The sequence below is a fragment of the Triticum urartu genome, chromosome 6A (genome assembly GCF_056163025.1).
Source record: "Triticum urartu cultivar PI428250 chromosome 6A, HENAU_Tu73, whole genome shotgun sequence".
Classification (NCBI taxonomy): domain Eukaryota; kingdom Viridiplantae; phylum Streptophyta; class Magnoliopsida; order Poales; family Poaceae; genus Triticum; species Triticum urartu.
Window position 1 is genome coordinate 363,068,345 of NC_141878.1, and position 72,089 is coordinate 363,140,433.

Consider the following 72,089-nt stretch of genomic DNA (forward strand, 5'->3'; position numbering starts at 1 on the left):
AAAAACACGTTTTTTCACGCAAAAAAAATTAAACTAAAAAGTAAAAAAACTGGAACAAAAACTGCTTTAAAAGCTGAAAACGTGTGCAAAAAAATAAAATAAAATCCGAAGGGAGTGTCCAGAGTGCGACACTCTCAACCCACCGCAAGTGATCTTTACGAGGCTCCCGAAGAAGCGCTGGTTAACTAAGTGCTCCCCAGAATGCGGCACATAGGAGCTCCCCGTAACGCAGAGCTCTCTTTTCTATGCTAGTTTTATTTATTTATTTGGGGGGGGGGGGTGGAGTTTTCAACTGATGTCGTAACTAAATGTTTTCAAGCAGAGTTGAATGTTTTCAAATTGGATTGCTATTGTAAATTTTCAAGAGGGTTGTAACTACAAGTTTTAAAATAGCATCACAATTGTATGTTTTAAGGGGTCAACATTGTGAATTTTCAAGAGGGTCGAAACTGGAAGTTTTGAAATGGATTCGCAAGCACAAATTTTTTAATTGGTTCAGAATACAGGTTTTCAAAGGGGGTTGAAACAACAAGTTTTCAAATGTGGTCATAATTACACACCTTTAAGGAGGTCGCAAGTCCAAGGCTTTAATATAGTCGCAACTGCATATGTTCAAGGAGGGTCGCAACATCAAGTTTTCAAACGGAGTTGCAACTGCATGTTTTAAATGGGGTCGCAACTGCATGTGTTCAAAGGGGATCACAACTACATATTTTCAAATGGAGTCACAATTACATGTTTTCAAGGGAGGTCGCAACTACATGTTTTCAGGGGTAGCAACCGCAAGTTATTTTTCAGCCGACTACGATTGACATTTTTATAAATTGGCAAATATTTTTCAAATTCACGGAGATTTCCCAAATTTGGTAATATTTGTCAAATTCCTGAACAATTTTCAAGTTCATGAACTTTTTTTCCCAAAGTTTTCAACATTTTTAATTTCATGAACATTTTAAAATTTTATTGATTTTTTTAAAACTCTTGAATTGTTTTAAAAATCCATGCAAATTTGCTAGATATTATGGTTAAAAAATAGTAAACTTTGGACATTTCCTTCCAAAGCTATATTTATTTATTAATTTATATCATACACTAGTGCAAGAACTATAGTGGCTTGCTTCCCTTCAAAAAATGTAACCACTTTTTTCTAGATAAAATGTAACTACTTTTTGTTGCGTGCTTGCATTTCTTTTATGGCTAACCCTCATTACTCGGCTAGCGACATGGTATGTTTCTCCACGTGTTTCATGGTCAGTTGGGCTGGCCCGAGCGATCTAATGACATCAATCACACATATCAGTAAATTACCCAAAAAATCAGTAAGTTAACCACAAAGATGATGTTAGCTAATGGCAGGTGAATGAGAGGAAATTATATCTCATTTAGATGAGTTCTAGGCACTCCCAAAAATATATGGCTTTTAAATCTTAATTGGATGAAATACTTGAAGGCCCCATTTGGTAGGGGTGGTTTTTCAGCCCAAAAGAGGTTTGAGATTGGAGCGATTTGGTGATCCCCTTTCCTGCATGCCTTGTTTGATAGAGGAGGTTCTAGGAGGTTTATATAGGAATGTCCCTGAGGGAGCAAAAACTCGAAAAATCAACGATCAACATTTGGTAAACCGGTTTTGCCAGGGCCAATCACCATGTTGCCGGGAGGAAAAGTGGGTGCATAAGTAAACGTGTACGTGTTGACTCCACCAAGCCTTTCCAATGCGGGCACCCTCTTGATAGTACGGATTTCTTACGACTCAAATACCCCTGAAAAAGAATCGCTGGAAATAACCATCTCCACTCTATAACACCAAGGGGAATAAATCGTTTTTTGCCATATGATTGGATATCTGAAATGCTCAATACACATGATTAGTCCGCAAAAAGCATTGTCATCAATCACCAAAGCCACTAAAAGAGAAATACGCCCTAACACCGTGCCACATACCCTTGTGGCTGGCTGGTGGACCCCATGGGGCATATTTTTGCTCCATAATTCGTCATATATTCCAAAAGAATTCTCAAAAAATCCACGCTTCATTTTGAGCTCCGGAGAATTGTTTCTCTATTGTTGCTATTTTAGGTCCAGAATTCCAGCTGTCAGCAATCTACCTTTCTTGATATAACTTGCATCTTAAGAGATAAAAGGCATTAGAATTTGCACCATAATGTGAAATATATTATTAGAGTAAGTTGAATTACAGTAGAAAATAATGATGTCAAATGGACATATCAGTAGGCTAGGCAAATTTCCCATCAAATACCTTGGGCTCCCCATTTCAAACAAACACTTCTCAATCCTCGGATGGAAGCCGCTATATTCGAAGGTGGCAAATAGGGTGTGCCCCTGGAGCGACAAATTTATGTCCTCCAGGGCTAGGCCCACGCTCACTACTCGAGTCTGTCCTCTCTACCCATCTTCTCTATAGGCATTTTTTTCTCACGGATGGGGCTCACACGAAGTTAGACACGCCCAGGTCCTGGTTCTTTTGGGAAGGAGTAGGACCCAAACATAAGTATCACATGATAAACTGGGTAGCGGGTTGTAGACCGAGTATTGAGGCTTGGGGGTCACCAATTTGAAAAGTTATGAACGTTGCCCTCCTTTCAAAGTGGATTCGAAAGCTTGTGATCAATGCGGCAAGCATGTGGGCCGAGTTACTGGAAACTAAGTACTTCCCACTCGGAACATTTTTTTAAGTTGTGTCACACGAGTTGCCTTTCTGGAATGAGATCCACGTGGTGAAACCTGCGTTCTCTCTAGGCGCGAGGTTTCAGGCCCACGATTGCTAATCTATCAAGTTCTGGCATGATGCTTGTCTAGATGCGGAACCGCTCTGGGTGAATCATCGGACATTATTCATTGCAGCCACTGACCCAGATACCATGGTTGTCGAGGCACGTGGTGTCTCCCCGCAGGCGATATGGTTTCGTCGTGAGCTAACGCCGGTTGAGGAGAAGGAGTGGGACTCCTTGCGCGCTCGTCTTAGTACCATCGTCTTAGATCCGTCACCGGATGAGGTTTCTTGGAAAATTTCCGCTTCTCGACAATTTTTGGTTACATCTATGTCGAGAAGTTGACGGAAAGTCATGCACTAGATGTGGCTTGGCGACTTTGGATGAAGGCGATGCCACTTAAAGTGAAATCTTTTCATGGCAGTTGTTTAGGAACCTCTTCCAACCGCTGTCAACATGGCCAAGAGGCAGGGGCCAGCCACGGGCACTTGTGCGATCTGTGTTGTTTCGGAAGATACTAATCATGTCTTTTTTCACTGCCATCTCGCACATTTTGCGTGGGGTGTAGTGCGAGAAATTTTCAGCCAAGCATGGAATCCTCTCTCGGGTAGGTACCTGCTAGAGATTCCCCGTGCACAGCGGGGTGCCAACAAAGGTATTCTGTGTCACTGTGTGAGTGCAATGTTGTGGGCATTGTGGCACATCCATAATCAAATCACTATCGAATCCATTTTTCTCATTACATCTGATTAATGTTATCTTCAAATGAACCCGCGAAAAAAGAGTTATAAATGGAATATACTTTTGCAGCAAGGCACCGTTGGGGGAAACAACGGGACGTTGAACACGTGATGCAACATATTTAGTATGTGGAGCATCAGTCGTCCTCTTCATATCATTCCGTGAGTAGAGCATCAGTCGTCCTCTTCATCATAGGAAAGGGGTTTCTCTAGTTCCGAAGTCTGTGTGCTCTTTCTTTTGGGCCAAGAGCCATGTATTAGATTGTTTCTGTTGTTAAGGTATATTGATTCGGTGAACTATATTAATTTAAAGCCGGAGGCTATTTGCATCTTTTTCGGTCTCAAAATGAATGAGTTGTTAGTTGTAGAATATTACTCTCGTCAGACTTGAACTTAACGAAAAAGGAAATGTTCATAGGATTTTCTTCCCCTTCCCCTTTCCCCGGCGTAATTTTTCTACCGCATGTACAACCCCATAATAATAGTGTTTCTCCAAAAGAAAACTCTGTTGTTCCGCGTCTTGGACTAACTCATCTTGGGGTGGGCTTACTACTTATATGCTTTCAGCAGTTATCCTCTCCGCACTTGGCTACCCAGCATTTACCGTAGGCACGATAACTGGTACACTAAAGGTGCGTCCTTCCCGGTCCTATCGTACTAGGGAAAGGTCCTCTCAATGCTCTAACGCCCACACCGGATATGGACCGAACGGTCTCACGACATTCTGAACCCAGCCCCAAAGGTGTATTTTGAGTATACCGAATTAGTATAGATATCCTTCCTATGGCACAACAATCTGGTTTTGCCATAAGCATTAGCTCTCCCTGAAAAGGAGGTGATCCAGCCGCACCTTCCAGTACGGTTACCTTGTTACGACTTCACTCTAGTCGCAAGCCTAGAAAAGGTCAGGAATTTTCATTTTGATGAGCCTCGCTTTGAGGAATTCATGAAATAATCCATTTTCATGGAATAATGAATTAAGGAAGAAAGGATATGATTCTACCGCTTACAAGTTAGAATAAAAAGAAAACAATTTAGCATCTTTGGTACAATCTATATTTTCGTGAAATGGATCATAATAAAATGGATTTTAGGTATATAGGGCTTTTGTTTAGCTTGAGACTAAATCATCGTGGCTCTAGTATGAATTTAAGGTTTTAATTGAACTGATTTATAGGATCTCAACAAGATAATTGCGGAAGCTTGGTTTGATAAAACTGCTGAATATTGGAAACAAGCTATAGCGCTTACTCCGAGAAATTACATTGAAGCATTCTTACTTTGTCCGTGTCAACAAACAATTCGAAATACCTCAACTTTTTCAGAACAGGTCCGAGTCAAATAGCAATGATTTGAAGCACTTTTTTTCCATTACACTATTTCAGAAACCTAGAACACTCAAAAGGCACGCTGTGGCACCACTCAAGCCCCACCTCCGAAAAGTTGGATCGCTCGAGGCGATCAAGGAGGCGACTAGGAGTCCCTTGCGCGCCGCTGCCTCCCTCCCGCCGCCAGAGCGGCCGACGGAGAGAGAGGGAACCGGCGCCGCTGGTGACGCCGCCGGTTCCCTCTCTCTCCGTCGGCCGCTCTGGCGGCGGGAGGGAGGGGGAACCTCGGGTCTGTTCACTAGGTTGGTGTGTGGTAGGGTTAGGGTTGAGGGAGACGCTGCCGAGGCCGTTACGGTGGTGTCGCGTCGGAATAAGTTTCTCCAGGCTCCGTTCGCGGTCAGGCGAGGCTTTTGCCTTTGTCTAGGAGCCAGCGGTGTTGGGGATCCCCGGATCTCGTTGAGGTCGCGGGCTATGGTGGTTGGAGGTCCATCAGCACTGGCCGTTTGGATCCTCGGATGGGCGATGGAGGTAGGGAGACGAAAACCTTTCTTCTTCCTTGTTGGTATGATTTGCTGTTGCTGTTCTTCTCCTTCCTCTGCGCTGATGCTGGTGGGAGATCCTGCTTTGCTCGGGCGGATGGCCCGGCTACGGTGCTGGACCGGTCGGATGACTCGAGTTCTCTTCCTTCCGGAAGGGACACTTTTCGCGGTACTCAAAGCCAAAGATGGCGACGACAGTTGCAGGTGTGTTGGATTAATGTTCATGCCCTCTCAGCGCTGGTGTTAAGAAAGGAGGAAGCAGCGTGGCGGCAATTGTACCGAGGTCGAAGATGATGACCTGTTTGCGACTGGTTGCATATCCTTCTGCTGCAGGAGTCTTCTCTCAAGATTCAGGAATAATGACACAAGGCTCCAGAGATCTTCTTATGTTATGATTGTCTTAGGGTACTCTAGGTGTTTATGATCCTTTGTTTTTATGTTTCAGTGTGTTTGTAAGAATCACCTACTCTATACTGATTCGTGATTTGAATGAACAATTTCTTAAAAATAAATGCCCCCACCTCCGACACTCACCGGTCATGAGCATCACGGCATCACCGGCACCCCAAAAAAGCGAACACAGCAGTGAACACACCCACCTAAAACCCCAAACCCCAAGCCCCAAGCCCCCTCCTCCTCTTCCCGTCTCTCCTTAGATTGCCCGCTCGCGGCCGAAACGCCAGCCCCATTCCTCGGCGTGGAGCCCCGAATTCCCAATCTCAAAACCCCCCATCGCTCGTCGCCCACACGAGGAATTAGAAGCGGCCGAGGAGGAGGAAGGGGGCAGGTAAGGCCGTGGAGGAGGCGGAGGGGCCACTGCTGCGTGTCCGATCGTTGCCAACGGGGGTGGAGAATAGGAGGAGGGGGGCGACGAACGGGGACGATCAGGTAGCAAACCCTCTCCCATGGCTGTCTCCGACGAAAAGGCGCAGGGATGCCGCAGCGGCGCGGCCGCCGGCAAGGCCGCCTCTCCCGTGAAGCCCAACAGCGGCGCTGTGATGGAGGAGATCACGGATTCCCCGTCCACCACCGCTAAGGCCTCGTCAAAAGGTATATACGGTATGATCGCTAACCGTTATCCCCTCCCTCTGCTGTGTTGCTCTGCATCTGCTGTGCGTTCACTTGGATCGCGCTGCTACTCGTGTGCCCGTTGCTGTATTTGGTAATACGAGATACCTGGTGCCGTGAATTTGTGACCATTTCTGAACTTGATGGGGGTTCTCCTCCAGGAAATGTTAAGGGGGACTGACGGGTGAAGTGCCTTGATACATTATAAAGGTGCATGTGCACTAATCTTCTGTTGATCGCGATCACTCTCATGATATCCGATTCGTGCGTGAAGATATGTTGCATATGGTTGCTACAATAATTTTCTTGGGCGTGAATCATAGAACTTAAAACACGGATCTTAAAGTGGTACCATAGTTCAGTTTGAATTTATCGTTGGGTCTGTGGTTGTGTTGTTGAAGCATTGCAAACAATGCCTGGTGGTTGTAGATCCATGGATGCACTTGACATGTAAATTACTAGTTCAGATAATTGTGTGATAACCCGAGGACAATGTTGTTTGTTTGCTGCAACATGCTGTAAAATAGCGTTAGTACAATAGCCCATATAGAATGTTGCTGCACACCCGGAGCTCACTGAAGGTTGGTGATGGGGCTAGGCTGGGAACATATTTATTTTTCTTTCCAGATTTATCTTGTGATAGAGCAGTGAGCGTTTGGAATAGGGATATTTTGCTAAATGTTTACCCAGCAACTATCTACTTGGATGATCCTTGCAGTAATTACTAATTTTCTTTTTGGAAATATGCGATATGGCTAGGAAGAGGACTATCTGGATTGAGATAATGATGTATTTTTATGAAGGCACGAGAACCGTTTTGTCTATTGGACATATGGCCATTATGGGAACACTAGAATGTTTTGCATGGAAGGTCGCACCAAATGATACACAAATGACTCAAACACATGCCGTGCACATAGTGAGTGTGGGGCCCGTAGCATGGTGTTGGACCAAAGCACCGGCGTATTGATAGTCATTGTTGCTTAATTAGACGAGGCCCTATGGATTAGTCTTTTCATAATTACCTACCTGCTGACATGCATTGAGATTGTGCTTGAGAAACATAACTGCGCACCTGCTTCAAGTTGTAGCTTTCTGATGTGTGGTTAAAATACCTAATTTTCTTGAAAAGGAAACCATGTAATGATCACAAAATTAATTTATGGTTTTCATCTTATCCATGTTTAGCATGAATCGTATCAACAGATAATTGGAATAGAAATCAGGACTGCCTTTTAACCGAGGAGCTTGACTTTGTTATACTTGTGATTATAAATTCAAAACTATATCTGTCATTTCACTGGTTTCCACTATGTTTGGATTATCCCTGAAAAGACCAAATTCTATATTTATTGGAGGGAATTGGTAATGTGCAGCCATTACTTGGATCTGATGATCGAATTAGGCTATGCCACAATTGAACTATTATGCCAATGTAGTCAATAGAAAATGGCTTTTAGCTTGCGACTGGCAATAGTATTCTTCTCTCACATTGTTCCTTGTTACCCTACCTTAACTTTGCACCGAGCAACTTGAAATTGGATGAATGAGAGTTGAAAGGGGATTAAGGAAGGAAGATGTGGATTACTTTTGGATACTATAGTATTTAAGATTTGCATTGATACGATGACATGTATGATGCGCCCATTTAGCTTATCATTTGTTGCAGTTAGAGGTCTACAGTTTTTTGACGCTTACAGGTCTACAGACAGTGGCGGAGCTATGTTGAGGTGGGGGGGGGGGGGGGGGAGTGCACTGGCTTGGGATATTTTCTGAAGACTTTTTTCGGTAGCTGCATAGATTGAAGAAAATACAGACTTTTACCCCTCCAAGAGTTGACTTCAACAAAGTGCAACTAGCAATTCGTATGCCATTTCTTGCACCTACCACAAGTTGCATGTTTGGAAAGTTTAATAAATCTCTATTGAAGTTAAACCTTGGTGTTTAGCCAGGTTATAAAAATCAACACCTACTTCACTGCAGACTTGTAAGAGTGTAATATTCTGTCTTGTTAAAAAGTATTGTAATGTCTATCTTAAATTGCAGGAATCCCAATCATGACGAGGGCCCAGAGAAGCCACCCTTTAGACCCATTATCTGCTGCTGAAATTGCTGTGGCTGTAGCAACTGTTAGAGCTGCTGGAAGAACTCCTGAAGTTTGTCAACCTATTCCCTTCTCTCAAATTGTAAACATATGTTTCAAATATATAATTAACATGTCACTTACAAAATTTATAGGTACGAGACAGCATGCGTTTTGTTGAAGTTGTGCTCCTGGAGCCAGAAAAGAATGTTGTGGCATTAGCTGATGCATACTTCTTTCCACCATTCCAACCATCCCTGCTTCCTAGAACCAAAGGTGGTCCTGTCATCCCAAGCAGGCTCCCACCTAGGAGGGCCAGACTTGTTGTCTACAACAAGCAAACAAATGAGACTAGCATTTGGGTTGTAGAACTCTCTGAAGTGCATGCTGCTACTAGGGGTGGACATCACAGAGGCAAGGTTATATCATCAGAAGTTGTTCCAGATGTTCAGCCTGCAATGGTACATTTTTAGTTTCGATATATTGGTGGACACCATCCCACCATTCTCTTTCGTAATCCTTGCTCAATAGGATACCCACCATATGCTCACCCTGAAAAGTCTACCAACCTCTTATTTGCTCTAAAATGACCGACCCTTGCGCGGGTAACTCCATTCTGCTGTGGACGGACGTACCAACTCTGGTATGGAGAGTGGAATAGGGGAGTTGAACTTTAGGAGGTCGAATCCACCCTTTTCAAACCGTGTTATTGCTTGAGCATTATATGCAGTTCATTTATAACGTCAATTTAGGTCAGCAAGTTTATTGTGTAACGAACTAACGACCATGTGGTTCTTGTTGGTGAATTGTGGTATTAACAGTTTCTTGCAATAACATTAGCATAACAGCCTGAATGGCTGACTCTTAAAATCAAGTCATAGGCTTGTTAAGGTGGTGGTGCATCATAAAACATTTGTCCTATCTACTTATATTGGTCAAGTTTCATACGACTTTGGGGGTTTGCAGGATGCGATGGAATATGCTGAATGTGAAGCTACAGTAAAAGATTTCCCCCCTTTTATTGAAGCCATGAAGAAAAGAGGCATTGATGACATGGAGCTTGTCATGGTAGATGCATGGTAAGCTATGTCTAAATTGTTTCAATAGTTAATTATTTTCTTTAGCATTATCTTTCTACGCCTTATGTGATAAAATCAAACTTTGAACTTGAACTTTTCTGCTAAAAATAATAGGTGTGCAGGCTATTATAGTGATGCTGATGCTCCCAACCGAAGACTTGGCAAGCCTCTAATCTTTTGTAGAACTGAAAGTGATAGCCCTATGGAGAATGGCTATGCTCGTCCTGTTGAAGGGATCCATGTTATTGTTGATATGCAGAATAATATTGTAATAGAATTCGAAGATAGCAAGTTTGTCCCTCTTCCGCCACCAGATCATTTGAGAAACTACACTCCTGGGGAGACACGAGGTGGTGTCGATAGAAGCGATGTGAAGCCTCTTATTATCAGTCAACCTGAAGGCCCAAGTTTCCGTATTACTGGCTCTTTTGTGGAGTGGCAGAAGGTAAAGTGATTTCTAGTGTCTAATATTTCAACTGTTAGCTAATATCTAACAAGACCTAGTTAGAAACATCACTTGTATATTTTCTGTTGACCAGTGGAATTTCCGTGTTGGCTTCACACCCAAGGAAGGTCTAGTTATCCATTCTGTTGCATATGTTGATGGAAACCGTGGACGTCGTCCAATCGCTCACAGGCTGAGTTTTGTTGAAATGGTTGTTCCCTATGGAGATCCGAACGAACCACATTACCGGAAGAATGCATTTGATGCTGGAGAAGATGGGCTTGGAAAAAATGCACACTCTCTTAAGAAGGTCTGTTAGCTGCTTTCTGTGAATATTGTCTTTATTTTGATTCTGGGGGATATATAGTACAATAAATCATTTTGGTAGCATGTCAAATCAACTTGGAATTTTCTGAAGAATTTTAGCTTCAGTGTACTATAGCAAGTCTAAAAAATACTACTCAAAGTTTCTTTACATGTGCAGAGTGAAACGACAAGAGTAATTTACTAGGAATAGTACTAGCATTTCCTCTGCAGATTTATGATGATACACTTACCGTGTTCCTTTGTTTATATTTTTGGGTTTACGATTTTATGATAATTCATCTTTTTTTATGTCTCTGAAAATAAACTGAGTTATGTATAGAATGTTGTTTGTCTGGTTTGATTACACCGTGTACTAATCAAATCGTTGTTGAATTTTCATTTGGTTTTGTGCCCTTGGCAAGAAGTATTTGCACGCCTGCATCCAACGGGCTGTTCAACCTCCTGTTATTTTTGCATCTGTACGTTTTCTACTTTAATAATCTAACTATGTTACAAATTGCTTTGTGTAGGGATGTGATTGCTTGGGATACATAAAATACTTTGATGCACATTTTACGAATTTTACTGGTGGTGTGGAGACAATTGAGAATTGTGTTTGTTTACATGAGGAGGACCATGGAATCCTCTGGAAACATCAAGATTGGAGAACAGGATTAGCTGAAGTTAGACGATCACGCAGGCTTACTGTCTCGTTTATATGCACAATTGCTAACTACGAATATGGATTTTATTGGCACTTTTATCAAGTGAGCATCAGCATTACCTTTTTTTTTTGTAGCAGTGTATTTATATTCTATTTAACTCCAGTTCAGAAACTGAGTTATTTTTTTCAAGTTCTATTATAGTTTCTCTTCCTTATGTGATAGATATTTTCTTGTTCTTTGTAGGATGGTAAGATAGAATCTGAAGTAAAGCTTACCGGGATTCTAAGCTTGGGAGCTCTAATGCCTGGGGAACAAAGGAAATATGGCACAACTATTGCTCCTAGTTTGTATGCACCAGTTCATCAGCATTTCTTTGTTGCCCGTATGGACATGGCAGTGGACTGCAAACCAAATGAAGCTTATAATCAGGTAGGTTTCTTGCCTGTCGTGTCGTGTAAGCCTTTTATGCGGTGATAAAGGAACCTTGCTTTCATGATCTTGCAGTCTTACCTATCCACTTCTATCAGCTTCTACAGCATGATATTGGGCCATGCCTTTTTGACTTTTTAATTTGCATCATTTCATTGTCTTACTGGCCATTACTTAAAAATGAGGATCTAAGATTAATTTTATAGACGTATACTCTGCATGAAGAATATGCATTTCTTTGAATTATAATCTGGTTTATGATTTTGATACTATTGCTACCTTTTCCATTGCAGGTGGTTGAGGTAAATGTGAAAGTTGAAAGTTCAGGCCCAAATAATATGCATAATAATGCCTTCTACGCCGAAGAAGAGCTTCTGCAATCTGAGTTACTGGCAATGCGTGATTGTGACCCTTCATCTGCACGACACTGGATTGTAAGCTAAACATGGCTTTCCTTTTCCTAAGTCCTAAGTTCGTTGTGTTTAGATTGATCATTCACAAGCATGTGCGTATGAAGAGAGCATGTACGGCATCTCAGTCTGTTATTTTCTGTCTCTGAACCACACATCAAGAATTTGGATATTTAACTTTTGTGTTACGCTGTTGCCTGCATATGTTATTTTGATTAGCTGATCTTTGCATGTTGATCAGGTAAGGAACACAAGGACTGTAAATCGTACTGGGCAGCCAACAGGTTACAAGCTCATACCTGGTTCAAATTGTCTGCCGTTCTGCCTGCCAGAGGCAAAGTTCCTGAGAAGAGCTGGATTTTTAAAGCATAATCTTTGGGTTACATCATACAAAAGTGATGAGATATTCCCTGGAGGAGAATTTCCTAATCAGAACCCACGCATCCATGAGGGTCTAGCTACATGGGTCAAGAAGGATAGATCCTTGGAGGAAACCAACATAGTTCTCTGGTATGTTTGTCGCCACCTGCCAGCTGGTATTGATTTGCAGGTTCATTTTGGTTTGAAACACCTATCTGCCGTGTCTCTTAAAACATTTACATGCTGCAACTACAGGTATGTTTTCGGGATCACCCATATCCCAAGGCTCGAAGACTGGCCTGTCATGCCAGTGGAACGCAGCGGCTTCATCATAATGGTAGTGCATCAGCCTTTAGATACTTCTGCATTATTCTCTTCAGCGTTTTGAGATAGATAGTTCTCTCTACTAGATCAACTCAGAGTCTCAGACTACTTAATAAGCATTTTGGAACGGAGGGAGTAATATATAGCAGGGATCTCACAAACGAAACCATGATGCTTTGATTGTGCAGCCTCATGGATTCTTCAACTGTTCGCCTGCTGTCGATGTTCCTCCTGCATCCGATGTGGATGCCAAGGAAGCTGAGACGCCAAAGGACATCCAAACCGAGCTCATTTCAAAGCTGTGAGCCCCGGAACCGGAGAATCATGTGGTTACTCCTTTGCATTGACATGGTGTGTACGCCCTTCTGATACGCTGCAGCTGCCTCTTGTCGTGAGCTGAATTCAATGTGTGCGATTGCTTCGTTCTTCTGATTTTTCCTGTTTTTCTGATTGGCGATTAGAACTCGCACTGAAGTTGCCAAGTTGGATTCGAATTTTGTGTCCGGGAATGGACATGAATTGGGGTACTTGTTCAGCGTCAGCGTTGTTTATGTCTCATCAAAATGTCCAACCACTTGGTCACTTGACAGATGGGCCAGCCTTGGCTGGGCACGTCCTCAACTGCCCAGTCGACAAGTCGTCTGGCTAAATGTCTGCCTACCTGTATTTGGTTCCGTTTGCTTTATTCTCATTGCTTGCTGTATCCCCTACACGGCCACGAGCTACCGTTGGTCCCTTATTATGCGAATGGATGCCCCATGCGCCACCTAAGATTTTCGGCACACTGCACCCAGCACAAGCTCGTGGAACTTTACGCTGTTTAGATTTATGCCCATTTACACGTCATATGCTAAGTGATGTAGAGAACCTACAAATAGAGTACTTTTTTCTTTCTAACAAACACTTCAAAAGCAAGTCCTTTGTCTTGAGAAATACTCGTCTAATGCATGCACCAGCACAGTCAAGTCCCTTAGAGCAACTCTAGCAGACTCCACATCCGCCCCCGACCCGTAAAATAACCGTCAAAATGTGGGTAGAGGCGAAAAAACCTGCCCGATCCCGATCAGACAACGCATCCTCCCCCCCCCCCCCCCCCCCCCCCGATCCGGCGAGAAGAGCCGCCCTTGTCGTTGGCGCCGCCTGATGTGGAGCGAACCTCAAGATGAGGGACGATCCGTTGTTGACCCAATCTTTCACGGCACAAACCTTCATCGCAGCAAGAACAAGTCGCGGGTTTGCGGAAATGTTCGCAAATCCCACGGAAACAACACGCCACTCTTCAATCCAAAAGAATAATATGGACGAACCGTATAGGCTCAGCTTGTAATCCCCTACGCGCCGCGTCGCAAAAACTCACACGCCAGTAGGATTTTGACAAGAATTCTCTAAACTCGATAATAGCCAGCGGCCGAAACACACGTGGTGTCTAATTCCATCACAAAATAACCTCCCCTGTTACATACGCACGTACTCAGCTTTATAATAGCCGATCCTTCTAACTTGACTCACAAGAAGAAAATCAATATTGACCCTATGTCTAACTCACGGCTGAAAAATAAAAGTAATAAAAAAACAACCTAGCTAACTTGATCTCCATGCGCCGTGTGTGATTAGGTGGCCCCCATCCTGATTGGCAGAGAGATAAAAACGACCATGGAGATCTCATCGGTGAACATGCCTTTTCCTTGCGTAGTAAAAAGAGAAATAAGAGCTCAAATATTATTTTGACTAGAAGAACATCCGTGCGTTGCAACGGGGCCACATTAATTTTAAAAGTTCAATATCAATTATGTTAATATTATATTTAATATTCTCATACATATTAAGTGACATTGACGACCTTTTTACCATCAAATTCTCACACACACACCCTCTCCCTCCCTCTTCCTCACCCTCTCTCCCCCTCTCCCTCACTCGGGAGGTGGGACGAAAATAAACCCGGAACAGAGACTACCAACTGAGACATTAGGAGTAGAGATCATTTAGTTGATAAGAATAAATAGAAAACGGTGTTAAAAAGGAGAAACAGATTAGAATACATTGAAAAACCAAAAGGACGATGTAAAAGGGGATTCGCCCTGCCCCCCGGGCCTTGCCACCGAACCGGCTCAGCGGTCCAGTCCCCGCGCGGTCGTCTTCTTCTCTTCCCCGAGCCGCGTCGCTACAGAGCCGGGCTCCCGCCCGACCACCTCGCTGGCATCGAAGGGGAATGGATAAGGGTGACGCCCTTCCTTCCTTGCCCCCATGGCCTCACCCTTCCTCGACGCCCCCTCCCAAATCCACTTCTCCTCCTCGCTCGCTCGATCCCATCGATCTGGACGAAGTCAGACGCCACGGCCACCATGACCGACCCCGTCCACATGGGCACTGCCCTCCCTGCGGGCTAGGAGCTTGTCGAGGAGCTCCGAACGCCTTCGCTACTTCGTCTGCGCCAACGAGATCAAGTCCAGCACCCCCGCATCGACGTCGCTGCCGTCTTCCTCAACCTTGGGCCACCGCGACATTGCCGTTCGATCCGCGCCACCCGAGCTCCCATGTCTTCCCCTAGGGCGCCATTGACACCGCCATGATCTCCTCTTGCCTTACTCCTGTTTCCCCTCTCGTTTCCTCTCGTTAGGTATTTCACCGTGGCCGAGAACCGTCGTCCGCCATGGCCATTGCAGGGGTAGCCACCGAGCTCCTCGGATTGACCCCGTGGCACATGCCTGCTCCTATGCACGCCCATGCCCGAGCCTGCAGCTCTTCTTCCGCGCCCGCGGGGCCACTCCCTCTCCATGCCCACGCCTGTGCTACACTGCGTCGGTCGCGCCCGCCGCTGCCGTCGCGCTCGCCGCAGCCACCGCACCACTGTGCCCCGCGCGACAAACACCCTGGCCGCACGCCACACTCTCGCTAGCAGCGCTCGCCCCGTCTGCTGCTGCCTATCCCTTCGCTCGCCCCGCTGTCGCGCCCCTACCTTGCGCCGCCTCCAGTCGTGGCCATCTTCTGCCGGCCGCCCCCTCAGCCATGCCGGCCGCATCTCTGCCCTCCACCGTCGGCCGCTCGCCTCGCCTGCTGCGTGTTGCTTCCTGCTGCTATGCGCTGCTCTACCGCTGGTACGCTGCTGCGCCATGCCTCGACACCGCCATGGACAAATGTGGCGGAGGGATTGTTAATGGAATACAAGAAGGAGGTGGCGGAGAAGGTGTGGAGAGGCAGAAGGTCCGGGGCGATGTCACCTGGCTGTGGTGGAGGTGTTTATGCGAGAAGGAGCCGAAGTGGAAGGAGAGGTCACAATTGGAAAGAATCACAAAAAAACATAACCCAGAGATCTCAGTTCAAAAAAATGCTAATATCAATGGAGGGGTGATTTCCTTCAATAGGTGGAAAACATAGGAAATATTGGTTGTTATCAAGGAAAGGTAAAAATTTAGGAAAGTTGGGATTTTTGAACTGATTTCTATGCAAATGGGGTTTTATTGTTTAGTAACGTGATATCAGTACCTGCCCGTTTGTGACGTGTCTGATTAGGAAAGTTTGCAAATGTTAAGAAACTATTTATTGGAAGGAAAGTTGTGACGTGTCTGTTATTTGTTTTCTAAAACAAATTTCACTAATAAGAGAAATCGATTGATTTAGATAAGTTAGAAAAGTTAGATTAAAATTTATTATTTGTTTCCTGAAAATCTGTTATTTGTTTCCTAAGACAAATTGAACAAATAAAAGGAATCGATTGATTTGCATAATTTAAGGAAGTTAGATTAAAATCTATTATTTGTTTCCTGAAAATCTGTTATTTGTTTTCTAAGACAAATTGAACCAATAAAAGGAATCGATTGATTTGCATAATTTAAGGAAGTTAGATTAAAATCTATTATTTGTTTCCTGAAAATCTGTTATTTGTTTCCTAAAACAAATTAAACCAATAAAAGGAATCGATTGATTTGCATAATTTAGGGAAGTTAGATTAAAATGTATTATTTGTTTCCTAAGACAAATTGAACCAATAAAAGGAATCAATTGATTTGCGTAATTTAAGGAAGTTAGATCCGTGATTTGTTATACGTTAGGAAAGTTCTGGTTATAATAAAAAGTGGAAAGAAAAATAAGCCGATGGACCAGGGTGGGAGGGGGTGGTGGGAGAAGAGACGAAAAAACCCAACGAAAATAAACTGTAGACCAGGGTGGGAGGGGGTGGTGGGAGGAGAGACGAAAAAAACCAGCAAAAATAAACCGGAGACGATTCACCAACTCGTCCATTAAAAAGAGAGATTGCTTGCCGTTTGAACAAAAGATATTGTGACGTCCACGTGAAGTTGTAGGACTGGTGTGAATATCTTCTCCATCTAACCGAACGTAGCAAGCCTTGGCCTACTTCTTCATGAAAGTCCATGTAGCTTCTACTAAATCTTTGACTGGGCCCACTTGCATGCATGTGTTTCCCTTGGTTGCTTGGTGCATACGAGCATGGAAGCACGTCTGTGTACTTTGGCCAAGATACAAACAAACACATCTTTTGTACAGCCATGACATGTTTATACATGGCACCTGATAATTCTTTAATCCTTGGTGCATCTGATAAATCAACACAGAAAATACCAGTACTAGAGGTAATAGCGTCCATATCACCGCCGGGAATCGACCACCATCGTGCCCGCCTCCTCGTCGCCGCCCGGGATCACCCGCCGCGTCTACCACCGGTTAGTGCATTTTGTTGTGATTTTTGCAATCCAGGTTTAGTTAATTTGACGCGCCGGTGCACATGTAGATGGAGTTGAGCCCGTGTGAGTTCTTGCTCTCCGATTCGTCCGATTCAGACGACTCGGATGTTGAGACCATGCTTGCGAACTTTTGGCAGCAAACGTTAATTATGGCACTTGCCATGAAGGAGCACGAAGACGAGAACCTAAAGAGGAGGCGAGGATCGACCGTTGGGCATCTTTGCATTCCCCGGAATCGTCATCTTGGGAACGAGATGTTGATGCAAGACTACTTCACGGAGAATTCAACGTATCCACCGCATCTCTTCCGGAGAAGGTACCGAATGCGTCGATCCCTCTTTGTCAAAATTGTCAAGCTTGCGAGGAAAATTGCCGATATTTTACTCAAAGAAGGAATGCTGCGGGCTTAAAGGGATTTAGTCCATATCAAAAAATCTCAGCGGCAATGCGGGTGATTGCATATGGTGTTCCGGCTGACTATGCCGATGAGTACCTTCGCATTGGTGAAGATACTACAATTGAGTCTGTGCGTAGATTTACAAAGGTGATCATCCGTGTCTTTGGTCCTGAGTATCTTCGGGCACCCAACGAAGATGACACAAAGAAATTGATGGCAACTAAAGAGAGGAGGGGTTGGCCTGACATGGTAGGTAGCATTGATTGTATGCATTGGACTTGGAAAAATTGCCCCAAGTCATGGCAAGAAATGTATTTGTGGCAAGTCTCGTGATGCAACAATTGTGCTTGAGGCCGTAGCATCCGAGGATTTATGGATTTGGCATTGCTTTTTTGGTATGCCGGGCACTCTCAATGATATCAATGTGTTGCAACGGTCTCATTTGTTTGCTAGGCTTACTAGTGGTGATGCTCCTGCTTGCAACTACACTATCAATGGGCATGAATACACAAAGGGGTACTATCTTACTGATGGTATATACCCTCCTTAGTGCACATTTGTCAAAAGCATCAAAGAACCCAAAACTAAAAAGCAATGTGAATTTGCAAGGGTGCAAGAGGCAGCCCGAAAAGATATTGAAAGTGCATTCGGTGTTTTGCAATCTAGGTTTGCCATTGTCCATGGTCCTGCTCGTTTTTGGGATAAGAAAACCTTGAAAAATATTATGACATGCTGTGTTATCCTGCACAATATGATTCTTGAAGATGAGAGAGGAATGAACTTGGAATTCTTCTATGACAATGTGGGTAGTCGTGTCAAACCAGTTAGAGACCCTAACCGCATTAGAGCTTTTTTTCAAACATACAAGGAGATTGAAAATGCAAACACCCACTTTCAACTTCAGGAGAATCTCATTGAGCACCATTGGCAAAGGGCTTAACAGTGGCTTATTTTTGTATTCATTTGTATTTGTATTCATGACAAATTTTGTATTGCATTCTTTAACTTTGCTATGCTGATTTGAATAATTATTTGTAATATGGATGATTATTATATTATGTTTGATCTGAATAATTAAGTTTTGCTTTCGATTGTTGTCTTTATGTTGGATTTGATATTTGCGGGCCGATAAGATGCGGGATGCATCGGCGCAAAGAACAGACCCCGCAAAGCCGACCCGTAAAAAAACATATTCCACATATATGCTTTTTTACGGGTCCGTTTGAGGAGTCTGCATCTGTAGCCGTCCAAGCCGGCCCGCAAAAGCGGTTTTGCGTGAACTGCAAACGCGTTTTGCGGGCCGGCGGGATGCGGGGTCTGCTAGAGTTGCTCTTAGGAACAGAATATCCATATCTGCACCCGGGCTCATCTGCACCCACACTGGCGAAAAAATCAAAATAAATACTAAAAAAATTCTAATTTTTTTTATGCGGTAGACAATTTGATGCGCGAGGTTCTTAAATTTTCAAATCATTTGGACATATGACGAGCTCTCAGCAAAAAAGACAAACTGGGGGTTCATAAAAATGTTTACTGTTCATGTACTGTTTTGGTTCTATTTGTCTTTTTTGCTGAGAGCTCGTCATATATTCAAATGATTTGAAAACTGGAGGGAATCTCACGCATCAAATTATCTACCGCACAAATTTTATTTTGGAATTTTTTACGATTTTTTTCAACAGGGTGCAGATGCCTGGACTCCAAAACGCTCTACTCCTTAGGAACCTCTTTCTCCGTGTCTAGGTTCAGCTAGTGTTGGGCAGTTGAATAGTCCTGTCACCACAGCCTATTGTCGGAGATTCAGTATTAGATCTGCCGATACATTGGCAAAAAAAAAGCTGAATCCATTAATAAAAATATCCCAGTCAGCAGTAAGTTGCTTTGCAGTTCCAAAAAGAAAAGAAAAATACATGCTTCCTGTCGATTTGTAACCCCTCTCGTCCCATTTCTGATTTCCTAGCTCTGACACACATACTACATACTAGTGTGTATTGTTATTGCTGGAAATTGGTCAGGCAGGAATTGGACAGAATAAAAAAGAGCAAATAAAAGGACAGTTTATTGGACACTGCGAGAGCGAGCGCGGACATAATTAATGCGTGGGGTCCTAGTCTCCCCACAAGTACAAAGGTAGAAAGAGGAATACATTTGATACTAGAGTGACACATCAACACCATCGTCTTGAAGAAAATCCTATACGACCGGGTCGTATGGATCCAATCGGTAGACCCACTCACTCGAGCGACACCTGGCACCCACTCACTCGAGCGACACCTGGCAGTGTGAATCTCGACGCAACGAGGTAACTTCTCCCCCGATTCCCTTTGCCAAATCTCGATTCCTAGCCTGGCACGATTGTTCCCGACGACAAAGACATCACGGCAACCGGTCGTTGACACATCGAGGCGAAGGCAACCAACTAGCCAACTATGATGCCGTACGTCTTGCTTGACTAGATGGATTTTCTAGACTGCTCCGATACGCCGGCGGCGAGCAGTCGAGGTACGCCGGTGCACGGGTACCAGTGGATTTACGTCGGCGATGAGTAATGGACTTGCTAGCATCGAAGAGGCTACCCTTGACCGGCAGGGGTGAGCAGTGTAGATGTGCTGCCGTATAGGAGTTTGGCTGCAGTTGACGACGACGAGGCAAACTGCCTGGACGTGGATGGACGTTGTGAGCACGTGAAAATCACGCCGGCGGCGAGAAGTGCAGCTCCGATGGCGGCGGCGGAGCACCAACGGCAGGTTTGGGATTTGAACCGTAGAAAATGGCCACAGCAGAGCATCGGAGAAGAAGGTCGCTCGCTTGGGTTGAGATTCGTGCTGCCATGCGTCGCATAGTTGAGTGGGTCTACCAATTGAATATATACGACCCGGTTGTATAGAATTTTCTTATGTCTTGGAGCTTCAAATTTAGGAGCTGTTTGGTTCCCAGCTACAGTTTGCCAAGCTAAAATTTGGCAGCCACACTTTAGTTGGCATGTGTTTGGTTTTTGTCACACTTTGGCTTGCCACACTTTATTGCCCCTATGGCCCATTTGTCATAGAGACAATTTTTTTGCCAACTTTTGCCAAAGTTTGGCGTCTAATTTCACAGCCACACTTGTGTGGCTTGCCATACTTGTGTGGCTAGCCACACTTTGGCTTGGCCACACTAGTATCCAACCAAACAGACTTTTATTGTGTGGATTTGCAAAAAGATACTCCATTTGTGCTTGATAAAAATGTTGTAATATCTTGTGTGGATTTGCCAAAAGATAATACCAATGCTTTTCCCAGCAAATTTGGTAAAATAATAAGGAACATCGCGGCTGGACACGCCACATTTTACAGCTCCGGGAGCTAATGCTTCAAATCAGACTATAATGTCAAGTGTTGGCGCCAACCAAAAACCAGACGAGACATGAGAGGAGTGAAGGAGCTGAACTAGGAAACGACAAAGTGAGTACACCCAGCGGCATAGGCCCCGTTGGCCAATGGGCGATGCGGGCAGCGCAGCGGTGCCACGTACAGAGGAGCAAGGGGCGAGGCCGGGGCGTCCGGACGTGCGCTTCTGCTCCTGCATCGCATCGGGCGGGCCTGCATCCCCGACTACCGTGCGCGCCCACCCAATTCCGTTGTCACATCTGTGCTTGTCCTGCTCCGCCGACCCGACCGGACCGGCTAGCTTCATGGGCTGTACCAGGACCTAGCGGCACGCCACTTAAGGGCATCTCCAGCCGCATCCCCAGAAAAGCCTTTTTAGGTGTTTTTTTTTGCGCCGGCGCCGAAAAAACGATTCAGTCACGTCCTAGGAGTCCGATTTTTGAAAATAGCGCCGACGGATCCAGGCCGAACCCGACGCGCTGGGGACGCCCGGGGACGCCGGGACAAACTGTTTTGGCGCGAAAAAGCCACGGGCCAGCCGCGTCAGGGACACGGCGGCTCGTCTTCCCCCAACTGCCTCGGTTCCCGCGGGAAATCAATGGCAAGGCTGCCGCCGGTCAGCCTTGCCGTTGATTCCTCACGGGCGGCGCGTCACGGGACGGCGCCCGACGCCTCCCCTCCCTCGCACGCGTACACACGGGCGCGGAGCGGCTATAAAAGCCGGCGGTCTCTTGCCTGTGCCCACATCAGACTCGCCCCTCGCCGCCGCCCAGCCCCTCTCTCTCCGTCTCCGTCTTCCTCTCCCGAGCGCCACCGGCAGCCCCTCTCTCTCCCTCTCTACCACCGCCGAGCCCGTCGCCATGGCAGAGCGCTTCCCCGGAGACGAGGCGGTGGCGAACGGCTTCGGCTGCCGTTCACTCCACGAACATGAGTCCTGGCTCCTGTTCCAGGCGAACATCCCGGCGCCGCCGGACATGCGCGCCGGGCCGACGGGGTGGCGGCTCAGCGACGGGGGAGTGCCAGTTCCCCTGTTACCCAAGGCCGTGGCGAAGCCCAGGTACTTCGCCGAGGAGGTCGAGGTCGTGCGCGCCTCCCTGACCGACGGCGAGCGCTCCCTCCCCCAGTACGCCGCCGGTAATCACGCGGTTTGGGCGGCGTAGCCGCCAGCAGCAGCGCCTGTCCTCCACCAACGACGCGCTAGTGGTCGGCGGCGCGAAGAACAGCGAGGGGCGCCGCCTGTGGTGGGGCGTCCCCGGCCGCACGCTGGATGGCGTGCTGGCGTACCTCGACGGCGGCAACAACCCGCCGTTGACCTATCCTGCGACGGGGCCGCCCCATCGCAACACTGACGCGCATGGGCGCCAAGGAGGTTCGCCTCCTCCTCGTCTTCCTCCTCTCGCTCATCTTCCCACTCCTCCGGTTCTCCGGCGCTTCTCGGCGTCAAGGCCGAGCCCGCGGCGGAGACGCCAATCGGTCAGCGCACTCGCAGCGTCGGCATCGTCATCAACGAGGGCGGTCGGCGCGCCTCCTCCTCGTCGGCTCCTCCGCGCTTCGTCAAGCCAAAGATGGAGCCGGGGCTGGCACCGGTGAAGGCGGAGTTCGACGACGACGCGGCCCTAGAATGGGCGCGCCAGGACTCCATTGCGATGGAGAAGGCGCGCTGGGAGAAGGAGAAGGAGCGCCAGTGCGCCGCCCTGCGCCGCTTCGAGGAGCGCCGACGCGGCCGCGATGAAGACGGGGTCGTCGTCTTATGCGACAACGACGACGACGACGACGCGCCGCCGCCAGTCCGCCATGGCGACGTCGGGCAGGGGTCCAGCAGGGCGCCCGCGTCAAGGAGGAGAAGGCCGACGACGACGATGGCGGCGACGACTTCAACCCCTTTCTTTTTTAGATTAGGTTAATGTAATGAAAATGCGCGAATTTTACCGAAATTTGCCATGTTTGGCCGAAATTTAACTAGTTTTTATCATAACTTCGCCGAACGGTCCTTCTTTTTTATTTTAATACGCGCCTGGGGGCGGCCCTGGGGGCCGACGGCTGGGGACCGACTCACCCCCAGGGCCATTTTTTGCGCCGGCTCACCCCAGGCGGCGCTTTTAGACGCCCCCTGGGGGGCCAACGGCTGGAGATGCCCTAAGGCCAACTCTACCGCGCGACCCTATCTTGTCCGCCGGACACGCTTTGGGGTAAAACACGGCCCAGTGCTAGATCCCAAACAGACAAAGTTGTCCGTAGATGTCCGTTTTCGTCCGGCTCGACCCCAAATCTGGAGCAAAGTTGGGCAATAAATGGGCCTGTGCGGACACAAACAGACGCTCTTCTCGCCCTCTCTCGTCCGCTCATGTCCGTCCCTGGTCCACGTATCAGCGACCCACACTGAGCCACTCGTTGCTCCCCGCGCCAGCAGCCGGCCGCGCGCCGCCGCCACGTCCGCCCCTACGTGCCCTGCGCCGGCCGCGGCGCGCCCCGCGTCAGCCGCCGCGTCCACCGTCGCTCGCCCGCGCCGGCCGCCGCGTCCCACGACCCACGCCCGTCGCCATGCCCGCGCGCCCCGCGACCCGCGCCAGCCGTCGCGCGCCCGCGCCCGCCGTCGCCGCGCCCGCGCCAGCCGCCGCGCGCCCCGCGACCCACGCCGGCTGCCGCGCCCGTCGCCGTGCCCGCCGTCGCGCGACCCCCGCAGACGCGCCGCGAGGAGGAGAGGAAGCGGCGGCAGGAAGTGGCGGGGCGGGACGGCGGCGAGGCGGAGGAGCTCGGGGCGGGGCGGCGGAGCACGGGGCGGGGCAACGACGAGGCGGAGCGAGCTCGGGGCAGGGCGACAGAGCATGGGGCGGGGCAATGGCAAGGCAGAGCGAGCTCGGGGGCGAGGCGGCGGCGTGCGCGGGGCGGCACGGCGAGGCGGTGGCGAGCTCGGGCGAGGCGGCGGCGCGCTGCGACGAGCCGGGGCGGACCGTTTGGGTCCAATAGGCCTTGTGCGCGTTGGGCGCAGCTACCCCATATGCTTGTCCGCCCCCGGACGTCCTCCCAGTCGCTCCCCAAACTGTCCAAAACGGATGTCCGGATGGGGTCGCGCGGTGGAGTTGGCCTAAGGCCACAACACATGCGGGCACAATGGATTTGTACTACACAAGCGACAAATCAGTCCTCCCCGTACACGTGGAGGAAAGGTCGAGAGCCGACTAGGCCTGGTCGGATTGTTTAGACACTTTCACGCCTTCAAGGCGGCTCATCAAATTGGGTTGGACTAGTTTGGAAATCAAAATTCTTCAAACATTTTTTTTGGCATCAAATTGAATGAAACTTCTTAAACTCTAGCTGCCTGCCACGTTGGATTCCGACAGCCATGTCTCCCCCAAAATCCCATGCAGCTCACATTTTCTTCACAGTCCTGCACTCCTTCTTTCTCGAGACAAACACTTCCCATGCCTTGCCGGCCACGGACGTCGTACTCCCCTGAGTCCGATCGCCGCCTAGGTACCCTCCACCCCTGCCACGCCGTCCATGACGAACATCTTACCGACACATGCCGAAGTGCATTTTTTATGTTCTCGTTGTTTACTTTGAAACAAACATGCTGGCTTCTGATAAGGAGTACTTCTACACCGACTTCATGCCTTCATATTCGTCGAATGATGATGAATATGAGGATGAAACGACGAAGATGAGGGCGGTTCTTGAAGAAACAAGTGTGCGGAGGAGCATGTTCCAACTTCAATGGTTCAACAAAGGGACATTCAATGGTGAATGGGCGTGGCAGACATCTGGACTCCGTAAAAGTAATAGCAATACTTGTCTAAATCAAGTGAAATTTGGTAGGTTAGGAGATGAGGTCAAAACATGGCTATGAGAATTATTGGGAATGTTTGGAGAAACATCCCTATGATGATTTTGGTCCACTTATACTCATATCCAAGTACCATATGAGTCTCTCTGAATTTTCCCAAATATTTTGTATACAAAAAAATTATTTTCCTTTATTTGCCATTTCTGGCCATTCCGGAAATAATTAAAAGGGGGGGGGGTTAAACTTTTCAAACATATTTTGTCTTGGAAAAAGTGGTCTTTATATATAGTAGACCCTAAATATGAATTTTTTAAGGAACATCTATTAATTAAAAATAAATACTTGTAGTTCAAACCATAGTTTTATGGTTTTAGGCAAGAAAATGACTTTAAAGTTTTTGGGGCCAAAATGATTTGTAAATAAAATACTTTTAGGTTCTAACCACTTGTGATGATCTTTGGGTGATGTTTGAGACAAGGTGTTGAAGGGAATTGGCCTAGGGATTTTCTATGGATTACGAGCACATGGAAATCAAACAATTCAAGCAATGCAAGAAAAACAAAATAAATGGAAATTGAATTAAAATATCATAAATATTCAAAAATTTCTTTATTGACTCAAGACAAGATCATAAAACTTAGGGTGTCACAGACCTTCCCCCCTAAGAAGAATCTCATCCATGAGACTCCCTAGCTAGACATTAAAGAAAGACGGAATTCAGATTTGAGATAGTCTTTGCGTTCCCACGTAGCTTCTTCAGTGTGGTTGTTCTAGTGAACCCTGAAATACTTGATGGTGCGTCTTCTCGTCCGTTGTTCGGCTTCGTAAAGAATGCGAATTGGGATTTCGCGATAAGTGAGATCTGGCTGAAGATTGATAGTGTGATGATCGATCTCCTTGTAGAGATCTGGCTTCTTGGGGACTTGAAGAAATATTTGAAGTTTAGAGACATGGAAGACATTGTGCACATATGCTAGTTCTGGAGGTATCTCAAGTTGGTAGGCAACTTCTCCCTGCCTTCCAGTGATCTTTAAGGGTCCGATATATCTTCGGGAAAGCTTTCCTTTGACATGGAAGCGTTGATTTCCTTTCAGCGGGGTGACCTTTAGGTAGGCGTGATCTCCGGTCTGGAAGATTATGGGGCAACGATAAGAATCGGTGTAGGTCTTTTGTCTTGATTGGGCGGTCATCAGACGTTCCCGAATCAGCTGCACTTGTTCTTTTGCTTAATGTCAGGCCCGAAAATGGCGCTCTCTTTGGGTTCCGACCAGTTGAGAAGGGTCCAACACTTCCATCCATATAAAGTTTCAAATGGTGCCATCTGGATACTAGACTGGTAAGTGTTATTTTAGGAAAATTCTGCCAAGGCAATCTCCCCATTTGGCTCCATAAGCTAAGACGCAAGCTCTTAGCATATCCTCGAGTATCTGATTACTCACTCTATTTGTTCACTGATCTATGGGTGAAAGGCGATGTTGAAGGATAACCTCCACTACTACAGGATGGTTCAAACGTGACAGTCGAATCAGAGACCCTTCAACGAAACTGTGTGCAATGCATCAATCACAAATGGTGATGTAATAAAACCGTCAAAAAAGATGCAAAACGTTTGCGATGGCGGCGACATCAAACATGGTTCATATTATATTTGCGTGTGTGATGAGTAGCAAATGGTTAATCCAGAAAACTGTTTGCGATGATGCAGAACAACAGAAACGGGTAGCCAGATGAGGGTGTGTGTGATATACGGCATACAGTTCACTAGGATGAATTGTGTGTGATTAGGCAACACCATGGAAACGGTTCAACTGAACAAGAAGTGTGTGATACGCGGCAAACAGGTCCGTAATCAGAAATGTGTGCGAAGGCCAATAATAACACAGACGATTGCTGCTAATAAGCCGTGTGATTTGCTCTGTCTACAGAAGAATAACATGTATATATATATAACTGAAATAAACATCCAATTACATAAGTGACTATACAGATCATTCGCACACACCTCAATAAACAATTGCATGCATTCTAAAGTAGGAGAAATGATCGTCTAGTCATCTACTTCTTGTGACGTGATGACCCACAAGTATAGGGGATCTATCGTAGTCCTTTCGATAAGTAAGAGTGTCGAACCCAACGAGGAGCAAAAGGAAATGATAAGCGGTTTTCAGCAAGGTATTCTCTGCAAGTACCGAAATAAGTGGTAACAGATAGTTTTGTGACAAGATAGATGGTAACGACCAACAAGTAACAAAAGTAAATAAAGTGCAGCAAGATGGCCCAATCCTTTTGTAGCAAAGGACAAGCCGGAACAAACTCTTATAATAGGAGAAGCGCTCCCGAGGACACATGGGAATATCGTCAAGCTAGTTTTCATCACGTTCATATGATTCACGTTCGGTACTTTGATAATTTGATATGTGGGTGGACCGTGCTTGGGTGCTCTTCTTACTTGAACAAGCATCCCACTTATGATTAACCTCTATTGCAAGCATCCGTAACTACAACAAAAGTATTAAGGTAAACCTAAGCATAGCATGAGACATATGGATCCAAATCAGCCCCTTACGAAGCAACGCATAAACTAGGGTTTAAGCTTCTGTCACTCTAGCAACCCATCATCTACTTATTACTTCCCAATGCCTTCCTCTAGGCCCAAATAATGGTGAAGTGTTATGTAGTCGACGTTCACATAACACCACTAGAGGCTAGACAACATACATCTTATCAAAATATCAAACGAATACCAAATTCACATGACTACTAATAGCAAGACTTCTCCCTTGTCCTCAGGAACAAACGTAATTACTCACAAAGCATATTCATGTTCATAATCAGAGGGGTAATAATATGCATATAGGATATGAACATATGATCTTCCACTAATTAAACCAATTAGCATCAACTACAAGGAGTAATCAACACTACTAGCAACCTACTAGCACCAATCCCGGACTTTGAGACAAGAATTGGATACAAGAGATGAACTAGGGTTTGGAGATGAGATGGTGCTGGTGAAGATGTTGATGGAGATTGCCCTCTCCTGATGATAGGAGCGTTGGTGATGACGATGGTGATGATTTCCTCCTCCCGGAGGGAAGTATCCCCGGCAGAACAGCTCTGCCGGAGCTCTAGATTGGATCCGCCAAGGTTCCGCCTCGTGGCGGCGGAGTCTCATCCCGAAAAGTTTCTTTCTATTTTTTCACATCGAAAGACTTCATATAGAAGAAGATGGACGTCGGAGAGCCACCTGGGGGCCCACGAGGTAGGGGGGCGCGCCCTAGGGGGCCCCCCCCCACCCTCGTGAGTAGGGTGTGGGCCCCCTGACCTTCATCTTTGGCGAGGATTTTTCTTTATTTATTTTAAGATGTTCCGTGGAGTTTCAGGACTTTTGGAGTTGCGCAGAATAGGTCTCTAATATTTGCTCCTTTTCCAGCCCAGAATTCCAGCTGCCGGCATTCTCCCTCCTTATGTAAACCTTGTAAAATAAGAGAGAATAGCCATAAGTATTGTGACATAAAGTGAAATAATAGTCCATAATGCAATAAATATCGATATAAAAGCATGATGCAAAATGGACGTATCAACTCCCCCAAGCTTAGACCTCGCTTGTCCTCAAGCGAAAAGCCGATAACAATAAATATGTCCTCATGTTTAGAGGTAGAGGCGTCGATAAAAATAAAAATATGGACATGAAGGCATGATGATTATTCTCATAACAGCAATATATATAGATTTTGTCTTATGATTACTTATGTTCAAGTTATGATCTATTCACAATGCAAAAGTATAAATCATAAACCTTATTGGGCTCCGTCAAACTATAATCTCAGTCATTGAAGCAATTGCAATTTATCATAACATCGGAAAGAGTCTATGTCAGAGCTAAAAAGCAAGTCCACATACTCAACTATCATTTAGTCCTCCATAATTTCTAACACTCACGCAATACTTGTGGTTACGGAGTTTTGATCGGACACAGAGAAAGATAGGGGCTTATAGTTTTGCCCCACAACCTTTTACCTCAAGGGTAATGTCAACAATAATGATTCATGCTCCCCTACATCCAATTAGATATATATATCATGTTCTTTCCAACATGCTGAGCTTGCCAAAGGATAAAATGAAAAAGAAAAAAGTGAAGATCACCATGACTCTTGCATAAGGTAGAAGATAATATAAAGGATAGGCCCTTCGCAGAGGGAAGCAGAGGTTGCCATGCGCTTTTATGGTTGGACGCACAAAATCTCAATGCGAAAGAACGTCACTTTATATTGCCCCTTGTGATATGAACCTTTATTATGCGGTCCGTCGCTTTTATTACTTCCACATCACAAGATAGTATAAAGCTTATTTCTCCCACACCAATCAATCATACATATTTAGAGCAATTTTTATTGCTTTGCCCGATGACAACTTACTTGAAGGATCTTACTCAATCCATAGGTAGATATGGTGGATTCTCATGGCAAAACTGGTTTAAGGGTATTTGGAAGCACAAGTAGTATTTCTACTTGGTGCTGAGAATTTGGCTAGCATGAGGGGGAAAGGCAAGCTCAACAAGTTAGAGGATCCATGACAACATACTTTATCTGGATATAAGAAAGACATAACTCATTACGTTGTCTTCCTTGTCCAACATCAACTCTTGTAGCATCTCATATTTTAATGAGTGCTCCCAATCATAAAAGATGTCAATGATAATATATCTATATGTGAAAACCTCTCTTTCCTTATTACTTCCTATTAATTGCAACAATGACCAAAGCTATGTCTGCCAACTCCCAACAACTTTTAATCAGCATACTCTTTCTATGTGAAGTCATTACTCTCAATAAGATCAATATGAACTTTTTGTTTCTTTTTATTCTTTTCTTCTTTCTTTTATTCACCCAAGATCATGGCAAAATTATCAAGCCCTTGACTCAACACTAATCTTTATTATATAGCTCACGGACTCGATTACATAGAGAGATCATAAAGCAAACTCAAAACTAGATCATGCCATAAACTTTATTCTACTAGATCAAGATACTACTAATAGGATCGAACTAAGAAAAACGGTAAAGATAGGAGTTGTGATTGTGATACGATACTGGGGCACCTCCCCCAAGCTTGGCAGTTGCCAAGGGGAGTGCCCATACCCATGTGATTATATCTCCTTGGTTGGTGAAGAAGGTGGTGGTGATGTTGGCTTAATTGATGGCTTAGGCTTCTCCCTTAATTTGCGCTTGAGGACGGCATTTTGATCCCTCAAATCATCAATCTCCCACTCCAGGGTTTCTTTACCCTATCAGGGAGACTTGACTTTTTGAACTCCACGTGCATGTCCCCAGGTTGAGGTAATGGTGCTTCATCTTCATCTGAGCTCGTCTCCTCCTTCCCCTTGGGTTCATAGTCCTCTTCTTCCTCCATGGTCCATCCATCATGTTCCACATCTCCATAGACCTTTGGATTTGCTAAGTAATCATCCACATAGCTTTCTCCTTCCGAATCCTGGGAAGACATGTTGATTTAATCTGCAACGGGACAGCTCGAAACGAAAACAGAGGATATTTGCGTGATACGGGAGTCAAAACCTTCGGGAGATTATATAATGAATTTTTACCGACCAAAATACGTATCGTGCAAGAAAACGGAGTCCAGAAGGCACACGAGGTGCTCACGAGGTAGGGGGGCGCGCCCAGGGGGTAGGGCGCGCCCACCACCCTCATGGGGCCCTCGTGTCCTTCCTGGACTGCTGCTTATTTTTCTATTTTTCTAAATATTCCAAAACAGAGAAATATTGCCTTAAAAATTGTTTTGGAGTCGAGTTACTTACCGTACCACATACCTATTCCTTTTCGGAGTCTGAAAAGCTCCGGAAAGTGTCCCTTATGTATTCCTTCGGGGTTACGGTTTCGATAATATTGGTTTCAACATTTATGGGATTACCTGAGATATAATGTTTAATTCTTTGACCTTTACCACCTTCGGATTTGTGCCCTCGAAGTAGTTGATCTTTATGGCACCGGAACGATAGACCTCTTCGATAACATAGGGGCCTTCCCATTTAGAGAGAAGTTTTCCTGCAAAAAATCTTAAACGAGAGTTGTATAGCATTACATAATCACCTACATTAAACTCACACTCTTGTATCCTTTTGTCATGCCATCTTTTAACTTTTTCTTTAAACAACTTGGCATTTTCATAAGCTTGGGTTCTCCATTCATCAAGTGAGCTAATATCAAATAACCTCTTCTCACCGGCAAGTTTAAAATCATAGTTGAGCTCTTTAATAGCCCAATATGCCTTATGTTCTAGTTCGAGAGGTAAGTGACATGCTTTTCCATAAACCATTTTGTACGGAGACATACCCATAGGATTTTTATATGCAGTTCTATAAGCCCATAATGCATCATCAAGTTTCTTAGACCAATTCTTCCTAGACCTATTAACAGTCTTTTGCAAAATTAATTTGAGCACTCTATTGCTCAACTCTACTTGACCACTAGACTGAGGGTGATAAGGAGATGCAATTCTATGATTAACATCATACTTAGCAAGCATTTTACGGAAAGCACCATGAATAAAGTGTGAACCACCATCACTCATTAAATATCTAGGGACTCCAAACCTCGGAAAAATAACTTCCTTAAGCATTTTAATAGAGGTGTTATGATCAGCACTACTAGTTGGAATAGCTTCTACCCACTTAGTAACGTAATCAACAGCAACTAAAATAGGAGTATATCCATTAGAGGCAGGAAAAGGTCCCATATAGTATAAGCCCCAAACATCAAACAGTTCGATAACAAGTGAATAATTCATAGGCATTTCTTGACGTCTACTAATATTACCAATTCTTTGACATTCATCACAAGACAAGACAAACTTACGGGCATCCTTGAAGAGAGTAGGCCAATAAAAACCAGATTGCCATACCTTATGTGCAGTTCTATCTCCAGCGTGGCGTCCTCCATAAGCCTCGGAATGACACTTGCATAGGATCTGTTCCTGTTCATGCTCAGGTACACAACATCTAATTACACCATCTACTCCTTCTTTATAAAGATGTGGGCCATCCCAAAAGTAATGTCTCAAGTCATAGTAAAACTTTTTCTTTTGCTGGTATGTGAAGCTAGGTGGTATAAACTTAGCAACAATATAATTAGCATAATCAGCATACCATGGAGTACTACGAGAAGTACTTATAACATTTAATTGTTCATCAGGAAAGCTATCATTAATAGGTAGTGGGTCAGCAAGAATATTTTCTAACCTAGACAAGTTGTCTGCAACGGGGTTCTCAGCTCCCTTTCTATCAACAATATGCAAATCAAATTCTTGTAGCAAGAGAACCCATCTAATAAGTCTAGGTTTAGCATCTTTCTTTTCCATAAGGTATTTAATAGCAGCATGATCAGTTTGAATAGTTACTTTAGAATCAACAATATAAGGTCTAAACTTATCACAAGCAAATACAACTGCTAAAAGCTCTTTTTCAGTAGTAGCATAATTTCTTTGAGCATTGTCTAGAGTCTTACTAGCATAATGAATAACATTTAATTTCTTATCAACTCTTTGCCCTAGAACAACACCTACAGCATAATCACTAGCATCACACATAATTTCAAAGGGTAAATTCCAATCAGGTGGCTGAACAACAGGTGCAGAGACTAATGCTTTCTTAAGTGTTTCAAATGCTTCTACACAATCATCATCAAAGACAAATGGTATATCTTTTTGCAATAAATTAGTGAGAGGCCGAGAAATTTTTGAGAAGTCCTTAATGAACCTCCTGTAAAATCCGGTGTGACCAAGGAAACTTCTTATACCTTTGATGTCCTTGGGACATGGCATCTTTTCAATCGCATCGACCTTGGCTTTATCAACTTCAATACCTCTTTCAGAAACTTTATGCCCCAAGACAATACCTTCATTAACCATAAAATGGCACTTTTCCCAATTCAAGACAAGATTAGTTTCTTCACATCTCTGCAAAACTCGATCAAGATTGCTCAAGCAATCATCAAAAGAAGAACCGTAGATGGAAAAGTCGTCCATGAAAACCTCACAAATCTTTTCACAGAAGTCAGAGAATATAGCCATCATGCATCTTTGAAAGGTAGCAGGTGCATTACCTAGACCAAAAGGCATACGTCTATAAGCAAAAGTACCAAAAGGGCATGTAAAAGTAGTCTTTGATTGATCTCTAGCCGACACAGGTATTTGAGAGAAACCAGAATAACCATCTAGAAAGCAATAGTGTGTATGTTTGCATAATCTTTCTAGCATTTGATCAATAAAAGGTAAGGGGTAATGATCTTTCTTGGTAGCTTTATTTAATTTGCGGAAATCAATTACCATCCTATAACCTGTGATAATTCTTTGTGGAATCAATTCATCTTTATCATTAGGAACAATAGTAATACCTCCCTTCTTAGGGACACAATGGACATGACTTACCCACTCACTATCAGCAACGGGATAGATTATACCTGCCTCCAGAAGCTTTAGTATTTCTTTTCTTACCACTTCTTTCATTTTAGGATTCAGACGTCGTTGAGGATCACGAACTGGTTTGGCATCTGCCTCCAAATTTATTTTATGTTGACATAGAGTGGGACTAATGCCCTTAAGATCATCAAGAGTATATCCAATAGCAGCACGATGCTTCTTCAAAGTTTTCAATAATCTTTCTTCTTCATGCTCTGAAAGGTTAGCACTAATAATAACAGGATATATCTTCTTTTCATCAAGATAAGCATATTTAAGATTATCAGGCAACGGTTTAAGCTCAAACACGGGATCACCCTTGGGTGGAGGAGGATCCCCTAAAATTTCAACAGGCAAATTGTGATGCAGAATAGGTTCCTGTTTAAGGAATACTTCATCTATTTCCCTTCTTTCATTCATGAACATATCATTCTCATGGTCTAGCAAATAGTGTTCTAAAGGATCACTAGGAGGTACGGCAATAGAAGCAAGACCAATAATTTCATCCTTACTAGGTAATTCTTCCTCACGATGTTGTTTACTAAATTTAGAGAAATTAAACTCATGAACCATATCATCAAAGCCAACAGTAACAACATTCTTTTTGCAATCTATGGCAGCGTTAACAGTATTTAAGAAGGGTCTACCAAATATAATGGGACAAAAGCTATCTTGCGGAGAAGTAAGAACAAGAAAATCAGCAGGATATTTAGTTTTCCCACACAAGACTTCAACATCTCTAACAATTCCAATTGGTGAAATAGTATCTCTATTGGCAAGTTTAATTGTGACATCAATACCCTCTAACTCAGCAGGTGCAATTTCATTTTTAATTTCTTCGTATAAAGTATGCGGTATAACACTAGCACTAGCACCCATATCACATAAGCCATGATAACAATGATCTCCTATTTTAACAGAAATAACAGGCACGCCTACCACAGGTCTATGTTTATCTTTATCACAAGGTTTAGCAATTCTAACGGTTTCACCTTTGAACTGAATAACATGCCCATCAATATTATCAGACAAGAGATCTTTAACAATAGCAATATTAGGTTCTACTTTAACTTTCTCAAGAAGTGTATAAGTTCTAATATTGCTTTTACGAACAACAGTTGAAGCTTTAGCATGATCCTTTATTCTAACAGGGAAAGGTGGTTTCTCAACATAAGAAGTAGGAACAATAGGATCGTTATAAGTGACAGTCTTTTCTTCAACTTTAATAGGTGCAGCTACTTTTACTTCTATGGGAGGATGATATTTAAACCACTTCTCCTTAGGGAGATCAACATAAGTAGCAAAAGATTCACAGAAAGAAGCTACTATCTCAGAGTCAAGTCCATATTTAGTGCTAAACTTACGAAAAATATCGGTGTCCATAAAAGATTTAACACAATCAAACTTAGGTGTCATACCTGACTCCTTACCTTCGTCGAGGTCCCAATCTTCAGAGTTGCGTTTAATTCTATCCAATAAATTCCATCTAAATTTAATAGTCTTCATCATAAAAGAGCTAGCACAAGAAGTATCGAGCATGGTTTGATTATTATGAGAAAGCCGAGCATAAAAACTTTGCATAATTATTTCTCTCGAGAGCTCATGATTGGGGCATGAATATAACATTGATTTAAGCCTCCCCCAAGCTTGAGCGATGCTTTCTCCTTCACGAGGCCAGAAATTATATATATAATTGCGATCACGATGAACAAGATGCATAGGGTAATACTTTTGATGAAATTCCAACTTCAATCTTTTATAGTCCCATGATCTCATATCATCACATAGCCTATACCATATCAATGCGTCTCCCTTCAAAGATAAAGGGAAGACCTTCTTCTTAGCAACATCATCGGGTATTCCTGCAAGCTTAAATAATCCACAAACTTCATCCACATATATTAAGTGCTCATCAGGATGCTTTGTTCCATCTCCTGTAAAAGGGTTAGCTAGCAGTTTTTCCATCATACCCGAATGAAATTCAAAAGGAGTTTCATTTTCAATAGGTTCAGTAGGTTGAGGAGCAACTCTTTGCTCTACTGGACGGGGTGAAGATACCCCGAACAAGCCCCTTAGAGAATTACTTTCCATCGTAACAAGTGACAGTAAATTTCAGCACACTATATAAATTTTTCCTTACCAAATTCCACCTACCAAAGGCGCTACACTCCCCGGCAACGGCGCCAGAAAAGAGTCTTGATGACCCACAAGTATAGGGGATCTATCATAGTCCTTTTGATAAGTAAGAGTGTCAAACCCAACGAGGAGCAGAAGGAAATGATAAGCGGTTTTTAGCAAGGTATTCTCTGCAAGTACCGAAATAAGTGGTAACAGATAGTTTTGTGACAAGATAGATGGTAACGACCAATAAGTAACAAAAGTAAATAAAGTGCAGCAAGATGGCTCAATCCTTTTGTAGCAAAGGACAAGCCAGAACAAACTCTTATAATAGGAGAAGCGCTCCCGAGGACACATGGGAATATCGTCAAGCTAGTTTTCATCACGTTCATATGATTCACGTTCGGTACTTTGATAATTTGATATGTGGGTGTACCAGTGCTTGGGTGCTCTTCTTACTTGAACAAGAATCCCACTTATGATTAACCTCTATTGCAAGCATCCGCAACTACAACAAAAGTATTAAGGTAAACCTAACCATAGCATGAAACATATGGATCTAAATCAGCCCCTTACGAAGAAACGCATAAACTAGGGTTTAAGCTTCTGTCACTCTAGCAACCCATCATCTACTTATTACTTCCCAATGCCTTCCTCTAGGCCCAAATAATGGTGAAGTGTTATGTAGTCGACGTTCACATAACACCACTAGAGGCTAGACAACATACATCTTATCAAAATATCAAACGAATACCAAATTCACATGACTACTAATAGCAAGACTTCTCCCTTGTCCTCAGGAACAAACGTAATTACTCACAAAGCATATTCATGTTCATAATCAGAGGGGTAATAATATGCATATAGGATCTGAACATATGATCTTCCACCAATTAAACCAATTAGCATCAACTACAAGGAGTAATCAACACTACTAGCAACCTACTAGCACCAATCCCGGACTTTGAGACAAGAATTGGATACAAGAGATGAACTAGGGTTTGGAGATGAGATGGTGCTGGTGAAGATGTTGATGGAGATTGCCCTCTCCCGATGAGAGGAGCGTTGGTGATGACGATGGTGATGATTTCCCCCTCCCGGAGGGAAGTATCCCTGGCAGAACAGCTCTGCCGGAGCTCTAGATTGGATCCGCCAAGGTTCCGCCTCGTGGCGGCGGAGTCTCGTCCCGAAAAGTTCCTTTCTACTTTTTCTCATTGAAAGACTTCATATAGGAGAAGATGGACGTCGGAGAGCCACCAGGGGGCCCACGAGGTAGGGGGGCGCGCCCTAGGGGGGGGGGCGCCCCCCACCCTCGTGAGTAGGGTGTGGGCCCCCTGACCTTCATCTTTGGCAAGGATTTTTCTTTATTTATTTTAAGATGTTCCGTGGAGTTTCAGAACTTTTGGAGTTGCACAGAATAGGTCTCTAATATTTGCCCCTTTTCCAGCCCAGAATTCCAGCTGCCGGCATTCTCCCCCCTTATGTAAACCTTGTAAAATAAGAGAGAATAGCCATAAGTATTGTGACATAAAGTGAAATAATAGTCCATAATGCAATAAATATCGATATAAAAGCATGATGCAAAATGGACGTATCATGACGCTCCCGCCAGTGCTCTGTGGCTCGATCCCTCGTATGGGGCAGGAAGAAGACACTTCCTCATGTCAACGATCCGCATGTACATTGATGACCCACAAGTATAGGGGATCTATCGTAGTCCTTTCGATAAGTAAGAGTGTCGAACCCAACGAGGAGCAGCAGGAAATGATAAGCGGTTTTCAGCAAGGTATTCTCTGCAAGCACTGAAATAATAGGTAACAGATAGTTTTGTGAGAGGATAATTTGTAACGAGCAACAAGTAACAAAAGTAAATAAAGTGCAGCAAGATGTCCCAATCCTTTTTGTAGCAAAGGACAAGCCTGGACAAACTCTTATATGATGTAAAGCGCTCCCGAGGACACATGGGAATATCGTCAAGCTAGTTTTCATCACGATCATATGATTCGCGTTCGGTACTTTTATAATTTGGCATGTGGGTGGATCGGTGCTTGGGTGCTGCCCTTACTTGGAAAAGCATCCCACTTATGATTAACCTCTATTTCAAGCATCCGCAACTACAACAAAAGTATTAAGGTAAACCTAACCATAGCATGAGACATATGGATCCAAATCAGCCCCTTACGAAGCAACTCATAAACTAGGGTTTAAGCTTCTGTCACTCTAGCAACCCATCATCTACTTATTACTTCCCAATGCCTTCCTCTAGGCCCAAATAATGGTGAAGTGTTATGTAGTCGATGTTCACATAACAACACTAGAGGAGAGACAACATACATCTCATCAAAATATCGAACGAATACCAAATTCACATGACTACTAATAGCAAGACTTCTCCCATGTCCTCAGGAACAAACGTAACTACTCACAAAGCATATTCATGTTCATAATCAGAGGGGTATTAATATGCATATAGGATTTGAACATATGATCTTCCACCAAATAAACCAACTAGCATCAACTACAAGGAGTAATTAACACTACTAGCAACCCACATGTACCAATCCCGGACTTGGAGTCAAGAATTGGATACAAGAGATGAACTAGGGTTTTGAGAGGAGATGGTAATGGTGAAGATGTTGATGGAGATTTCCCTATCCCGATGAGAGGAGCATTGGTGATGACGATGGCAATGATTTCCCCCTCCCGGAGGGAAGTTTCCCCGGCAGAACAGCTCCGCCAGAGCCCTAGATTGGTTCCGCCTCGTGGCGGCGGAGTCTTGTCCGGGAAGATGGCTTATGATTTTTTCCTCATCGAAAGACTCCATATAGCAGAAGATGGCCATCGGAGGGCCACCAGGGGGCCCATGAGGTAGGGGGGAGTGCCCAGGGGGGTAGGGCGCGCCCCCACCCTCGTGGGCAGGGTGTGACCCCCCTGGTGAACTTCTTGCGCTCAGTATTTTTTATATATTCTGAAATTGACTTCCGTGAAGTTTCAGGACTTTTGGAGCTGTGCAGAATAGGTCTCTAATATTTGCTCCTTTTCCAGCCCAGAATCCCAGCTGCCGGCATTCTCCCTCTTTATGTAAACCTTGAAAAATAAGAGAGAATAGGCATAAGTATTGTGACATAATGTGTAATAATAGCCCATAATGCAATAAATATTGATATAAAAGCATGATGCAAAATGTACGTATCAACTCCCCCAAGCTTCGACCTCGCTTGTCCTCAAGCGGAAGCCGAAATCAAAAAATATGTCCACATGTTTAGAGATAGAGGTGTCGATAACAATAAAATACGGACATGAGGGCATCATGATCATTCTTAGAACAACAACTTATATAATTGTTGCCATATGATCTCTTATGCTAGAGTAATAATTCAATCACAATTTCAAGTATAAGTCATAAACGTCATTGACAACTAACAAACTATAATCTCAGTCATTGGAGCAATTGGAATTTATCATAACATAGGAAAGAGTCAACATAAGAGCTTTTCAGCAAGTACACATACTCAATTATCATGTAGTCTTTCACAATTGCTAACACTCACGCAATACTTATGGGTATGGAGTTTTAATCGGACACAGAGAAAGACAGGGGCTTATAGTTTTGCCTCCCAATGTTTTACCTCAAGGGTAATGTCAACAATAATAGTTCATGAAAACTCACATCCAATTAGCCATATATACCAATATCTTTCCAACATGTTGTGCTTGCCAAAAGATAAAATGTAAAAAGGAAGGGTGAAGATCACCATGACTCTTATGCAAGGTAGGAGATAAAAGTAAAAGATATGCCCTTCGCAGAGGGAAGCAGAGGTTGTCATGCGCTTTTATGGTTGGATGCACAAAAATCTTAATGCGAAAGAACGTCACTTTGTATTGCCACTTGTGATATGGACCTTTATTATGCAGTCCGTCGCTTTTATGTCTTCCATATCACACGATCGTATAAAGTTTATTTTCTCCCACACTAATAAGTCATACATATTTAGAGAGCAATTTTTATTGCTTGCACCGATGACAACTTACTTGAAGGATCTTATTCAATCCATAGGTAGGTATGGTGGACTCCCATGGCAAAACTGATTTAAGGGTGTTTGGAAGCACAAGTAGTATCTTTACTTGGTGCAAAGAATTTGGCTAGAATGAGGTGGAAAAGCAAGCTCAATCATGTTGGATGATCCAAGACAATATAATTTATCTCAGATGCAAGAAAACATAACCCATTACGTTGTCTTCCTTGTCCAACGTCAACTCTTTAGCATGTCATATTTTAATGAGTGCTCACAATCATAAAAGATGTCCAAGATAGTATATTTATATGTGAAGACCTCTCTTTATTATTACTTCCTATTAATTGCAACGATGACCAAAACTATGTTTGTCAACTCTCAACAACTTTTATTCATCATACTCTTTTCTATGTGAGCTCATTACTCTCCATAAGATCCATATGATCTCTTTGTTTCTTTTTATTTCTTTCTCTTTTCTTTTATTCACTTAAGATCATGGAAAAATAATCAAGCCCTTGACTCAACACTAATCTTTATTATATATAGCTCACAGACTCGATTACATAGAAGGATCATAAAGCAAAACTCACAATTGGATCATACTAAAGACTTTTATTATACTAGATCAAGATATTATCAAAAGGATCGAACTAAGAAAAGCGGTAAAGATAAAAGTGATGGTGACACGATACCGGGGCACTCCCCCAAGCTTGGAAGTTGCCAAGGGGAGTGCCCATACCCATGTGATTATATCTCTTTTGTCGGTGAAGAAGTTGATGGTTTTGTTGATGGCATAGGCTTCTTCCTTAATTTACGCTTGAGGACAGAATTTTAGTCCCTTAGGTCATTAATCTCCTACTCGAGGCTCAGTATCTTTTTGCATAGTTCCTTCTTGTTTTCCTGCAAGAGGCGAAAAGGGATAAACTCGATCTTATGTTTCTTTACTCTATCCGGGAGGCTTGACTTTTTGAACTCCACATGCATGTCCCCAGGTTGAGGTAATGGGACTTCGTCTTCTGAGCTCGTATCCTCCCTTCCCTTGGGTTCATAGTCCTCTTCTTCTTCCGTAGTCCAACCACAATGCTCCACATCCCCATAGACCTTAGGATCTGCAAGGTAATCAACCACATAGCTTTCTCCTTCCGAATCCTGGGACAACATGTTGTTCTAATTTGCAGTAGGACAGCTCGAAACAAAGACAAGAGATTTTTGCGTGATACGGTGGTCAAAACCTCCGGGAGATTATATAATGAATTTTTACCGACCAAAATACGTGATGTGTAAGAAAACGGAGTCCGAAGAGCACACGAGGTGCCCATGAGGCAGGGGCGCGCCCTCCACCGTCGTGGAGCCCTCGTGTCCTTCCCGGACTGCTTCTTATTTTTCTATTTTTCTAAATATTCCAAAACGGAGAAATATTGCCATTAGAACTGTTTTGGAGTCGGTTTACTTACCGTACCACATACCTATTCCTTTTCGGAGTCTGAAACGTTCCGGAAAGTGTCCCTTATGTATTCCTCCGGGGTTACGGTTTCAATAACATTGGTTTCAACATTTATAGGATTACCTGAGATATAATGTTTAATTCTTTGACCATTCACCACCTTCGGATTTGTGCCTTCGAAGTTGTTGATTTTTTTGGCACCGGACCGATAGACCTCCTCGACAACGTAAGGACCTTCCCATTTAGAGAGAAGTTTTCCTGCAAAAAATCTTAAACGAGAGTTGTATAATAATACATAATCACCTACATTAAACTCACGCTTTTGTATTCTTTTGTCATGCCATATTTTAAGTTTTTCTTTAAATAATTTGGCATTTTCGTAGGCTTGGGTTCTCCATTCATCAAGTGAGCTAATATCAAATAATCTTTTCTCACCGGCAAGTTTGAAATCATAATTGACCTCTTTAATAGCCCAATAAGCCTTATGTTCTAGTTCGAGAGGTAAGTGACATGCTTTTGCATAAACCATTTTATACAGAGACATACCCATAGGATTTTTATATGCAGTTCTATAGGCCCATAATGCATCATCAAGTTTCTTGGACCAATTCTTTCTAGATCTATTAACAGTATTTTGCAAAATTAATTTGAGTTCTCTATTACTCAATTCTACTTGACCACTAGATTGTGGGTGATAAGGAGATGCAATTCTATGATTAACATCATATTTAGCAAGCATTTTACGGAAAGCACCATGAATAAAATGTGAACCACCATCAGTCATTAAATATCTAGGGACTCCAAACCTTGGAGAAATAACTTCTTTAAGCATCTTAATAGAGGTGTTATGATCAGCACTACTAGTTGGAATAGCTTCTACCCACTTAGTAACGTAATTAACAACAACTAAAATATGTGTATATCCATTAGAGGCAGGAAAAGGTCCCATATAGTCAAAGCCCCAAACATCAAATGGTTCAATAACGAGTGAATAATTCATAGGCATTTCTTGACGTCTACTAATATTACCAATTCTTTGACATTCATCACAAGATAAGACAAACTTACGGGCATCCTTGAAGAGAGTAGGCCAATAAAAATCGGATTGCAATACCTTGTGTGCAGTTCTATCTCCAGCATGGTGTCCTCCATAAGCCTCGGAGTGACACTTGCGTAGGATCTGTTCCTGTTCATGCTCAGGTACACAACGTCTAATAACACCATCTACTCCTTCTTTATAAAGATGTGGGTCATCCCAAAAGTAATGTCTCAAATCATAGAAGAACTTTTTCTTTTGCTGGTATGTGAAACTAGGTGGTATAAATTTAGCAACAATATAATTAGCATAATCAGCATACCATGGAGCAGTGTGAGAAGCATTTATGACATTTAATTGTTCATCAGGAAAGCTATCATCAATAGGTAGTGGGTCATCAAGCACATTTTCTAACCTAGACAAGTTGTCTGCAACGGGGTTCTCAGCTCCTTTTCTATCAATAATATGCAAATCAAATTCTTGTAGCAAGAGAACCCATCTAATAAGTCTAGGTTTAGCATCTTTCTTCTCCATAAGATATTTAATAGCAGCATGATCCATGTGAATAGTTACTTTAGAATCAACAATATAAGGTCTGAACTTATCACAAGCAAATACAACTGCTAAGAATTCTTTTTCAGTAGTAGCATAATTTCTTTGAGCATTGTCTAGAGTTTTACTAGCATATTGAATAACATTTAATTTATTATCAACTCTTTGCCCTAGAACATCACCTATAGCATAATCACTAGCATCGCACATAATTTCAAAGGGTAAATTCCAATCAGGTGGTTGAACAATAGGTGCAGAGATCAATGCTTTCTTAAGTATTTCAAATGCTTCTACACAATCATCATCAAAAACAAATGGTATATCTTTTTGTAATAAATTAGTCAGAGGCCGAGAAATTTTTGAGAAGTCCTTAATGAACCTCCTATAAAAACCGGCATGACCAAGGAAACTTCTAATACCTTTGATGTCCTTGGGACATGGCATCTTTTCAATAGCATCAACCTTGGCTTTATCAACTTCAATACCTCTTCCAGAAACTTTATGCCCCAAGACAATACCTTCATTAACCATAAAGTGGCACTTTTCCCAATTCAAGACAAGATTAGTTTCTTCACATCTCTGCAAAACTCGATCAAGGTTGCTTAAGCAATCATCAAAAGAGGATCCATAAATAGAAAAATCGTCCATGAAAACCTCACAAATCTTTTCACAAAAGTCAGAGAATATAGCCATCATGCATCTTTGAAAGGTAGCTGGTGCATTACATAAACCAAAAGGCATACATCTATAAGCAAAAGTACCAAAAGGGCAAGTAAAAGTAGTCTCTGATTGATCATTGGCTGACACGGGTATTTGAGAGAAACCAAAATAACCATCTAGAAAGCAAAAATGTGTATGTTTGGATAATCTTTCTAGCATTTGATCGATAAAAGGTAAGGGGTAATGATCTTTTTAGTAGCTTTATTTAATTTGTGGAAATCAATTACCATCCTATATCCTGCAATAATTCTTTGCGGAATCAATTCATCTTTATCATTAGGAATGACAGTAATACCTCCCTTCTTAGGGACACAATGGACATGACTTACCCACTGACTATCAGCAATGGGATAAATTATACCTGCCTCAAGAAGCTTTATTATTTCCTTTCTTACCACTTCCTTCATCTTAGGATTCAGCCGTCGTTGATGATCATGAACTGGTTTGGCATCTTCCTCCAAATTTATTTTGTGTTGACACAGAGTGGGACTAATGCCCTTAAGATCATCAAGAGTATATCCAATAGCAGCACAGTGCTTCTTCAGAGTTTTCAATAATCTCTCTTCTTCATGCTCTGAAAGGTTAGCACTAATAATAACAGGATATATCTTTTTCTCATCAAGATAAGCATATTTAAGAGTATTAGGTAACGGTTTAAGCTCAAACACGGGATCACCCTTGGGTGGAGGAGGATCCCCTAGGATTTCAACAGGCAAATTGTGTTCAGGATGGGTTCCTGTTTAAAGAATACTTCATCTATTTCCCTTCTTTCATTCATAAACATATCATTTTCATGGTCTAGCAAATATTGTTCTAAAGGATCACTAGGAGGCACGACAATAGAAGCAAGACCAATAATTTCATCTTTACTAGGCAATTCCTCTTCACGGTGTTGTCTACGAAATTTAGAGAAATTAAATTCATGAGACATATCATATAAAACAATAGTAACAACATCCTTTTTGCAATCTATCTTAGCATTAACTGTGTTCAAGAAGGGTCTACCAAATATAATGGGACAAAAGCTATCTTGTGGGGAACCAAGAACAAGAAAATCAGCAGGATATTTAGTTTTCCCACACAAGACTTCAACATCTCTAACAATTCCCATTGGTGAAATAGTATCTCTATTGGCAATTTTAATTGTGACACCAATATCTTCTAACTCAACAGGTGCAATATCATGCATAATTTCTCTATATAGGTCAATAGGTATTGCACTAGCACTGGCACCCATATCACATAAGCCATGATAACAATGATCTCCTATTTTAATAGAAATAACAGGCATGCCTACCACAGGTCTAGGTTTATCTTTAGAACAAGGTTTAGCAATTCTAGCAGTTTCGTCATAGAAATAAATGACATGCCCATCAATATTATCAGACAAGAGATCTTTAACAATAGCAATATTAGGTTCAACTTTAACTTGCTCAGGAGGTGTATAGGTTCTAATATTGCTTTTACGAACCACAGTTGAAGCTTTAGCATGATCCTTTATCCTAACAAGGAAAGGTGGTTTCTCAACATAAGAAGTAGGAACAATAGGATCATTATAAGTGATAGTCTTTTCTTCAACTTTAATGGGTGCAACTACTTTTACTTCTATGGGAGGATGATATTTAAACCACTTCTCCCTAGGGAGATCAACATGAGTAGCAAAAGATTCACAGAAAGAAGCTACTATCTCATAGTCAAGTCCATATTTAGGGCTAAATTTACGGAAAACATTGGTATCCATAAAAGATTTAACACAATCAAACTTAGGTGTCATGCCTGACTCCTTACCTTTGTCGAGGTCCCAATCTTCAAAGTTGCGTTTAATTCTTTCCAATAAATCCCATTTGAATTCAATAGTCTTCGTCATAAAAGAGACAGCACAAGAAATATCGAGCATGGTGCGATTGTTATCAGAAAGCCGAGCATATAAATTTTAAATAATCATTTCTCTTGAGAGCTCATGATTGGGGCATGAATATAACATTGATTTAAGCCTCCCCCAAGCTTGAGCGATGCTTTCTCCTTCATGAGGCCAAAAATTATATATATAATTGCGATCACGATGAACAAGATGCATAGGATAGAACTTCTCATGAAATTCCAATTTCAATCGTTTGTAGTTCTATGACCCCATATCATCACATAGCCTATACCATGTCGATGCATCTCCCTTCAAAGATAAAGGGAAGACCTTCTTCTTAATAACATCTCCAGGCACACCTGCAAGCTTAAATAATCCACAAACTTCATCCACATATATTAGGTGCTCATCATGATGCTTTGTTCCATCTCCTGCAAAAGGATTAGCTAGCAGTTTTTGAAAGGAATTTCGAAGCACACATTTTCATTTTTAGTAGGTTCAGTAGGTTGAGTAGGTTGAGGAGCAAATCTTTGCTCTACTGGTCGGGGTGAAGATACCCCGAACAAGCCCCTCGGAGGATTACTTTCCATAGTAACAAGTGACAGTAAATTTCAGCACACTATATAAATTTTTCCTTACCAAATTCCACCTACCAAAGGCGCTTCACTCCCCGGCAACGGCACCAGAAAAGAGTCTTGATGACCCACAAGTATAGGGGATCTATCATAGTTCTTTCGATAAGTAAGAGTGTCGAACCCAACGAGGAGCAGAAGGAAATGATAAGCGGTTTTCAGCAAAGTATTCTCTGCAAGCACTGAAATAATAGGTAACAGATAGTTTTGTGATAGGATAATTTGTAACGAGCAACAAGTAACAAAAGTAAATAAAGTGCAGCAAGATGGCACAATCCTTTTTGTAGCAAAGGACAAGCCTGGACAAACTCCTATATGATGTAAAGCGCTCCCGAGGACACATGGGAATATCGTCAAGCTAGTTTTCATCACGATCATATGATTCGCGTTCGGTACTTTGATAATTTGGTATGTGGGTGGACCAGTGCTTGGGTGCTGCCCTTACTTGGACAAGCATCCCACTTATGATTAACCTCTATTTCAAGCATCCGCAACTACAAAAAAAGTATTAAGGTAAACCTAACCATAGCATGAGACATATGGATCCAAATCAGCCCCTTACGAAGCAACGCATAAACTAGGGTTTAAGTTTCTGTCACTCTAGCAACCCATCATCTAATTATTACTTCCCAATGCCTTCCTCTAGGCCCAAATAATGGTGAAGTGTTATGTAGTCGACGTTCACATAACACCACTAGAGGAGAGACAACATACATCTCATCAAAATATCGAATGAATACCAAATTCACATGACTACTGATAGCAAGACTTCTCCCATGTCCTCAGGAACAAACGTAACTACTCACAAAGCATATTCATGTTCATAATCAGAGGGGTATTAATATGCATATATGATCTGAACATATGATCTTCCACCAAATAAACCAACTAGCATCAACTACAAGGAGTAATTAACACTACTAGCAACCCATAGGTACCAATGCCGGACTTGGAGACAAGAATTGGATACAAGAGATAAACTAGGGTTTTGAGAGGAGATGGTGCTGGTGAAGATGTTGATGGAGATTGCCCTCTCCCGATGAGAGGAGCGTTGGTGATGACGATGGCGATGATTTCCCCCTTCCGGAGGGAAGTTTCCCTGGCAGAACAGCTCCGCCAGAGCCCTAGATTGGTTCCACCAAGGTTCCGCCTCGTGGCGGCGGAGTCTCGTCCGGGAAGATGGCTTATGATTTTTTCCTCATCAAAAGACTCCATATAGCAGAAGATGGCCATCGGAGGGCCACCAAGGGGCCCACGAGGTAGGGGGCGCGCCCAGGGGGGTAGGGCGCGCCCCCACCCTTGTGGGCAGGGTGTGCCCCCACTGGTGAACTTCTTGCGCTTATTATTTTTTATATATTCTGAAATTGACTTCCATGAAGTTTCAGGACTTTTGGAGCTGTGCAGAATAGGTCTCCAATATTTGCTCCTTTCCCAGCCCAGAATTCCAGCTGCCGGCATTCTCCCTCTTTATGTAAACCTTGTAAAATAAGAGAGAATAGGCATAAGTATTGTGACATAATGTGTAATAACAACCCATAATGCAATAAATATCGATATAAAAGCATGATGCAAAATGGACGTATCATACATCTCGTAGCTTGTGTACGCATCCTTGGCCGCATACTTGACATGTTTTTCATCTAGACACTGTGCAAGGTGTTCTCGTCCTTCTAGCTCTCATCCTTCATCTTCATTTAGTAGGGGTCGATGATGGCCGAGGCGAGGTCAACTAGGGAGTTCAGTTTGTTGTTGTCGCTGCCCCAGACCTTGTAGTGGTCCTAGATGTTGACAAGATTCAGGCATTTCAAGCCCGAAACCTTGAGCGCTTTTAGATCGTTGGTGGTGTCCACCGTAGCGAAACTGTAGTCGGAGCTCTCGATAAACCTAGAGAAATGCTCGCAAGGCCTTGTGGTCAGGTGGTAGTGGTAGACGAGGACGTCATGTCACACGCACAACTGGGCGACGACAACCTTCTGATCGTGCCCGGCACGACCGATGGTGTACTCGAGGTCGAAGCCGACCACTTGGTACTTGTCCTCGGCAAGGAACTTCCCCATAGTTTGGATGGAGCTATCCACCGAGACCGGATCGTTCGTGTACACCACCGAGAGGGCCTTCCCCCTCACGTGGGTGTCCACTATGTGATGCGTGGTGAACTACCCGACATTGACGTCGTCGGCCGCTGGGAGCGCCATTGGAGCCACGAGGAGTGCCATTAGAACCGCTGGATGTCCTCTCTGTATGTGTCGTCGTGGGTGTGCTTATTGTGTCGTGTGACATGAGAGATGAACGTAAATGGCTGTAAGAATAAATGGGGGCTGAGTGGCCTGGATTCTCGGCGCGTCTGCATGGCAGTTTTTGCAGCGGGTAACTGCATCGTCGTGCCGCGCCAAGCGCAACCGCATGCACACGAACATGCGTGATCGTGCGTCGGCCTCAAACACTGGCAGTGCGCGTGGAGGGACGAGGGCAGAGCACCCGGAGGGACGTGAGAGCAGAGCGCCCACGGCGGGACACGAGCAGAGCGCGCCTCGGCCGCCTCAACCGCAAGCAACCACACGCATAGAGTAGTTGAACACGCAGGAAATGGTTGCCTACAAGCCGGCCGACAATTGCGTCGCTGCGTAGAGAGCGGTCGTGTCCTACTACCTCCGTCTTGGTCTATAGTCCCCTTTATATTCTGTGCCATACTTTGCCCTTAAATTTAACCAAAAAATGTTAATGCATGTTATAAAAATTATATAATTGGAAAGTATGTTCAAATACGAATCCAACTATATAATATTTGGTGACATGCATTCGTATTTTATTAGTTAAATCCTACTTATAAACCAGGATGGGGGTATAGTAGGTAATTAAATCGCAAACATTTTTTATTAACCGTATGTGTACGTGGCCTTTCATCCTCCTCTCACACGTCTTGTCACCCCGCTGCCGCAGACGGCTTACCGCGCAAGCTTGCGCAGCGCGCGGGGGGGGGGGGGGGGTTCTTTTGGCCAAACGGTGGCTCAAAGTGGCGCCAATGAATCGTCGGTGAGCCTATTCCTGCGCAACCTCGCAGGTTCCCGCGCAAGCTTCCCGCCCGACTCGGTGAAATCCCCCAAAATCCCAATGCTTACCGGCCTGCTATATAACCCTCATGGCCAGCAAGTCCTGCGTCACATTTTCCCCTCCCTCCCTGTAGCTTATCTCTTCTGCTTCTCCCACAATCGCCAATGGCACTGGTCCGTCGTCATCGCTCAGCCACTCCGCCATCATCAGAGGACATCTCCAGCTGGGAGGCTACACCGCGGCGGCGGTGCAATCCCCGGCGCAGTGTAGTGCGTGTGGCGTCCCTGTTGGGTGTGCGCGAAACACCACCACATGCTCCGCCGCCACTGCCCGTCGGCAGCTGTAGCCGGCCGCCATTGCCACCACACCACCGTCAAAAGCCAGGGCCATCGCCCGCTCTGCTGCCCCGGCCCGAAGGCGGGAGGTGGCCGTCGTGGCTTCCATCCCACTGCCGACCGCCGTGGCCGTCACCCGCTCCGCCACCACGGCTCGAAGGCGGGAGGTGGTGGTCATGGCCGCCACCCCATCGTCGGCTGCCGTGGCCGCCAGCCTACCATCGACCACTGGGGTCATCACCCGCTCGGCCACAGCCACCCGAAGGCGGGAGCCGGAGGTGGAGGCCCACACATGCGTCAGCGACCTTGCGGGCTACACCGAGTTCCTTCTGGAGGAGGAGGAGCACTGATACGTCTCCAACATATCTATAATTTATGAAGAATTCATGCTGTTATATTATCATTCTTGGATGTTTTACAAACATTTTATAGCAACTTTATATCATTTTTTGGGACTAACCTATTGACCCAGTGCCTAGTGCTAGTTGCTGTTTTTTGCTTGTTTTTTATATTGCAGGAAATCAATATCAAACGGAGTCCAAACACCGCGAAACTTTTTGTGGATCTTTTTATGGACCAAAAGACCACCAGTGGGCCAGAGCAACACCTGGGGGGGTGCCCCGAGGGGGGTACAACATACCAGGGTGCGCCTGGAGGCCCAGGCGCGCCGAGGTGGGTTGTGCCTGTTGGGGAACGTATTATTTAAAAAAAATCCTAAGATCATGCAAGATCTATCTAGGAGATGCATAGCAACGAGCGGGGAGAGTGTGTCCACGTACCCTCGTAGACTGAAAGAGGAAGCGTTTAGTAACGCGGTTGATGTAGTCCATCGTCTACACGATCCAACCAATCCAAGCACCGAAAGTACGGCACTTCCGCGTTCAGCACACGTTCAGCTCGATGACGTCCCTCGAGCTCTTGATCCACTTGAGGACGAGGGAGAGTTCTTTCAGCACGACGGCGTGGCGATGGTGATGTTGAAGTTACCGGCGCAGGGCTTCGCCTAAAGCTCTACGACGATATGACCGAGGTGTCTAACTGTGGAGGGGGGCACCGCACACGGTTAAGAGGAAACTTGTGTGTTCTAGGGCGCCCCCTGTCCCCGTATATAAAGGAGGGCAGGGGGAGGCCGTCTGGCCCCTGTAGGGCGTGCCAGGAGAGAGGCGTCCTGCTAGGACTCCAAGTCCTAGTAGGATTCCACCTGGAGGAAGGGGGAATAAGGAAGGGAGAGGGGGAAGGGAATGAAAGGGGAGCGCCGCCCCCTTCCCCTAGTCCAATTCGGACCCAAGGAGGGGAGCACGCGGCCAGCCCCGTGTGGCCCTTCTCTCTCCCCAGTAAGGCCCATAAAGGCCCATTCGTTTTCCCCGGGGGGTCCCGATAACCCTCCGCACTCCGATAGTTATCTGGTACCTCTTGGAACTCATCCGGAGTCCGAATAACATCGTCCAATATATCAGTCTTTATGTCTCGACCATTTCGAGACTCCTCATCATGTCTGTGATCTCATCCGGGACTCCGAACAAACTTCGGTCATCAAATCACATAACTCATAATACAAATCTTCATCAAACATTAAGCGTGCGGACCCTACGGGTTCGAGAACTATGTAGACATGACCAAGACTCATCTCCGATCAATAACCAATAGCAGAACCTGGATGCTCATATTGGCTCCTACATATTCTACGAAGAGCTATATCGGTCAAACTGCATAACAACATACGTTGTTCCCTTTGTCATCGGTATGTTACTTTCCCGAGATTCGATCGTTGGTATCATCATACCTAGTTCAATCTCGTTACCGTCAAGTCTCTTTACTCGTTCCGTAATGCATCATCCCACAACTAACTCATTAGTCACATTGCTTGCAAGGCTTATAGTGATGAGCACTACCGAGAGGGCCCAGAGATACCTCTCCGTAACACGGAGTGACAAATCCTAATTTTGATCTATGCCAACTCAACAAACACCATCGGAGACACCTGTAGAGCATGTTTATGATCACCCAGTTACATTGTGACGTTTGATAGCACACAAGGTGTTCCTTCGGTATTCGGGAGTTGCATAATCTCATAGTCAGAGGAACATGTATAAGTCATGAAGAAAGCAATAGCAATAAAACTAAACGATCATTATGCTAAGCTAACGGATGGGTCTTGTCCATCACATTATTCTCTAATGATGCGATCCCGTTTATCAAATGAAAACACATGTCTATGGTTAGGAAACTTAACCATCTTTGATTAACGAGCTAGTCTAGTAAAGGCACACTAGGGACACTCTGTTTGTCTATGTATTCACACATGTACCAAGTTTCCGGTTAATACAATTCTAGCATGAATAATAAACATTTATCATGATATAAGGAAATATAAATAACAACTTTATTATTGCCTCTAGGGCATATTTCCTTCAGTCTCCCACTTGCAGTAGAGTCAATAATCTAGATTACATAGTAATGATTCTAACACCCGTGGAGTCTTGGTGCTGATCATGTTTTGCTCGTGAGAGAGGATTAGTCAATGGGTCTGCAACACTCAGATCCATATGTATCTTGCAAATCTCTATGTCTCCCTCCTTGACTTGATCATGGATGGAATTGAAGCGTCTCCTGATGTGCTTGGTTCTCTTGTGAAATCTGGATTCCTTTGCCAAGGCAATTGCACCAGTATTGTCACAAAAGATTTTCATTGGACCCGATGCATTTGGTATTACACCTAGATTGGATATGAACTCCTTCATCCAGACTCCTTCATTTGCCGCTTCCGAAGCAACTATGTACTCCGCTTCACACTAGATCCCGCCACGTAGCTCTGCTTGGAACTACACCAACTGAGAGATCCACCATTCAATATAAATATGTATCCGATTTGTGAGTTAGAGTCATCTGGGTCAGTGTCAAAGCTTGCATCGACGTAACCATTTACGATGAGCTCTTTGTCACCTCCATAAATGAGAAACATATCCTTAGTCCTTTTCAGGTATTTCAGGTTGTTCTTGACTGCTGTCCAGTGATCCACTCCTAGATTACTTTGGTACCTCCCTGCTAAACTAATAGCAAGGCACACATCGGGTCTCGTACACGACATTGCATACATGATAGAACCTATGGCTTAGGCATAGTGAATGACTTTCATTTTCTCTCTATCTTCTATAGTAGTCGGACATTGAGTCTGACTCAACTTCATACCTTGTAACACAGGCAAGAACCCTTTGTTTGACTGATCCATTTTGAACTTCTTTAAAAATTTATCAAGATATGTGCTTTGTGAAATTCCAATTAAGCGTCTTGATCTATCTCTATAGATCTTGGTGCCCAATATATAAGCAGCTTCACCGAGGTCTTTCATTGAAAATTTCTTATTCAAGTATCCTTTTATGCTATCCAGAAATTCAGTATCATTTCCGATCAACAATATGTCATCCACATATAATATCAGAAATGCTACAGAGCTCCCACTCACTTTCTTGTAAATACAGGCTTCTCCAAAAGTCTGTATAAAACCATATGCTTTGATCACACTATCAAAGCGTATATTCCAACTCCGAGAAGCTTTGATAGTGTGATCAAAGCATAAATGGATCGTTGGAGCTTGCACACTTTGTTAGCACCTTTAGGATTGACATAACCTTCTGGTTGCATCATATACAACTCTTCCTTAAGATATCCATTAAGGAATGCAGTTTTGACATCCATTTGTTGAATTTCATAATCATAAAATGTGGCAATTGCTAACATGATTTGGACTGATTTAAGCATCGCTACGGGTGAGAAGGTCTCATCATAGTCAACTCCTTGAACTTGTCGAAAACCTTTCGCAACAAGTCGAGCTTTGTAGACAGTAACATTACCGTCAGCGTCAGTCTTCTTCTTGAAGATCCATTTATACTCTACGGCTTGACGATCATCGGGCAAGTCAACCGAAGTCCACACTTTGTTCTCATACATGGATCCCATCTCAGATTTCATGGCCTCTAGCCATTTTGCGGAATCTGGGCTCATCATCGCTTCCTCATAGTTCGTAGGTTCGTCAGGGTCAAGTAACATGACCTCCAGAACAGGATTATCGTACCACTCTGGTGCGGACCTGACTCCGGTTGACCTATGAGGTCCGGTAGTAACTTGATCAGAAGTTTCACGATCATTATCATTAGCTTCCTCACTAATTGGTGTAGGAATCACTGGAACTAATTCCTCTGATGAACTACTTTCCAATAAGGGAGCAGATACAATTAGCTCATCAAGTTCTACTTTCCTTCCACTTACTTCTTTTGAGAGAAACTCCTTCTCTAGAAAGGATCCATTCTTAGCAACGAATATCTTGCCTTCGGATCTGTGATAGAAGGTGTACCCAACAATCTCCTTTGGGTATGCTATGAAGACACATTTCTCTGATTTGGGTTCAAGCTTATCAGGTTGAAACTTTTTCACATAAGCATCGCAACCCCAATCTTTAAGAAACGACAACTTGGGTTTCTTGCCAAACCACAGTTCATATGGTGTCGTCTCAACGGATTTAGATGGTGCCCTATTTAACGTGAATGCAACTGTCTCTAAAGCATAACCCCAAAACGATAGCGGTAAGTCAGTAAGGGACATCATAGATCTCACCATATCTAATAAAGTGTGGTTACGATGTTCGAACACACCATTACGCTATGGTGTTCCAAGTGGCGTGAGTTGCGAAACTATTCCGCATTGTTTCAAATGAAGACCAAGCTCATAACTCAAATATTCACCTCCACAATCAGATCGTAGAAACTTTATTTTCTTGTTACGACGATTTTCCACTTCACTCTGAAATTCTTTAAACTTTTCAAATGTTTCAAACTTATGTTTCATCAAGTAAATATACCCACATCTGCTCAAATCATCTGTGAAGGTCAAAAAATAATGATACCCGCCGCAAGCCTCAACACTCATCGGACCGCATACACCAGTATGTATTATTTCCAATAAGTCAGTTGCTCACTCCATTGTTCCGGAGAACAGAGTCAGACATCTTTCCCATGAGGCATGGTTCGCAAGCATCAAGTGATTACAAAAGCCCATCAGCATGGAGTTTCTTCATGCGCTTTATACCAATACGACCTAAACGGCAGTGCCACAAATAAGTTGCACTATCATTATTAAACTTATATCTTTTGGCTTCAATACTATGAATATGTGTATCACTACTATCGAGATTCAACAAAAATAGACCACTCATCAAGGGTGCATGACCATAAAAGATATTACTCATATAAATAGAACAACCGTTATTCTATGATTTAAATGAATAACCGTCTCGCATCAAACAAGATCCAGATATAATGTTCATGCTTAACACTAGCACCAAATAAAAATTATTTAGGTCTAAAACTAATCCCGAAGGTAGATGTAGAGGTAGCGTGCCGACGGCGATCACATTGACTTTGGAACCATTTCCCACGCGCATCGTCCCCTCGTCCTTAGCCAATCTTCATTTAATCTGTAGCCCCTGTTTTGAGTTGCAAATATTAGCAATAGAACCAGTATCAATTACCCAGGCGCTACTACGAGCATTAGTAAGGTACACATCAATAACATGTATATCAAATATACCTTTCACTTTGCCATCCTTCTTATCCGTCAAATACTTGGGGTAGTTCTGCTTCCAGTGACTAGTCCCTTTGCAGTAGAAGCACTCAGTCTCAGGCTTAGGTCCAGACTTGGGCTTCTTCACTTGAGCAGCAGCTTGCTTGCCGTTCTTCTTGAAGTTCCCCTTCTTCCCTTTGCCCCTTTTCTTGAAACTAGTGGTCTTGTTAATCATCAACACTTGATGCTCCTTCTTGATTTTTACCTCCGCAGCCTTTAGCATCGCGAAGAGCTCAGGAATTGTCTTAGCCATTCCTTGCATATTATAGTTCATCATGAAGCTTTTGTAGCTTGGTGGCAGTGATTGAAGAACTATGTCAATGACACTATCATCAGGAAGATTAATTCCCATTTGAGTCAGGTGGTTGTGGTACCCATACATTCTGAGTATATGTTCACTAACAGAACTGTTCTCCTCCATCTTGCAGCCGTAGAACTTATTGGAGATTTCATATCTCTCAGTCCGGGCATTTGCTTGAAATGTTAACTTCAACTCCTGGAACATCTCATATGCTCCATGACGTTCAAAACGTCGTTGAAGTCCCGGTTCTAAGCCATAAAACATGGCACACTGAACTATCGAGTAGTCATCAACACGCGACTGCCAGACATTCACAATGTCTGCAGTTGCTGGCGTGGGTGGTACACCTAGCGGTGCTTTCAGGACGTAATTCTTCTGTGCAGCAATGAGGATAATCCTCAAGTTACGGACCTAGTCCGTGTAGTTGCTGCCATCATCTTTTAACTTAGCTTTCTCTAGGAACACATTAACATTTAAGGGAACGGTAGCACGGGCCATTGATCTACAACAACATAGACATGCAAAATACTCTCAGGTACTAAGTTCATGATAAATTAAAGTTCAATGAATCATATTACTTAAGAACTCCCACTTAGATAGACATCCCTCTAGTCATCTAAATGATCACGTGATCCATATCAACTAAACCATGTCCGATCATCACGTGAGATGGAGTAGTTTTCAATGGTGAACATCACTATGTTGATCATATCTACTATATGATTCACGCTCGACCTTTCGGTCTCAGTGTACCAAGGCCATATCCGCATATGCTAGGCTCGTAGTTTAACCTGAGTATTCTGCGTGTGCAAAACTGGCTTGCACCCGTTGTATGTGAACATAGAGCTTATCACACCCGATCATCATGTAATGTCTCAGCACGACAAACTGTAGCAACAATGCATACTCAGGGAGAACACTTATACCTTGAAATTTAATGAGAGATCATCTTATAATGCTACCGCCATACTAAGCAAAATAAGATGCATAAAGGATAAACATCACATGCAATCAAAATAAGTGATATGATATGGCCATCATCATCTTGTGCCTTTGATCTCCATCTCCAAAGCACCGTCATGATCAACATCGTCACCGGCTTGACACCTTGATCTCCATCGTAGCATCGTTGTCATCTCACCAACTATTTCTTCTACGACTATCGCTACCGCTTAGTGATAAAGTAAAGCAATTACATGGCAATTGCATTTCATACAATAAAGCAACAACCATAAGGCTCCTGCCAGTTGCCGATAACTTCTACAAAACATGATCATCTCATACAAAAATTTATATCTCATCACGTCTTGACCATATCACATCACAACATGCCCTGCAAAAACAAGTTAGGCATCCTCTACTTTGTTGTTGCAAGTTTTACGTGGCTACTACGGGCTTCTAGCAAGAACCATTCTTACCTACGCATCAAAACTAAAATGATTTTTCGTCAAGTGTGCTGTTTTAACCTTCAATGAGGACCGGGCATAGTCAAACTCGATTCAACTAAAGTTGGAGAAACAGACACCCACTAGCCACCTGTGTGCGAAGCACGTCGGTAGAACCAGTCTCATGAACGCGGTCATGTAATGTCGGTCCAGGACGCTTCATCCAACAATAGCGCCGAATCAAAGTAAGACATTGCTGGTAAGCAGTATGAATATTATCGCCCACAACTCATTGTGTTCTACCCGTGCATATAACATCTACGCATAAACCTGGCTCAGATGCCACTGTTGGGGAACGTAGTATTCCAAAAAAATTCCTACGATCATGCAAGATCTATCTAGGAGATGCATAGCAACTAGGGGGGAGAGTGTGTCCACGTACCCTCATAGACCGAAAGCGGAAGCGTTTAGTAACACGGTTGATGTAGTCGATCGTCTTCGCGATCCAACCGATCCAAGCACCAAACGTACGACACCTCTGCGTTCAGCACACGTTCATCTCGATGACGTCCCTCGAGCTCTTGATCCAATTGAGGATGAGGGAGAGTTCCGTCAGCACGACGGCATGGTGACGATGATGATGAAGTTACCGGCGTAGGGCTTCGCCTAAGCACTACGACTATATGACCGAGATGTGTAACTGTGGAGGGGGGCACCGCACACGGTTAAGAGAAAACTTGTGTGTTCTAGGGTGCCCCCTGCCCCCGTATATAAAGGAGGGGAGGGGGAGGCCGGCTGGCCCCTGTAGGGCGCACCACGAGAGAGGAGTCCTACTAGGACTCCAAGTCCTAGTAGGATTCCACCTGGAGGAAGGTGGAAGAAGGAAGGGAGAGGGGGAAGGGAAGGAAAGGGGGGCGCCGCCCCCTTCCCCTAGTCCAATTCGGACCCAAGGAGGGGGAGCGCGCGGCCAACCCCTTGTGGCCCTTCTCTCTCCCCGCTAAGGCCCATGAAGGCCCATTAGTTTTCCCCGGGGGTTCTGATAACCCTCCGGCACTCCGATAGTTATTCGGTACCTCTCGGAACTCATTCGGTGTCCGAATAACATCGTCCACTATATATATCTTTATGTCTCGACCATTTCAAGACTCCTCGTCATGTCCGTGATCTCATCCGGGACTCCGAACAAACTTCGGTCATCAAATCACATAACTCATAATACAAATCGTCATTGAACGTTAAGCGTGAGGACCCTACGGGTTCGAGAACTATGTAGACATGACCGAGACTCATCTATGATCAATAACCAATAGTGGAACCAGGATGCTCATATTGGCTCCTACATATTCTACAAAGATCTTTATCGGTCAAACCGCATAACAACATACGTTGTTCCCTTTGTCATCGGTATGTTACTTGCCCAAGATTCAATCGTCGGTATCATCATACCTAGTTCAATCTCATTACAGGAAAGTCTCCTTACTCGTTCCGTAATGCATCATACCGCGACTAACTCATTGGTCACATTGCTTGCAAGGCTTATAGTGATGAGCATTACCGAGAGGGCCCAAAGATATCTCTTCGAAACACGGAGTGACAAATCCTAATCTCGATCTATGCCAACTCAACAAACACCACCGGAGACACCTTTAGAGCATCTTTATAATCACCCAGTTACATTGTGATGTTTGATAGCACACAAGGTGTTCCTCCGGTATTCGGGAGTTGCATAATCTCATAGTCAGAGGAACATGTATAAGTCATGAAGAAAGCAATAGCAATAAAACTAAACAATCATTATGCTAAGCTAATGGATGAGTCTTGTCCATCACATCATTCTCTAATGATGTGATCCTGTTCATCAAATGACAACACATGTCTATGGTTAGGAAACTTAACCATCTTTGGTTAACGAGCTAGTCTAGTAGAGGCACACTAGGGACACTCTGTTTGTCTATGTATTCACACATGTACTAAGTTTCCGGTTAATACAATTCTAGCATGAATAATAAACATTTATCATGATATAAGGAAATATAAATAACAACTTTATTATTGCCTCTAGGGCATATTTCCTTTAGTGCCCACCTCAGTGGCCTCCTGCACCCCCTCTTCACCCTATAAATTTCCAAATATTCCAAAAACCCTTGGGGTAACCTGAGATCAGAAGTTCCACCACCGCAAGGCTCTGTAGCCATCAAAAACTAATCTAGACCTCGTTCCGGCACTCTGCCGGAGGGGGAAATCATCAGCGGTGGCCATCTTCATCATCCCAGTGGCCACCACGATGAGGAGGGAGTAGTCCACCCTTGGGGATGAGGGTTTGTACCAGTAGCTACGTGTTTAATCTCTCTCTCTCTCTCGTGTTCTTGAGATGTCACGATCTTGATGTATCGCGGGCTTTCTTAATATAGTTGGATCATATGGTGGTTTCCCCTCTGTGTCTTGTTGTGATGAATTGAGTTTTTCCCTTCGAGATTTCGTTGTTATCGGATTGAATACTTTTATGGATTTGAGAGCACTTGATATATGTCTTGCATATGAATACTCATGGTGACAATGGGGTATCATATTGATTCACTTGATATGTGTTTTGGCACTCAACTCGCGGATTCCCGAGGTGACATTGGGGTAATCTATGCATAGGTGTTGATGCACGTTCTTGTCTTTGTTTCTCCGGTAGAAATCTTGGGGCACTCTTTGAAGTTCTTTGTGTTGGATTGAGTATTATGAATATGAAATTATTTGGTGTTATTTTAGTACGAACTCTTGGATAGATCGATCAGAAAGAATAGCTTCAAGGTGGTTTAGTACCCTACAAATGATTTCTTCGTATGTTCTCCGCTAGATAGGAACTTTGGAGTGATTCTTCATTGCACGTTGGGGGATGGTTATATGATCAAATTATATTAGCATTGTTGAGAGATTGCACTAGCGAAAGTACGGATCCTAGGCCTCATTTTCAAGCATTGCAATACCGTTTTTGCGCGCGTGTACTATTTGCTACCTTACCGTTTTTATTTATTCAGATTATAAAAATATATTTCTACCATCCATATCACACTTTTTTCACCATCTCTTCGCCGAACTAATGCACCTATACAATTTGCCATTGTATTAGGTGTGTTGGGGACACAAGAGACTTTTTATTATTTGGTTGCAGGGTTGTTTGAGAGAGACCATCTTCATCCTGCGCCTCCCACGGATTGATAAACCTTAGGTCATCCACTTGAGGGAAAATTACTACTGTCCTACAAAACTCTGTGCTTGGAGGCCCAACACGTGTCTACAAGAATAAAATTACGTAGTAGACATTAAGCGCCTCGTCGAGCACACAAAGAGATTTACCGCCGCCGTGGCCGCGGCACACGCCACCTCAGAGGCGAGGAATTAGGAGATCTACGAGGAGAACCACCGCTTTGAGAGGGGTCGTCTGGAGCAACAGAGGGTGTTCGAGGTGAGCGTCGCTGAAGGTGCAGCAGCGGCAGGCATCGTATTGCAGTTGTCCAGCTCGTCGGTAGGCTCCTCCTCCTTTGCCTCTTACTGAGCGCGCTTGGTAGAGGAGAGGCTGCCGGAAGTAGTACAAAACCCATCCGTAGTAGTAGTATTTAGGGGCTATTTTGTTCAGTTCATCTGACTATAGATGTGGTGGAACTGTACAACGTACTTAAAATTAGCTAGTATATATAGTTGAACTAGCTATTTCAGTACGTGGTTGGCAACAATTGGGGAAAAGTTTGGTCGGTTCAGCTATCGAGTTGAACTGTTTGTATAAAGAACGACTGCTTAATCTATGAATGAAATCTATGCTTAATTACTGAATTTTAGTTGCAAAAATTAGATAGTGCTAGTGATTTTTAGCTGCATATTTTGACAAATCACAGTGTTACAAGGTTGACAAATGGCAATGTTACTAGATCAACAAATGTCAATCTTTCCAGTTTGACAAATGGAAACATACCCAATATGACAGATGCAAATCTTACCAAATTGTTTGTACATGGTTGCGCACAGGTCATCCAAAACAACCGTTTGCGTTGATGGGATGTACAAATCCTGCTCGGCACATTTTCTCTTGGCTTAGCACCGAAGTATGGCTTTGCATACCGTATTCAATCCGAACCATTTGCTTTGAAGAGATGCACAAATCCTACATTGCGAATTTTCCCTTGACTTAAGGGGGGAGACCATAGCTCTCACTTTGCATACGGGTGTTCTATCTAAAACGTTTGCGATCAAGAGCTGCACAAATCCTGCTCGGCATATTTTCCCTTGGCTTCCTGGGGAAGCTGTCGGTTTGCATACGGGTGTTCTAACTAAAATGTTTGTGATGAGTGTTTTATATTTTAAAACCATTGACATTTTTTTCAAAATGAAATCGTTTGATAAGTATGTACATTAAGAGAGAAAAACACAAGTTCGTTCAAACCATATCTTTGATTCAGTCACACTACGAATTTATATTCATATGATCGAGATACAGTATCAACCCCCCCCCCCCCCCCAAAAAAAACTATTTTCGGCGGTGGCGGAGGTGGCATGCCACGCCGTCGATGTCGTTGTCGTCCTCCGGGACACCGTTGTTGAAGTCTTCAAGGCAACACAAAATGTTCTTGATTTGGAAACAAACACCATGTTGTCGTGCGATCGACGGGCGCGGCGTGGGAGGACGGCAACTGGCGACGCTGAGAGGTAGCGGTCGACGTCGGCGTCCCATGCTGTTGAGGGGGCGCACGCACGGGCACGGGCGTGGCGGGTGCAGCCAAACACACGGGGACCAGCACCGCGATGGGTGGAGGGCGCATATGGGCACAGGCATGGGCGCTTGTGCTGGCATGTACATGAGCTCATGCGGGCCTGCGAGACCTCGCTGACGTCCGTGACTTCCAGCTCTGCGATAATGCTCGGCGACCAACCCGTCAATGCTACGGGGATGGTCCCTGGCGCGGGTGTGGGAATGGGAGCTGGGACAGGAGCGGGGGCAGCAACCGCCGCGGCCAGCTCGTTCAGGGCCATGTCCATGAGGCTCTATTCCTCCTTATTTTCTATCTCCTCCGGCTCGGAGTCGACTTCACCAAACTTGAAGACTAGTGGCAGATGATCCTTCTACACCATGGCGTTGGTAGAGGTCCGCGAGAGGGAGGGGAATGGGAGGCGAACAGTAAGGCCGCCCGTATTAAACAATGGCTCGGGCACCATTAATGGAGAGGATGCGAGCAAGGCGAGCGACCATGAAAGTAAAAGGGCTCTCTTCCCAGTGAGCATGCGCAACTTACAACTCGCACGCTTCCCGGTGAGCCCGCGCATTGGAGGACAGCTTGCATGCCTCTCGGTCAGCCTGCGCACCGGACTGCGCTCGCACGCCTCCCGTTCAGTCAAGCAGTTGTCCTCATGGCACCTCTTATAGCCATTAAAACCAAGACATGTGTTGTCACATGAATGGTTAACAGAACGCACATGATTTGAATTATAGAAATGTTTGAGATATTAAAGTGGCAGCTATTTTTTCAAAATGCCTTTGTTGGCTGTTATCCGAGTGCGCCTTCTCTCAAAATGGACACGAAAAATACCACATCATGTCAGGTGCCATTCCATGATAGCATGCCAAGTTTTATGAATTTCAGAGGATTTTTGGATTTACTAGAATTTAAAAACAAAGTATCTCAATGTTTTGCCGGCAATCAACAGTACCCTGGTGTTTGAAATTCATTCCCATTTCTTGCATGGGACCTAAGCATGCACCCAAGGACACACATTTCATATGTCAACCCATTTTTCTGCACTAGAGCATGTGCATGTAGTTCAAATTTGAATTATGCACATAAAATGCCTAGAAAACCCAATTGATGTATAAAAATGTCCAAGCGAACCCCGAAAAATCCCAAAAATTGACACAACACTCCTGTCGTTCTTTGTTGACACTAATTTTTTTTTGAAAGTAAGAAGAGGCAACTGATATCGTTTCTTCCCCAAGGGTGGCACATTCCCTCCCGAAACCATCAGATGGTTGTGAGAAGCTCTGGTTTGCGAGAACCTTATACCCAAACCTGCCCCAAATGGGACAATTTTCTTACCACAACATGTTGATGCCGCTCCATGATAGCATGTCAAGTTTCATGAACTTTAGGTGAGTTTTGGATTTACTAGAATTTAAAAACCATGTATCTCAATGTTTGCGGCCGAGCGACGGTGGCAAGGTGTTCGATATTCATTCCTATTTCTTTCATGGGACCTAAGCATGCAGCCAAGGACACATATTTGATTTTTCAAACAATTTACATGCACTGGAGCATGTGCCTATAGTTCAAATTTGAATTATGCACATAAATGCATAGAAAACTCAGTTATTGTATAAAAATGTCCAAACGAGCCCCAAAAAATTCCTAAATTAACACAACACTCATGTTGTTCTATTTTTACACTAGAAAAAATTGAAATCAAGAAGAGGCAACGGATATCGTTTCGTCCAGAAAGGTGAAACATTCTCTATCATAACCATGAGGCTTGTTGTGAGAAGCTCTTGTTTGTGAGAAGCTTATATACCCCAACCTGCCCCAAATGGTACAATATTTTTACCACTGCTTGTTGATGCCGTTCCATGCTAGCATGTCAAGTTTCATAAATTTCAGACGTGTTTTCGATTTACTAGAATTTAAAAACCATGTATCTCAATGTTAGCGGCCAAGCGACGGTGGCAAGGTGTTTGACATTCATTCTCAAATCTTGCATGGGACTTAAGCATGTAACCAAGGACACACATTCCAATTTTGAACCCATTTATATGCACTGGAGCATGTGCATGTAGTTCAAATTTGAATTATGCACATGAATGCATAGAAAACTCAGTTCATGTATAAAAATGTCCAAGCGAACCCCGAAAAATCCCAAAAATTGACAGAACACTCGTGTTGTTCTATGTTGACATGAGAAAAATTTTGAAAGTAAGAAGAGGCAACGGATATCGTTTCGTCCCCCAAGGTGACACGTTCCCTACCGAAACCATCAGGCTTGTTGTGAGAGAAGCTCTGGTTTGCGAGAAGCTTATACCCAAACCTGCCCCAAATGGGACAATATTTTTACCATGGCATGTCGATGCCGTTCCATGATATCATGTCAAGTTTCATGAATTTTAGATGAGTTTTCGATTTACTAGAATTTTAAAACCATGTATCTCAATGTTAGTGGCCAAGCGACAGTTTCGTGGTGTTTGACATTCATTCTCATTTCTTGCATGGGACATAAGCATAAACCCATGATCACATATATGATTTTACAATCCATGTTGGTGCACCGGAGCATGTGCATGTAGTTTAATTTTGAATTGTGCACCTGGCTAGAAAACCAATTTAATGTATAAAATGTCCAAACAAACCCTGAATAAATCCAAATTTTTTACGACACACATATAGTTGCATGTTCATTGCAGATAAAAGTTCTAGCAATTCAAACACCGTCCATTGCCGCTGTGACCCCATTATGTAATTCAAATCAAGTAGATCCAACATAGTTTATTATCACCAACCGTGTGAGATGCAGTACAAAATATCCCAGAGCACCGTCGGTGTATCATACGCCTATGGATTACGTGAGAAGGTGCATCATCTACAGTCCACAGCCGGCGTGTCAAGCACACTAGCGCGCTCCCAAAATATTATTTCACTGTTCAATCGTCGCCGGTGAAAGATGGGGATGTGGACCCGCGTCGTGAGGGCAACTTCGGTGTCCCACTTCGGCGAGAGCGCGGCCGCAGCCGCCATGCGCGTGCTAACAAGGTGCATGAGCGCGGCCACAATCTGCAACCGGGCGACCAAGGCAGCCCAAACGGACGCTATTGCTTCTCAGGTGGCGGCAGCAACAACTGCCTCGGGGATAGCAACTGGCGAGAGCGGCACAATAGCTGTCCATTCCGCAGCGGTGGCCTTAGCCTCGATGGAGGCAGCCCAAGACCATGTCGAGGCCGCCCATGCCCAACTCGTGGCGGTCACTGCACAAATCGAACGAAGCTTCTTTGATAACAGTCGGCAACCCATGGCCGAAGAGTTGGCAATCGTCGAGAGCATTCGAGTAGCCGTCCATTCCTCCGCCTCATACCTTGCCACGATGGAGCCCATCCAAGCCCAGATCGCAGACTCCCACGCCCAGCTCATGGCGGCCTTTTCCAAAGAGATGTAGGACGCAGATGGCGAGATGCTTGCCGAGTATGGTGCGATGGATTCCATGGAGCCCCTTCCCCAGGAGATCGTCGGACGTGAGCTGGACATGGAGGGGGCGGCGGAGATCGACGAGCACCAGCCGTAGTAGTACTCTTTGTTTTGTTTAATTAAGAGCGTCTGTCTTTAATTTGTTAGAGTAATATTTAGGTCAGCTAGCTCTGTTTAGTTGTTGAACTTGCTTGATTAAGAAGTGTGGGTGTGCTGTAGTCTCCTTTGTGTACCCAAATTACGCAATGACATGGATGACCACTGTAACCAGGGAAATTCGAACCAAAATTTTTGACGTTCAAACTCATCACACACGGGTTAAGCTATCTGAAGCGTTTGTGGTATTCACATATTGTACACAGTTTTGAATAAGGGACTGTGTCTGATGACACTTTGCGCGCCAATTCTTTTGCTGAACCGATTCAAAATTTCCGGCTTCTACGGAAATATCTACCTCCTCGCCCCCCTTACCAAAAGCCACATTTCCCCTATTTCCGCCTTCCTTTCAAAGTTGAAACCTTCACTCCTTGCTTGCAGCGCCGCCTCCTCGCTGGCGACCCTCCTTCACGTTGCTCGGCCTCATCTATCCAGGCAGGTAATCCACACCCAACCCCCATCCTCCTCCTCCTTCCACATCCCACATGCCTCGACTGCCGGCGCGACACCTTCCACCCAAATCATTGACCCCTCCACCAAATAAGCTCCGCCCTAAGCCATAGTGCACGCAGTATAGCCAGGAGCTCAAGGAGCATTTGGTAGCGGAGAAGCAAATCGCGGCCGCACACGCGGATGAGGTCGCGATGGCTGTCATTCGTGCCGACCCCCAGATCTTGGAGGAGCACCTTGCCATTTGCTAGCTACGCCGGTTAAGCATGCTCGGATTACCCGTTGCGTGTGCTGCTACTGCCTTTCCTTAACAAATTCTAGTGAGTTGTGCTATCTAATTTTACCATGCAATCTGTTGCTCTAGTGTATATGTACTGCAGTGGGGTGCTCACTTATTAACTGTTTAGTTAATTAGTCGTCGTCTTCAGTTAACTATTTTGTTCAATTCTGCAAATGTGATGTTCAATTCTTTAGGCTGCAATTTTGTATTGTCTTCCATGTGAGAAATAAAACGAATTTATCTTTACAAAATACATGAGAAACAAATACAATTGCTATATTTCTAAGTTGTTAAGCATGCTTGGTTTGGTTAACTATTTGATCTTCTAGTATGTTATACATTGTGCAAAGTTAATGTTTGGTTCATTTATTGTGGTGTTTAGTTAACTATTTGGTTCAATTCTGCAATGCGATGTTCAATAGTTGTGGGTGCATTCTGTTATTGTCTACCATGTGAGAAGTAAATCAAATTTGGCTATACTAAATACATGAGAAACAAATACAATTGCTATATTTCCAAGTTGTTAAGCATGCTTGGTTTGGTTAACTGTCTGATCTTCTACTAGGAGTATGTTATATTGTGCAATGTGGTGCTCAGTTAACATTTTGTTCATTTGTTGTGATGTTTAGTTAGCTGTTTGGTGCAATTCTGCAATGCGATGTTCAATTGTTGTGGGTGCATTTTGTTATTGTATACCATGTGAGGAATAAATTGAATTTGGCTGTACTAAATACATAAGAAACAAATACAATTGCTATATTTCCAAGTTGTTAAGCATGCTTGGTTTGGTTAACTGTCTGGTCTTCTATTAGGAGTATGTTATATTGTGCAATGTGGTGCTCAGTTAATGTTTGGTTCATTTTTTGTGGTGTTTAATTAACTGCTTGGTTCAATTCTGCAATGCGATGTCCAATTGTCGTGGGTAGAATTTTGTATTGTTGTGCATGTGAGGAATAAATCGAATTTGGCTGCACTTAATACATGAGAAACATATACAAGTGCTACATTTCCTAGTTCTTAATCATGCTTGGTTTGGATAAATGGGTTTTCCATGTGGATTGAATTAATCTGATGAATCTGCAATGTGCTTAGTTTTCATCAACATATTTTACTAATAGCATGCGAACCCTCACTTAACCTGATGACTAACTACCTTATATGTGTTGCAGGAAAACAATGGGAAGCATCAAGGTTTATAATCGAGGTTAGCATGTGCATGGTCCATTTTCTAATAGCACATTATTGTGCAACTGCAGGAACCATTCTAATATTTAGGTTTTTAACAATTTGGTCTTGCACATGTAGGTCATGCTGTTAGAGGTTTTGACCCACTGTTCGACCCTTTTTGCATATGGGGAAATGAGTTGTCCATGAATATCAATCAAGTCAAGAAACTCAGAAAGATTGTTAGGATAAAGAAATTGGTGACAAAAAAGAACAAGATCTTTGTCTGCACAATAAAGAAGACATCAGTTCACTACATGATGGTACTAACTATTATGTCTTGCCTTTTTTAATTCCTTTTCCCCATTTCCAATATAGAGAAGATATTTATGCACATCCTTGTTTTCAGGCCTTTCCAATGCAGTTCACTGATGATTACCTTTCAAACCACCTGTATAGTCAAGAGGCGAGGAAGGTTTTCATACAACACACACGGTTCAATATTGAAGTGTTCCTGAAGAGGATGAAGGATGGACGGTCAATCATCCACAGGCACTGGCCTAAAGTTGCAAAGACCTTCAACATCAATGAAGGCTCAATATTCGCCTTCTACTTCAGCAATTTTCCAGATGAGATGCATCTGTCTATGTACTGTCTATGATGCTAATCTCGAAAGGTTCTAGATGTTGCATGTGAAACTTGGTGCTGGTGCAGTTGTGTAATGGGGTAGCTGAGTGCTGAAGCTATATCATGTTGTACTCTGATGTATTTCAATTATGAAATCCCGCTTCCTTAATATAGAAATGAAATATATTATTGATACGTCCATTTTGCATCATGCTTTTATATCGATATTTATTGCATTATGGGCTGCTATTACACATTATGTCACAATACTTATGCCTATTCTCTCTTATTTTACAAGGTTTACATAAAGAGGGAGAATGCTGGCAGTTGGGATTCTGGGCTGGAAAGGAGCAAATATTAGAGACCTATTCTGCACAACTCCAAAAGTCCTGAAACTTCACGGAAGATGTTTTCCAAATATATAAAAAATACTGAGAGACAGACCTTCACCAGGGGGCCACACCCTGCCCACGAGGGTGGGGGGTGCGCACTACCCCCCTGGGCGCGCCCCCCTCCTCGTGGGCCCCCTGGTGGCCCTCCGGTGGCCATCTTCTGCTATATGGAGTCTTTCGATGGGAAAAAAAATCATAAGCCATCTTCTCGGACGAAACTCCGCCGCCACGAGGCGGAACCTTGGCGGAACCAATCTAGGCCTCTGGCGGAGCTGTTCTGCCGGGGAAACTTCCCTCCCGAAGGGGGAAATCATCGCCATCGTCATCACCAACGCTCCTCTCAACGGGAGAGGGCAATCTCCATCAACATCTTCATCAGCACCATCTCATCTCAAAACCCTAGTTCACCTCTTGTATCCAATTCTTGTCTCCAAGTCCGGGATTGGTGCTAGTAGGTTGCTAGTAGTGTTAATTACTCCTTGTAGTTGATGCTAGTTGGTTTAATTGGTGGAAGATCATATGTTCAGATCCTATATGCATATTAATACCCCTCTGATTATGAACATGTTTATGCTTTGTGAGTAGTTACTTTTGTTCCCGAGGACATGAGAGAAGTCTTGCTATTAGTAGTCATGTGAATTTGGTATTCGTTCGATATTTTGATGAGATGTATGTTGTCTCTCCTCTAGTGGTGTTATGTGAACGTCGACTACATGACACTTCACCATTATTTGGGCCTAGAGGAAGGCATTGGGAAGTAATAAGTAGATGATGGGTTGCTAGAGTGACAGAAGCTTAAACCCTAGTTTATGCGTTGCTTCGTAAGGGGCTGATTTGGATCCATATGTTTCATGCTATGGTTAGGTTTACCTTAATACTTTTGTTGTAGTTGCGGATGCTTGCAATAGAGGTTAATCATAAGTGAGATGCTTGTCCAAGTAAGGGCAGTACCCAAGAACCGGTCCACCCACATACCAAATTATCGAAGTACCAAACGCGAATCATATGAGCGTGATGAAAACTAGCTTGATGATATTCCCATGTGTCCTCGGGAGCGCTTTACATCTTATAAGAGTTTGTCCAGGCTTGTCCTTTGCTACAAACAGGATTGGGACACCTTGATGCACCTTATTTACTTTTGTTACTTGTTGCTCGTTACAAATTATCTTATCACAAAACTATATGTTACCACTTATTTCAGTACTTGCAGAGAATACCTTGCTGGAAACCGCTTATCATTTCCTTCTGCTCCTCGTTGGGTTCGACACTCTTACTTATCGAAAGGACTACGATAGATCCCCTATACTTGTGGGTCATCAAGACTCTTTTCTGGAGCCGTTGCCGGGGAGTGAAGCGCCTTTGGTAGGTGGAATTTGGTAAGGAAAAATTTATATAGTGTTGTGAAATTTACTGTCACTTGTTACCATGGAAAGTAATCCTCTGAGGGACTTGTTCGGGGTATCTTCACCCCGACCAGTAGAGCAAAGAGTTGCTCCTCAACCTACAGAAAATTAAAATGAAAATGAAAATGCTTGCTTTGAAGTTCCTTCGGGTATGATAGAAAAACTGCTAGCTAATCCTTTTTTAGGAGATGGAACAAAACATCCTGATGAATATCTGATATATGTGGATGAAGTTTGTGGATTATTTAAGCTTGCAGGTGTACCTGGAGATTTTGTTAAGATGAAGGTCTTACCTTTATCTTCGAGGGGAGATGCATCGACATGGTATAGGCCATGTGATGATATGAGGTCTTGGAATTACAAACGATTGAAATTGGAATTTCATCAGAAGTTTTATCCTATGCATCTTGTTCATCGTGATCGCAATTATATATATAATTTTTGCCCTCGCGAAGGAGAAAGCATCGCTCAAGCTTGGGGGAGGCTTAAATCAATGTTATAGTCATGCCCCAATCATGAGCTCTCAAGAGAAATGATTATTCAAAATTTTTATGCTCGACTTTCTGGTAACAATCGTACCATGCTTGATACTTCTTGTGCTGGCTCTTTTATGATGAAGACTATTGAATTCAAATGGGATTTATTAGAAAGAATTAAACGCAACTCTGAAGATTGGGACCTCGATAATGGTAAGGAGTCAGGTATGACACCTAGTTTTGATTGTGTTAAATCTTTTATGGATACCAATATTTTCCGTAAATTTAGCACTAAGGGCCTGTTCTGAACCCCTCCAGCTTCACAAAACTTCACGTATCCTGCTTCTCAAAGTAGCTTCTCGCTCCATCTAGCGAATCTCATCCGTTTTGCACCGAGGGTAGCTTCTCCTATCGCCACATTCAGCTGGCAGCCCAGTTGTGGAGAGAGTTGGCCCGTTCAGCGCTATTTTTGGCCCGCTGGAACCAGCCCAATTCGGGATGCAAGCTCGTGCGACGTGGCTCTCGCATCAATGGCGTCGCCGCATCGGGTTGGGCGAGCTCACTGCTCCTGGCTGGCGGCGAGGAAACTACTTCGAAGGAACGGGATTCGGAGGGGAAGAGGCTGGGATGGCCCGATCTGCCGGTGGAGAGATCGCCAGGCTGCGACAGGGGGGAATCGGGCGTGGCGGCGGACCGGCGGCGCTAAACTGCGGTAGGGTTACGGGAGGGAAAACTGTCGAGGGAGATGGGCGTGCGTAGCGATTGGGGCGAGATCTAGGTCAGAAGCGTACTGATTCGGTGGGGGATGGCTGAACCATTTTCTTGGCGGTGGCACTCGGTCGTAAATATGGGCAACTCCTCCTTCTTGTTTTTCTGGAGCTGGGATTTTGGTGCTTCGCCTTTCTACACTAGAGTCCGGGTTAGCTTCTCGATTCCAGCTTCTCGTAGCTCAGGCGTTCGGCTCAGCTTCGCACCAGGATTTTGTGAAGTTAGGAGCTGGAGAGATTCAGAACAGGCCCTAAATATGGACTTGACTCTGAGATAGTAGCTTCTTTCTGTGAATCTTTTGCTGCCTATGTTGATCTCCCCAAGGAGAAGTGGTTTAAATATCATCCTCCCATAGAAGTAAAAGTAGCTGCACCTATTTTAGTTGAAGAAAAGACTATCACTTATAATAATCCTATTGTTCCTACTTCTTATGTTAAGAAACCACCTTTCCCTGTTAGGATAAAGGATCATGCTAAAGCTTCAACTGTAGTTCGTAAAAGCAATATTAAAACATATATACCTCCTGAGCAAGTTAAAGTTGAACCTAATATTGCTATCGTTAAAGATCTCTTCTCTGATAATATTGATGGGCATGTTATTCATTTCTGTGATGAAACTGCTAGAATTGCTAAACCCCGTGATAAAGATAAACCTAGACCTGTGGTAGGCATGCCTGTTATTTCTGTTAAAATAGGAGATCATTGTTATCATGGCTTATGTGATATGGGTGCTAGTGCTAGTTCAATACCTATTAGCCTTTATAGAGAAATTATGCATGATATTGCACCTGTTGAGTTAGAAGAAATTGATGTTACAATTAAACTTGGCAATAGAGATACTATTTCACCGATGGGAATTGTTAGAGATGTTGAAGTCTTGTGTGGGAAAACTAAATATCCTACTGATTTTCTTGTTCTTGGTTCCCCAGAAGATAGCTTTTGTCCCATTATATTTGGTAGACCCTTCTTAAATACTGTTAATGCTACCATAGATTGCAAAAGAGATGTTGTTACTATCGGTTTAGATGATATGACTCATGAATTTAATTTTTCTAAATTTAGTAGACAACACCGAGAAGAAGAATTACCTACTAAGGATGAAATTATTGGTCTTGCTTCTATTGCCGTACCTCCTAGTGATCCTTTAGAACAATACTTGCTAGACCATGAAAATGATATGTTTATGAATGAAAGAAGGGAATTAGATGAAGTATTCTTTAAATAGGAACCTATTCTGAAAAACAATTTACCTGTTGAAATCCTAGGGGATCCACCAACACCCAAGGGTGATCCCGTGTTTGAGCTTAAATCGTTACCTGATACTCTTAAATATGCTTATCTGTACCGCCCCGAGACCGATGTGCCACGTGTCCTCCAGTTATTCGCTGTTGTTGCCTTATCTTTGCTTGCGTGTCATGCATCTCATATCATGTCATCATGTGCATCGCATTTGCATACGTGTTCGTCTCATGCATCCGAGCTTTTTCCCCGTTGTCCATTTTGCAATCCGGCGCTCCTATGTCACCCGGTGTCCCTTTCTACCTCTTTTCGTGTGCGGGTATTAAACGTTTTCGGATTGGACCGAGACTTGTCTTGCGGCCTTGGTTTACTACCGGCAGACCGCCTGTCAAGTTTCGTACCATTTGGACTTCGCTTGATACTCCAACGGTTAACCGAGGGATCGAAAAGGCCTCGTGTGTGTAGCAGCCCAACACCCTTCCAAAGAGGCCCAAGACCCACCTAAACCTCCTCCATCCTCTCGGTCGTTCGATCACGATTGCGTGATCGAAAACCGCAATCCGTTTGGAGCTTCCTAGCCTTCTCTACCTCTATATATAGATCCCTTCCCCGAAATCCGAACGAAACCTTAGTCTCCTCCC

At 43.9% G+C, this 72,089-nt stretch overlaps 1 protein-coding gene across 3 annotated transcripts; it reads left to right on the forward strand.

The window, feature by feature from the left end:
• The first annotated feature begins 5,058 nt into the window (after positions 1–5,058).
• LOC125515965 (amine oxidase [copper-containing] zeta, peroxisomal-like) lies at positions 5,059–13,046 on the forward strand. 3 transcript variants are annotated; one of them, XM_087527998.1, is made up of 12 exons: positions 5,059–5,325; positions 8,451–8,560; positions 8,643–8,948; positions 9,454–9,566; positions 9,681–10,011; positions 10,106–10,321; positions 10,848–11,084; positions 11,226–11,411; positions 11,705–11,845; positions 12,063–12,331; positions 12,437–12,518; positions 12,694–13,046. In XM_087527998.1, exons 1-12 carry the CDS (start codon positions 5,313–5,315, stop codon positions 12,808–12,810), a joined length of 2,121 nt encoding a protein of 706 aa, XP_087384124.1. In that variant the 5' UTR covers positions 5,059–5,312; the 3' UTR covers positions 12,811–13,046. The 3 variants fall into 3 exon arrangements, with proteins under 3 accessions (XP_087384124.1, XP_048537396.1, XP_048537397.1); XM_048681439.2 differs by lacking the exon at positions 5,059–5,325 and adding an exon at positions 5,925–6,395; XM_048681440.2 differs by lacking the exon at positions 5,059–5,325 and adding an exon at positions 5,925–6,386.
• Positions 13,047–72,089: the final 59,043 nt, after the last annotated feature.

What these genes read in the sequence shown, in the direction of transcription:
- LOC125515965 (XM_048681439.2), top strand. Translation starts at nt 6,242, where the DNA reads ATGGCTGTCTCCGACGAAAAGGCGCAGGGATGCCGCAGCGGCGCGGCC. An exon ending in CATCTGCACGACACTGGATT is followed by an intron (nt 11,846 to 12,062) that starts GTAAGCTAAACA and finishes CATGTTGATCAG; the next exon opens with GTAAGGAACACAAGGACTGT. An exon ending in GAAACCAACATAGTTCTCTG is followed by an intron (nt 12,332 to 12,436) that starts GTATGTTTGTCG and finishes CTGCAACTACAG; the next exon opens with GTATGTTTTCGGGATCACCC.